The sequence below is a fragment of the Colletotrichum truncatum genome (genome assembly GCF_014235925.2).
Source record: "Colletotrichum truncatum strain CMES1059 chromosome Unknown Contig_0008, whole genome shotgun sequence".
NCBI classification, from domain to species: Eukaryota; Fungi; Ascomycota; class Sordariomycetes; order Glomerellales; family Glomerellaceae; genus Colletotrichum; species Colletotrichum truncatum.
Window position 1 is genome coordinate 2,760,833 of NW_027222405.1, and position 55,014 is coordinate 2,815,846.

Genomic DNA, 55,014 nt, shown 5'->3' on the forward strand with positions numbered 1-55,014 from the left:
TATGTCCAGTCGTGATGCGGGATGTAGTAACGCTATCAAACAATGCAATTTTGCTGACTCGTAAACGATGCAACGAAGGCGGGGTAAATACTACTACAGGTCGTCGAACAATTTGCCAAGGTCTACCTACACGGTCAAAACACATGATTAGTTCACCATACGCTTGAAGGATATTTGAAAATTCTTTACTGACTGAGTTGACCAGGGCCTTTCTCTCGTGGGCCAGGTTTCACCTTTAGGTAAACCATATCCGCGAACACGTCAATATAAGTTTTGATGTTTTCAAACTCTACATTATGTTAACAGATCTAAGAAATCAACTGTGCATGATGAAGTCGCAAATTGGTGTCACTGATTCTAAAAAGGCAAATATGTGCAATATGTGCATGGTGTTAATTATATACGTGGTCTCCCAATATGTTATTTACAAGAAATTGAGCCCGAGGCTAGCCCAGGCACAGAATATGATGCACCCTAGTCCAAGGTTTTGTTGTGTTGCCGTCTACCTCCCAGGCTTTGTCGTCATGGGAGTCGATTTCTTGAGTTGGACAATCAATCGCTTTGTTCCCATCACAGCAAACACCATCGGCGGGAGGTTTTTGAGCGCGTGGTCGAGAAGGCGTTTAGCCGGAGCAGACGCCGGACTTCTTGGGCTCGCAGCCGCCAGCGCAGCCGTTGTACATCTGGCACTTGGTCTTGGCGTCGGCGCAGACGTTCTTGAGGGTGGCGGTGTCCTTGTAGTTGGAGTTGATGCCGACGAGCTCGCCACCGTTCTTGGCGGTAACACCCTCCATGTAGACGTTTCTCTTGCACTGAGACTTGCACTGTTTGTGATTTCAAGTTAGCATGCTGTGCTTCTCAAAAAAGATATCGTGCTGGTTGTAGGAGGTGAAGTATTTTGGTTGATGCCGGTCCAACTGAAGCCGAACCGTCGAGGATATGTCGGGGTAAAAAGGAGTGGGAAAAGGACTTACGTTGCCGCAAGAGCGGTAGAGCTTGCCGTAGTCCTCGACGTAGTAGTTGATGACGTTGACGGTACCGCAGCCGTTGTGCTGGATGACCTTGTCGGAGGCGTGGTAGGCACCACCACCGATGATCCAGGACTGAGCGCCGGACTTGTCGTTCTTGATGGAGATGGCGTCCTCGCAGACGTCCTCGAACCAGACGAACTCGAGAGTGCAGTGTCCGTTGCAGTGGACACCCTCAGCCTGGTTCTTACCAATGATGGCGTTCTTCAGAGTACCACCGGCCTGAATGTAGAAGACGGAGTCCTTGTAGCCTATTGGGGGAAAGCACGTTAGATATTGGGCATGCGAATGTATACAGGTGAGAAAGGTTTACATACCACCCTCGTTCTGGCCGCCGCAAGCGCCAGAGCCACGGTCGAAGCGCTGCCACTTTCCATCGTAGACCTGACCGGACTTGATCTCAATGTAAGACTTGGAGGTGACGGTCTTGGTGGCCTTGGGGACACCGCCCTTGTAGCCGTTGCAGGCAAGAGCAGGGACAGCAGCCAACAAAGGCACCAGGCCGAAAGTGAAGAAGTGCATCTTGAAAGATTGGATATACCACGAGGGATAAAAGAATGAATGAATGTGGTAGTTGGTTTAAGGTTGAAGGAATGAGGGTGATGAGCGAGGTGAATTTCCTGAACAAGCCGGGCAGAAGGACGACTTATATACAAACTTTACGAGGACAGAGGTTCCTTGTTGAAGAAGGAACACCATGCCAAGGCATACCCAAGCTTAGCTCTTCATGAGAGCGACTTCACGACTCAGAGAGGGAGTTCTCGGCAGGCTAACCCAGGGTTGTCCGGAGGCCGGGGTCGACCAGCTCGCCTGGTAGGGAGTGGAGGCTGAGAGGGGCGGCTTGCTCCGAGAGGGCGGCCGAGGGAGAAGGGAAGTTAGACAGAGAAACGTGGGTCGAAAAACCATTGGTGGACATGGAGAAAGCGGGCTCGGGAGATATCTGCATGATTGCTTCTGTTTGATGCCTGTTAATGATGGAGTCTATCTGGAGATTTGCTCCGCGTACCGGCGTTTGCGTGGAGATTTGGCTCTTGCGGTCGGCAGATCACGAGTCGCTTTGGCAATTAGTAGCAATCAAGACTGCATGCCAGGTGAAACTCTTGGAAGACGCAGGAACAGGAGCAGTATGTAGCTGAGGGGCACAGAAAGAAAGCGAGAGGCGCCGCCACCGCCACTCCTCCTGCGCGGGTACACACAGCTGCCACATGTGGCAGTTGATATCATTTCCTGGGGGTGCATATACATGGCACGGTGACAGCGAGACAGTAAACAGTTGAAGTACCGTTGTCTGGTACGATGCGGTCCAATCGGAGGGCGACTTTCCATGTTGATAATGAGCTCTGCTATGTCGTAGTGGCGATGGAAACCCAAAGACCAGGTTTGCCGCTCAGGGGGGGGGGGGGGGGGGGGGTTGAGGAGGGATTGCCAGGTTGACAGGTCAGTTCGTCCCATGATCCTTCTAGCTGGGTTAACGACTGGAAAAAGTGCTAGAGAGTGAACAACAAAAAGCGGTACGTATCCTATCTAACGCGAATCCGACGCCTGTCGGTGGTTGTCAAGATTGTATTTCAGCGGGATTGAGACCCTCCTTTCTCTGTTGTGGTGTGGTTTGGTAAGGCGGAGCTGCCAAGACTTTGAAGTGCTCTCCATGTGCGCAATAGGATGGATTACCGCAGCTAGTAACCCAGTCCGGTGCTGGATGTTGATTGCTGCCAAGAACCAACTCACCCTAAACGCTCATAGGAAGAAGATTACCAGGAGTCGTTGCCCCGCTCCGACTTTTTCAAAGATGGATTTTCTTGGGTTCTTTTTTCCATCATCATCACGATGTGAACAAAGAACCAGTTGTCAGCATAGAACTCGTTTGAGGCGGACAATTTTTTTCATGCCCCACTAAAGACCATGAATCCCTACCTTGCTGCTTTTTAGGTCCTGGTCTTCGGATGCCGCTTCACCTCTCTCAACCTTATCCATAACCCATGCTGTTGTCAGCGATGATCAAGTCATGCCTCTTGCGGCTGTTATCTGAACTTCTGAATCAACCATCTAATACTATGTAGCTCCCCGCCCATTCTCGCAGCAGTTTGTCGGGCCCCTGGACCGCCTCGTTTGGGTCTGTCTCTACGGAATATTATTGGACTGCGTTGGGTACTCCCCCACGTGCCCAGCTTTTCTACATTTCTTGTCACCCCCTTCTCATCTCAAGGCCAATATGTTGGACTATCTCCCGCTGACACCCCATTCATTGTCTCCGTTTTTGAGGCTATGCACAATGTCAATCCGGCTTCTCGCCGAAACGCACAGGTAATTCGGAGGCAAAGCACCCTCGTAAAGTCGCCTTGTGAACATCAAGTAGCCGATCATAGTTGTCCATCTTTGCCCCCCTTTGATGGACTTGGTATTCAACACACATGAAGGTGTTTCCTTCCTTCGTTGCTGTGATCTGTACACTCAGTCTTTATTTGGACTATTGGTTTGACAGTAGTAGCTAATAGTTTAACTTATTCCCGTTAAGGCCATTAGCTCCGTCATGCCCCCAAAAAAGGCAACAACAAGGCGAAGCTTCTCCTGAAGCCCTGTCCTCAGTGCGCCCAAGCGCCCTTGTCCACCCATCTAACCCACATTTCCGTAAGTTCCATTCGTGGGTTTTTTTGGATCTTCTAATAGGCGTCCCAGACGTCATCCGCAACGGATCCGAATTAAGAACAGTGACAACCCTTGCATTAAGACCGCCCACATATCATTTGCGAGAATGAAGTCATCCAATTAAGCTCATCTGGGCTACCTCCTTAGACTTATTTACCTAGGCCAAAGTAAAATGCAAGCTTCAAGGAGAAGCTTGCATTGACCGCCAGAACAACAAGCTCCAATAAACCTCCACTGCGAAGAAGGAAAATGGGAAGGGGAAAAGAAAACAAACACGCTCATTCTTTGGTTCTCGGAGATTCCCCACGCTTTCGATAATTCCCCTGGACCAGTCTCCCCACGTTAGCGCCAAATGACCAGTGGTGCCGGCAGACAGGGCCCAAAATGCCGGGTAGAGAGGCCTCACTGGAACCGTTGACATTTCCACACCGTACCACAGCTTCGAAGAACCCATGGCAAACGTCTGTAGGTACCAACAACATGCCAAGAGACAAAACTTACGAGAGAATTAAGAGCCAAGACAGTTGATATCATCAACACAAAAACCAACCACTTTTCAATTCACACATGCCCCAACGCCAATCTCGTGGTTGAAACAATACAGTGCTCAACGGGTTCATCCTTGAATCCGGCCAGCTCATTATGACTGCAGTGAGCAAATCGCCGAGGAAATGAAGAGAAGAAAAAGTACTCGTGCTTTCATGAGTCTTTGCCTCCTCTCCAAACCCTGGTGCCAAGCTTCCCACGATACCACCGCCATGGATACCAGCACCACAAAGCCTTGGCGGTATCCAGTTTTCTGATTCCACTTGGCGCTCACCACACCAATGTGATCCAGCTCTTGTAATGGTCCCAAATTCCCATACCATTTTTCAATCCTTTCTTGGGGCTGCCAATTTCCGCAGTCACCTAAAAGGAACCACTTTGAGGATTCAATGCGATCAGAGCCAACAGCACGTTCTCCGACCTAGCCACTGTGTCTCACCGTTTTCTCACTACCGCTTGGCACTCTCTCAGACCGCCCTCAGGGAGTTGTTCTTACACGGAGACACCGGGACTCCGACCTCATCCGTCGACCTCAAAGAGTCCAGTTTCAGGGGGAATACAATGGGGAACATCCATCTCCTGAGGAATCAACACGAAAACAATTAGATACGAAAGATAAAAAAACGAAAACGACATTCTGTAATCGGAACGTGCCCGGTTTCCCGCCGCCACCGTTGCATTCAGTCAGCTCATATGACAAACAACCTCAATTTATTCATATTGGACTTTCTCGATCCAGCCCTTCTCAAGGATCCCCATGCTAATGGCCTCTGTCCGGGTTACCCTTTCCAAAGAGATCGTGCTCCCGATCTTAACTCAATCGCTTGCCACATCAATATGCCCATCACTATCATCCGTGCCACTCCAGTTCCTACTATGCCGCCGCCACCCACCCGCAGACCGTATCGCAACACTACTCTTCCCTACCTCATTTTGCAAGTGTTTCATGTTTTCTCCTCTGTAGACGTTAGTGAATGACAGCTGCCCATTTCCTGGGCATTACTTCAGGTGACCATTCCTCTACGGCCTATAATGTTACAACGGCCATCCTTGGCTATCTTGGAAAATGAAAACCTGCACCATAACTGAACTTCTCCAAACGAAAGATAAACAGCTCTACAGCGTCGCCAACTGATAGCTGAGATTATTTCGAGTCCCCACCACATGTAAATTATGCTACTTAATAGCTTTCGCTCAACGCGGATGGTGGTATCACGATGATGCTCGTACGGGTACTCGAAGACGAATGTAGTATGCCAAGACCTCAAACCCAAACCCGCGGGTTCCTGGTTTGAGGGAAATTTTCTGCCCATCCGCTACCAACAGAGACAGAGAGACCCCCGAACAAAGATGGCCCGTAGCTCTCAAGCCCTGGGTTTCTTCGCGCCACTCTCCAGCTTCCACATGGCTGGCAAACCGACAAGGTCTTGGCCCTACGGGGCTTAAACCGGGATCCTCCCCCCAGCGAACCTACCTCCTTTCGCCGGTGCAACTAGAGACCGGCCACCCTTGGCACACTCTTCGGGGGGTGGGCCCCCCTTTCGGCCGCGCGACCTTCCCCTTCGTTCCCCGGGCCCCAATATCGTGTTATTCCCGCCAAGAAAATTTCTGTACCAGGAAAGCACCTCCGTTTTTTCGAGAGAGAGAGCAGCTCTCTACCAGGCACCCAACCCACAAGTGGCATTTACCGTCACCGTCTCAACTGCTGGGTTGCCGTTGCAGTGACAAAAGGAAATCTCGGCTACTACCCTTCGGGAGTCCCTGCGTACCGCTACCGCCCTCTTATTACGTTGTCCGCCAAGACTATCCGAAATGGCACTACCAAAAATTCCAGTCTTGGCCCCCTTTCTAAATATTGAGAAAAAAGAGGAGCATCACCGAGGATGAATCATGATTCTGTATGGAATTCTCGTCTCCTTACTATGAGGACGTGAACCTGGACTCCGTGGGGCGCGATAGAGCTCGATCATTATCCCTTCTCTCGGCGGTTTACATACGAAACCTCACCGCTTCTCTAGCTAAGTCGTCAAGACATTTAGAAATCCTGATAAACAATGTGGAAAGAAAAGAAGAAAAAAAACACATCAGGAGATTCTCTAGTCTTTCTCACAACAATGGGTAAGGGGCAGTGGCGAGAGAGGCTTTGGTCTAGACTAGCAAGTTCTCCTGGTCTCTTCCGGGGCATCCGCCCAGACAGACACTGATGAACACTGCCCCTTTAAACTTGACTCCTGAGTCAGAAAAGCACACAGGGCTGTGGTATTCTGCCTCGTGAAGCGTAGGTCACTCTTCTTTCCACATAATACCCGTCAGCAGCATGCAGATCATTTTCGGCTGCCCCCACTTGATGCTTCTGCTCGAATATAGGTAATGTATGAAGCTCGCAAGGTAACAACTAACTTGTGCTGCTCACATTGTATTCGTTGTATGGAACTCCGAGTGTTACCGCCCGAGCAGGAACGAGATGCTAACGTCCCACACCCACTTCTGGGCACCCCCCACATTTGGGCACCCCATTTACACCAAAAACGCCGTTTTTCGAAATTCTATATTAAACTAACTACTATACTTACTAAGAAAAGAAAATATATATAAACTATGTTAAGTATAATTATAGCCATCTAATTTTTTATAAAGGTTTAAATATAATAATAGTTATAATATAGAAGTTTAAAACTAAAAGCTTTCAAATGTTAGTAGATACTAGTAACTTACTAGTATTCCTTAACATTAGAAAAATATATTTTCGCTTATATATACTTATTTAAAAAATCTAGGAAATTAATATTTATACTTATTAAAAGTATATAATTATATCTAAAAGAGATTTAAAAGTATTACTTTAGTAAATAACGTACATGATAAGCGAGTGAGACAGACAAGCGAGTGAGACAGTAAACCAGACCTTCGCGACAATAATATCGAAATCTATAACAAGAAATCTTAGATTGATTAATACTACTCGGATTCCTGTTCTTCGGATGTTTCCTCAATAAATTGACATGTTCTCGCGTTGTGGCCTGTATTCCCGCATACGCCACACCGACGATGAGTCGTCTCAGACCTCACTTTGCGACCACTACTCCGTCGCGTTTCCTCTTGTAGTTGCGTGTCTGCCTCTCTTTGCGACTGTATATCCTCTCCAGTAGATATAGTAAGACTTCCTCCTTTCTGTAGACGTGTTTTCTTAGCCCTTCGACGCCGACTTAATATTGCATTCTCCTCTCGAAGGATTTGAACCTCTGACTCTAGTAATGCTACCCGATGCCCTAGTCCTTCTGTCCCTCTGGCTAGCTTACTCACAGCACTATAAATTGATGCTGGAGAGCTGCTTCGGTGGCGTGAGATTCGACTCTTAATAAAAGTAGACTGTGATCTTGCTTCGCTTGGGTTGCTCGGCGTCCTAGAGATCCAAGGGTCTGGTGTCTGAGGGACCCCCTCCTCAGGCGTTGGCGTTCGGAACTTTACATCCAGCTTTGAGAGAACACTTTCTGCATTCAAAGGGACAAGTCCAGCTCCTCGGAAACCTCCCTGGATATTTTTCCTCGTAAAAGACTGCTTAAAAGCTTCGTGAAATGCTGCAAAGAAATCTTCCTTCGAGATATGGGTTGTGCCTCGCCGCATCTTATTCTCAATTTGCCGACCGTAGGCATTCTTTAACGGCTGAAAACAACCAACATCTAAGGGTTGAAGTAGATGAGACGAGTGAGCCGGCATGCACAGTGTAATAATGTTGTTTTCTTGACAAAAGAGCTCGAAGGCTGCGGAGTGGTGACTTTCATGACCATCAACAACGAGGAGGCGATATTTCCCAGACGTACGTGGTTTTGTATAAATGTCGAAGTGTCTGATCCAGTCAATACCTCTCTCGTTTGTTGTCCATCCATTTTCAGACGTTGCAATAGCCCAATCGCCCGGAAGAGAGGTTTCTGTATACCAGCTTGAGAGGTGATACTGGCCTGCAACGATGATGTATGGCGGGATGCTCTCCCCTTGGGAATTAATAGCCTGGATAACTGTAACCCATTCCCTATTGCCAGGCTGTGTCATCTTCGTATTTGAACGCCTTTCAGCACTTGTAACAACCATTCCAGAAGCAATAACGCCCATCATAAAGCCGGTCTCATCAAAGTTGTAGATATCAGCATCAGCAATACCATACTTCGCAATTGTATTCTTCACAAGCGAAAACCAGCCACGAATCACCTCTGGATCTTCGCATTGAGCTCTCTTATAGTCATACTTGCGAAAGAAACGCGTCCTAAGCTGTGGTTGTCGCTTGACGAAATTAGAAGCCCAGCGCTTCCCAACTGGAGGCGCGTCGCGCTCTGCGAGAAGTCGATTGGCCATTTCTTCCACACCACTCAGCCGGGGAGGAAATGATCGCGCATCTAGGTCGAGAATATACTCAACTATTGTCTTCTCTTCTAAATCTGATAAATTCCGTGAATTAGGCATGCTGTCGCGTCGTGAGACTATTCCCTTTAGTCGCCGGCTTAATGTTGCGTGACTGACTGTATAGAGTGCACCTGCGGCCCGAGCACTAAGTTTTGGGTCATTTCTCATTGCTTGAAGGGCAATTTGTAACCTTCTTTCAATACTAGCTGATTCCATGATTTATTGTAGAGGAAAAGGTGCCGGTCGCGTCAAGGTGCGACGGTCGCGGTTTACTGTCTCACTCGCTTGTCTGTCTCACTCGCTTATCATGTACGTTATAGTATAATTAAGGGTTAAAATTCTATAATAGAAACTTTTCTTAAGGGAAATTTTAAAATATTATTCTAAGCTTAAAGAATTTTTTACTAAGTATAAGAATATATAAATCTACTATATCTTACTTAAAAATTCTAATCATATTAGTTAAATATCTCTACCTATTTTATATATTAAGATATAGGCTAGGTAAATTAGTATTATAAATGTTAAACCTTGAATTTATAATACTTATTATTAATAATACTAGTATATAGCTACTTAAGTATTATAATTAAGTCTTAATCTATTTAATATATATTTATTCTCTTTAATAAGTAAAGTATTTAGTTTAATATAGAATTTCGAAAAACGGCGTTTTTGGTGTAAATGGGGTGCCCAAATGTGGGGGGTGCCCAGAAGTGGGTGTGGGACGTTATTGTATGAATACATCTGTCAAAAAGTGTGTGCGGAGGAACTGGGAAAAAGTCATACATCCGAGTTTTGACGCAGGACTAAGCTAACATGTCGACTAGTCACAGCACAACCACTCGGAGTCGACCCCAATGAGCCTCTTCCAATTTATTTACTCTAAATTATCCTCTCGGCTCCGAGCTTTTCACGTGTGTAGAGCTTTTACACGAACCGCGAGTCGAGTCATTCGGGGCGTGGCCTGGGGGGGGTTGCTCTACCCACTCGGGTTCTCTCCCACGATGACCGTATTTGTAGGTTTCACAGGGGGTGAAACGGAATTCCGTTCGTCAATAACAAATAACAGTAAATTGGTTCTAATCGATGGTTCATGATAGTTGAAAGTGGTGTTGTTGACTAGAAGGTGGGGATATTCCCCCTTGGCCTGTCACGTGGGTCTGGGAGGCTTGGGCCTCTCAGCCTGGCGGGCGTATGGCTGGAAGTGCTATACGACTCCGTATTCCAACTATCGCAATACTAGAAACTCTCTTTTTATAGTGTTAAAGCGGTTAGAATACGTTATCCCTATATAGTTCCGTCTCTTCGTTAATTCAGCCTCCTATCCCTACTTTCTCCCGTAGTTACGGTCTTATTACCTATCCCTCTATACGTATCGTTATCGTATTACTATTAACGAATCTCTCGAAGGCTTGATTTGGTTTGCTCTTCGTAAGGGTATTAGCAAGGTTGTCTTCGCTGTTAATCTAACGAATTTCTTATAGTTCTCGTCTTTCGTACGATTGTCTTGTTACGGCCAGCTAACTGACAGTGGGTTTGTGTTAACAGTAAGCCAGGGATTGACAACAGTAACAGTCGTTCTGGGGTCTGGTCGATTGAATCGTAGATCTTCAAAGGTCTTGGTGATCAGTCAAGGCCTCAACAAGAGTCGTAGAGTAGTCGTCACTTAGGTATAGCTGAAAGTACCGGTTAGGGTAATCACAAAGTTGATTGCTGAAGAGCTATGGAAGTCTGTCCTCGAGCCCGGCTCGAGTCCATCCTATATACAAGTCCTGAACGGTCCTCCTTATCTTGGCTATGTTGGATATTTGACATATCCAACATATCCGGGGATCGGTTGGATATCTGACATATCCAACATATCCAGCCCGGGTTGTCCCTACCCCGCGTTATCCCCGAGGCCACGTGACTTGTCCATAGTTCTTCCGTTCCGAGGATCCCTGGTTACACCTGTCGGCTGGGTTACATATGCCCTGCGTTAGCCGCCGGGATCCAGGCGGGGTCGTGTTGGCGACCATGTCCAACGGGTCGTAACATGTCTTAACGCTATAATATTGATTATAAGTCGCTTTTCTTTAGTAATGCCTAGCTTTACGAGATACTCGTATAGCGAATAAGAATCGGTATAGATAACTATCTAAATCGTTAGTAGGTTAAGGTAGTTAGTAATTATCGCTAGGATTATAGCGAGGGCGTAGGCTATATCGACGCTAGCGACTATCCCGTAGATCTCTAATGCTAATACGCTACGGGTAACTTATTTACTTTTCGTAAAGCTATAATAAACGAGGTTACCGTAAATCGTAAATTCTCTATTATTATTATTAGAGGAAGTATCGTTAGCTAGGATGATTAGAAACCTTAATTAAGAGGAAAGGTTATAGTTATTAGTAAACGACTTGTTAACGAAAACGAATAGCTTAGCTATTATAAGGTCGAGTAGGATAAACGTTATTCCTTAGTTAGGCGATTCTATTTACTATCGAATCTGTTGATTTAATGCTTTTATTGCTTCTAGCAAGGGGTCTTAGTATTAGGCAGTAGTAGATAAATCGAAACAGGCTTTAGGTTAGCAAATTAACGCGATGTATACCCTTCTGGCGCGTTGTTCGATATATTACTATTTTAGGTTAGGTTTAGTAGTCTTAATATATCGTAACTTCTTAGCTTATCCCTTTTGCCTTAAATTAATCGAATTATCGGTTGACAGCGCGACTATCCCTCCGTTGAATTAGAAGGGTTTGTTAATTATAAGGATATTCTTCGCTTTTGCTATAAAAGCTGCTTTTTCTAACTATTCGTCTTCTAATTATAAGAACGCCTTGTCTAATAAACCGAAGGTATTATTGGTTTATATACCGATATAGCTAAAGTATAGATTTTTAGTAGATAAGATTAATAAGTATAGATCGTATAAAGAAGTAACTATCTAGAGATTCTCTTTATAATGCTTATAATACGTTACCTACTAGTAGGTTCTAGCTTCTACAATTCCGTATAAAGGCTTTATAACCTCTATAATAGTCCCTTTTAGGTACTAGTCTTGAATTTGCTTTGGTAGGTAGGCAAGAATAGTATGATTAAGCCTTATAGAGGATTAAATATAGGCTTGTATAATATCTTAAAGCTATAGTTATTTCCTTTCTCGTAGGAGTAATAAGGTAATTAATAGAATTAGCCGTTGACTTGCCTACTAAATCGTTAGCGATTAGGTTAATATAGCCTTCTTACTATCGTCGGCATAACCTTATATTATAAGTCTCGATTTCTTATAAGGTTTAGTTATTTTACCTTTGACTTTGTTAACGATACGAGATCGGAAGATTCGTACGTTCTAATACCTTCTCTTATTAAACTAGGTAAATTTAAATACTCCTCTAGCAATAAGGCTATTAATCTTTTATTTAGTTAACTATTTAAACGGTTTGCTTAGTATAGTAATAATACCTTCTCATCGTAGTTTGATTACTAATTCTTCGTTTACTTACTCCTTAATCAATAGGAATATTTATTAATAATCCGGGTTATCGTTAAATTCCTTTATAAAGTAGGCGATTAGTAGTAGTTTCTTCTAGGGTCTGCCTAGGCGTCTTCTCGGTAGCTCTAGTGCTTCTTGCGGTTCGTCCGGTTTACTACCTCCGCTAGTAATAATAATTTCGTCGCGTACTACTTCCTATTATAGTATCTTAGCTTCGGGTTCTTCTTCTTCTAGCGCGGCGATGGAATTAAGTAGTTAATCGGGATCTTCGTAGTATAGTTTAACTATAGTAGACTAGAAGGTCTTCGGACTACGTAGTATATCGATAGTATAGGTTTCGCTATTTATAGCTACTAAAGTAAATAGTCTAGTCTAGCCTTTCTTTTCGCGCTATACTTATACTTATAACCATAGTAGTAAATTAATAATTAGCTTTATATTAAGGCTATTATAGGTAGCGATAGCTTTTACTACCTATCGCCTTGCGTAAAGTTTATATACTTTGCTTATCGCCTTCTTAATCGCTTTTGCCTACCTTATAACTTCGGGAAATAGTAGCGAATCGTTAGTAATTCGTAGGTATAAGCCGAATACTAAGAGTATTAGCACTATTCCGTTTAGGCTAGTAGTATTGTTAACTACTTTAACTACTATTTAAAATACTAATTCTAGCATAATTGTTAAGTCTTCTACTTTGATAATTTCGTACGCTTTCCTTAGAAGTATATAGTATCGTTTAACTTTCTTAATACTATTATAGGCTTCTATAGGAATTTCTTTGATTTTAATTACTATTCTTCTCGCCGCGTTTCGGAATTCTGTTAAGCAGAAGTTTGTTCTAGCGTCGGTAACTAGCTAGTCTAGGGGTCCCTAATATATATCTATCTAGCAGAGACGTAAGGCTTCCTAAGTAGCTTTCGTAGAAATATCCTTAAGGAACCAGGCGGCGTTAAATACTATAGCGGTATCGACGACGTAAAGGACCGGTCTATTACCTTTAAGGTATATTACGTCGGCGATAACCTTATAATTAAATTTGTAATCGTCTTGTAACGTAAATTTAAACCGTAATAACGCTAGTATATGTATTTAGTATCGATAGTAGACTTTCGATAGTTACTTAATTACCGTAATTTTAACTAGGTAGCCGGCCTTCTAGAACACCTTGTATAATCGTTAAATAGATAGGTATCCGAAGCGATAGTAAACCTATCGTAATTTAGCATCTATAAGGTAGTTCTAAGTAAGTAGTTTCTCTTTATTAAGTAATAACTATAGGTAGCCTTATTTGCGAATAATAGGTACGACCTTGTTTCCTTAGATAAAGGTATTGATAACGTTATTAAAATAGACCTTTAATCGGTCTATATCTCCTAGGTATATAAGGAAGGGAGTATTAGTCTTAATAACGTAAAATTTAACGTTTCTAAACAGCGTTAGTACTTTAGTAGTCCTTATAGACTCTAGTAGTATCCTATCGCCGAATTTTACTATAACGCCGCTAGCCGCCTTAGTGTTTAACGTAATTCCTTTGTAAATTTGTTATAAGGCTACGAATTATAGGTAGCTAGCGGTTAAGAATCCTACTATGCCCGAGTTGGGCATGATCCCTTAGAAGTTCTAGGCAGAGTAGCGTCCCTCGAGTATGAATTACAAAGGTAGCTCTTTCGGTTCTAGTTAGTTATAGAAGAGGTCTTCTTTCGTAATAGCATAGCGGGTTAACTAGTCTGCTAGAATCGTAGCGATCCTATTGCCGTTAATTGCTATTATAGTAAAATAGGCGGTAACCTAGAATTAACTTTCGCTACCGGTCTCTTCCTCTTCGTTACTTTTACTAGTTTATTCGGTTACGTAGTAGTATTGCTAAGGGTCTTCGGCGGTAGGTTATAGGTCTAACCTGTCGAAACCCTCGTATTAGACGAGAAATTAGCTATATGCTAGAAGTAATATATCCTAGGCATATTAGGTGGTTTTAAACTTCTCGTACGCTTTTCGTCTCTCTTCTATAGTATATTTAGTTAACTAGTAGTTAGGTTTTCTATATATATAGCACTTCTTAGGCGTTAGCAGTAATAAGGGTCTGTTACGGCTTCTTCCTCGTAATAATCGACTTCGTAATAAACAACTATATCGTAAATAACGCTCTCGACCGTTAAAAGTTCTATCGGTCTAGTACTGCTCTAGTAGGTTAGCTACTATGTTAAGTTGTTATTAGTTAAGACGGGTAGCTGTCTCGATCGACGAGATTAATTAGCTACGAAGTCCCTCGTACGTCTTAGCTAGTATAAATAACGCTATTACATACTTTAGAATATCTCTATAAGCGTATAGAAGTTAGGTATAGAGGGATCGGTCGTTATAATCCTATTATAGCAAACCAGGCTAAATCTTGCTTAATTTATTACATAGTATGTCAAAACACTCCGATTTAGTCTTTCTAAGGTTATCGCGAATAATTTAGGGAAGAGTAGTTATATTCTACTACGTAACGTATGCTTATTGCCTTTCCCTAGTCTCGAAGTATGACTTTAATTAGTTAATCATAGTCTCAAAGTTAGGCTATAGGTTGATTATTTTAATCAAAGCATAGAAGTAAGTTTTAGCTATTCCTTTTAGTATTAGGGGAAGTACCTTATTATATTAGGAGGTGTAAATTCCTAGCATTCTATAGTAATCTACGAATACTAGCATCTTCTTTTCGAGTATATTATATATATTGCTACTATATTTTATATCGTCAGGGTATAGTTTTGCAAATTCTGTTAATTACTTTCCGATACGGTTTGTTAACTCGTATAGTTAGAAGTCTATTAACGGAGAGACTATAGGATATAGCGGTCGGTATAGTAGTTACTATTATTGTTATTCTTATAGAGGAGGTAGCTATAGGGTTGGTTCGACTCTTCCTCCTATGCTATTAGCTACTATTACCGGTCTCGTAATCTCTTCGTAGAATTCGGGGTTTTTTATCAAAGCCTTTAGGTTGCGATATCTCTTAACGCCTTATTCGAGTTCTTAAGGTAACTAGTAGTAGAATTCTTCCTTTTTGAAGGCTAATACTATGTTTTTCGAGATTTTCTTGCTATCTATTTCGACGTAGACGCTGTTACTGATTAAATAGTCTTTAAAGAATCGTAGGATTAGGGGAGGTACGTTCTAGAAGTCTTCTTCTAACTAGTTAGCAAAATCGGGAGAAACTTCGTTTTATAGCTCGAGGCTTATAAGATTCCTCTTCTTATAGGTCTTAAGTAGGAAACCTATATAAGAACCTAGTTACTATAGGCTAGCGTTTATAAGGTTGATTGCCTAGTTGCCTTATACTACTAGATCGATTATACTTTCGATTCTTTATAAGATAGGGACTATTGATTAGCTTTTAGTAGTAACGCCGCTCGTAGGCGATTCTTCTCGTAAATTTCGCTTTATTCTAATAGTATAAAAGGATTACTTCTATTTAGAATCTTAAATTCTAATCCTTAATAGCGTTAGCTACGATTAGTATAAGATATAAGCCTAGAAGTAAGAGTTAGAAGACGATTCGGGATATTACGATTCTAAGGGGAAAGAATCGTAAAATCGGGGATTTTCGTCGGTTTATCGTTTATTTCCGTTAGTACCGTTCTCGCTAATATTCTCGAGGGGTATAAAGGTATATATAGGTCTCGAATTAGTAAGGAGAGAGTTTTACTATAGATTCTCTCGTAAATCTTTCTTTCTTACTTTAGGCTTCGCTCCTTACTATTAGGAAGTTTAAAATCTAGCAGATAGTTAGCTTTATAACGCTTATAACTATATATATTTCTCTTAAGCTATAGCCTCGGAGGCGTATATATATAGCTATATAGGTAGATTATTATTAGTAGTCTCTACTTGCCTTTCGGCGTATTCTTCTTTTAATAGGGAGGTCTTTTATAATAGGCGTTTCGTAGTTAGTACCTCGTCTAGGGATTTATTAAGAAACTAGCAGGCGCCTCGTGATTAGCACCGCGCGTAGGGGATAGTTATAGTTAGGGAAGTTATTATCCTTTATAGGATTTATAAATCTTTGCTTTTATAGTATAAAAAGGTTAGAAGACCGTCGATTCGGTAGGTCTCTTCTTCTAGTAATTAAAAACGCATAATAGAACGCTCTTGCTAGCGATAATTAGCTATGATTAACCTTATCCTGCCTAGGGTAAGCATAGCAGTCCCTAGGTTACTTAAATAATCGGATTGCTAGTAGATTCGAGGAAAAGAAGCTTTCTTCTACTAGTTTCCGTAGATCCTAGTTACTCTCGCTTCTTCTCTCGTTAGTACGAAATCCCTACTTTTACCTAGGCTTAGGTATCTAGTTTAAGAAGTCGTCTCTTCTAGTATTAACCTTGCTGATCTGCGGTTTATCCGTAGCAGAGTAGTAATTATGAAGTTAACTAAATTAATAGTAACTATAAGGTTTACTACTGATTAGTATAGGTTTCATAGGGGGTGAAACGGAATTCCGTTCGTTAATAACAAATAATAGTAAATTGGTTCTAATCGATGGTTTATGATAGTTGAAAGTGGTGTTGTTGACTAGAAGGTAGGGATATTTGTCACGCAGTCAATTTGCCCACCACTTATGGGGTAAAAAAAGATGCCTCCATTCCTTAGAGACTGTCTAGGGGTTATTGGGTTGATTATATAACCGTCTATTCGGTAATTACCGATTTGAAGGTTTTCATGCACAAAATGACATCCCCGTTAGTTTTATATGGGAAACAATAGCCGGGTGCATGGGTTGAATGCATGCCCCGATATATGCAGTGGTCCGTGTGACACACCCCCTCAGAGAGGCAACCTGTTGTAGGTTGATTCTCTGTATTCTCATTCAAATACAGAAATGATACTATTCAGAACTCCGTATACTTACTACCAAATTCCAGATTCATACTGCGTTCTTCTCGATCAAATGTTCAATATTCATTGCAGCAATCCATTTGTGACTGTATTGGTGTTTGATCGCTTCACTGTAATTCTTTGGAACTGGTGGAAGTGTCTTTTGGTGTGGATTGCCTAAATCATCTGCTGATGCATCCCATTGATCTCTTCCTTTTACTGTATCCGTAGATTGCAGTGTGAAGTGGGATTCTCTTGCTCTTCTCAGTCTTTGTGATGATCTTGTTGCTTCTGGTGGCTGTTGATTTGTTTGACCAAGAGGGGCTGATCGATTGTAGATGTTGTGATTTCTGCTGCCACGAGGTCTTCCCCTTCTCGCTATGTTTGGGATTACTGTGGAGGAATCTTGTGGTATGATTTCTTCTGGTTCCAATTCTATGACTGGTGTCTGTTGTAGTTCGAGTCGGTCTGTTGAGGTTTCCTCTATGGTCTCACTTTGATCCGATTGTTCTGGAGTTGGCGATACTTCTGGAGTTTCTGGAGTCTCCCTCACCCCCTCAGTTGTTTGAGAATCTGACAGCTGTACTGTTGGTGATAGAGAAGTGGGTGTAGGTAATTGAAAATCCCCTGATTCTTTCTCCTGCATCGGTGTTGCCGGTGTTGTTTCTTGAGCGGCTGGATTCGAGGCGGGTAGTGGCCCGGTAATATTATCGCTGAAATCTTCTCCATCCCAGCCAGCTGTGTCTAGGTCTTGTTCAATTGGATTTGTGAATGGGATATCCATTTCTGTGAACTGGAATTCAAGTTCCATTTGGCTTAACTTGCTGGTATCCTCAATCCTTGGATCATACAGCGTGTTTTCGTCGAAAGTAACGTCTCTAGTTCTCATGACTTTTCCTATTGCTGGGATCCAGATTCTGTAGATATTTGTGCTGTCATAACCACATAGATAGCCAATATGAGCTCTTGGCGCAGTTTTGTTTGACTTTTCTATTCCTCTCTTGTAGTTTTGTGTCAAGGGGTAAGCTCTGCAGCCATATCGCCTCAAGTGTGCTAGTTGTGGCTTTTCAGCCCTCTTGTGGGTAGACTGTTGATGAGAGTTCAGCCAAGTGTTGACCAACCCCAATGGTGTCTGCCACTTGTGGCGTCTTCGAGGCAATCTGTTTGACAGATAAACTGCTGCTTTTGCCAGCTCTGGTGCCATCAATTCAGGAAAGCGAGATTGAAATCGAAGTGCTCTCATGATCATAAACACAGCACCTCCAGCTCTTTCTGCTGGGTTTTGAGCACCAGTGTACTCAGCTGATCTTTCAATCATATATCCATTCACAGCTGCCCATAGTTCAAACGCATTGCGTAAAGCAACCTCCCAATCTAGGCGTAGAATAGAGATTTTGATAAAGCACTGTCTCTCGAGGTATGCTGCTAATTCTGTCATAGCTTGTAGTCCCTCCTTTCGAGTACGAAGAGTTCTTATCCAGAAGAACCCTGACCAGCCATCGCTGACCAGCAGGATCACCTTCTCCCCATTGTATGCTTTGCTAAGTGTAAAGAAGTCGAGAGATAGATAATCTCCTACAGCAGTTGGCCAATGGTCTGGGTTTCTGCGGGAAATTTGGCGAGTTGCCTTCCCAACAGCACAGGCATCACATTCCACTTTTGTGATTCCTTTTATCTGTATCCCAAGAGCTGTTTTAAGTAGCTGTTCCAGTCCCTCAGCGCCTGGATGACCAAGTCTCTCATGCCACAACTTGGCTTCTGCTGATGATGTTGGGAGTGGTTGTCTTGTTGACTGAAAACCTTTGGTTGGTTTCCTTTCTACGGTTGGGCTGAATCTCACAGTCTTCTCGGTATTGCTGAACGAGGTATTGTTCAGCAGAGCTGGGCCAGCTTCAATAATGTATTGACCATATCGGTTTGGTGTTTTGAATAGAAGTCTGCCTTTTGAGTCGATAAGACCCGGTATTCCTGTTGTAAAGATGATCCCTTTTTGCTTCAGCGGTTCTGTCCCAAGGAGCGATGTTGGGTATCCAGGCACAAGCCATACATTTCTGACTTTGATCTCCTTGTTGTTGGATTTGCCGCCTTGGTTTGGTTTGATGATCATTGTGCCTTTCGCAATTGCATGTACATCTCCTCCTCCAGTGGTGAAGTCTTTTGTGACTGTGTAGTCGAGATCATGAAGTCTTGAGGAGTCGTTGCAGATGTGGAATCCTGTTCCTGAGTCTACTATCACACTGTCTGACAGTGGGAATCCTGAATAGAGACTTGCTTCTCCTTGATTGACGATAGTGACGAAAGATGAGAGTGATCCTTCTCCATCAGACACTTCTTGAGTATAGTGGGATGATGATTGTGTAGTGTTTCTCCAGTTTGAGGAAGATGTTGCTCGATCTGGGGACTTTTGAGACTGCTGATCGCTTGCCCCTTTTCGTAGTTTTTCAACTATTCTCTTTAAGTGTGGTTTCTTCTGGAGATACTCATTCAATCTTTCCAGTGCTTTCTTATTTTCTGGATTATCTTCATGATAGTTTGGGCCTCGCTTCTTAGGGTTGGCATGTTTGCAATCAACAAATCGGTGACTTTCGTTTGGGCAAGCTGCACACTTTTGCTCTCGTTTTGCCCCCTGTTTTATTCCTTGTTCGTTTTCTCCTTGCCAAGTAGCGAAACTCGTGTCTTTTAATGGAGCAGCATTCAGCCAGTCTGGGTGGAAAGTTCTCACCCAACTGCGGAAATCGTTAGCTTGCTCAATTCCAGCAGTCTTGCTGATCGAACTGTAGGTTGGGTCATCCTTGTATCGCTTTGTGAAGTCGTAAGAGGCAGATGTGTAGTAATCTGGTGCAATTTGCTTGACTGCTTTCAAGAACTCAGAGACTTGAGTAACTGGATCGCTGAGAGCAGGGATTCCGATTGTTTGGGCTTCATCCATGATTTCTCGATAGATTATGAGCCATCCTCCAAGTTTTGCTCTTTTGATTGATAGCATATGCTTGTTATATCTTTCCAATACCATTTGTTGTCTCCCAAAGTTGTCTGGCGCTAGCTGTTTTTCAAGAGCTTTTATGATATCCCTGACTGTTTGCTCCTTGCTGACTTGGCTGATATAAGTGGCTGCTACAGTGTTCATGATCCAACTGTGAATTTCTAGAAGACTTCGCCGAACCTGGTTGTATTGGTCTTTTTCTTCTTGATAGATAGCTTTTCCATAGCTGATAACGTTGCTATAGTTTGCTCGTTCTTCTTGTCTGAGGTCTTTTGGGTCTGGGAATTCCAATCTTGGCTTAGTATTAATCTTGGTTCCTTTTGGATTCACATAGTCCCAGACTTCATGAACGTTTGCCAGCATCTGTAAGTTGTTGAACCAGTGGTTCCAGTCGCTGTCAGTCTGTAGCCGCTGTGTGTATTTTGCAGTTTCCGTAGTTGAATTCATGATCTCTCTTGAAAAGAGAACTGGTCTCTCTCTTCTGATCGTTGTGCAGTTGATTTTTCGCCGTGGCCAAGATTGAGTTCGTGACTAGACACTTCTTGTTTCAAGTTGGTGATTTTGTCGATTGTTGCCTAGAGGTTTGAGGGTATATAGCCAATCTCAACGCCTCAATTCTCAACAAAACGCAAGACGCCCCCCCTGTCTAATGAACCTGCCGTTTAGTGTAGTTGGTCTAGCCACCCAACTTGTAGCTATTCGCAAGGACCGTAAGACTGGCAAGCTCCCCTTCGTGGGTTCAATTCAGGGTTGTGGAGTTTTCGCAATTTGTAAAAAGTCTTATCGGTTCCGTTACACGAAGACTATAAAGTGAACCACCTGTTCGTCTTATCTGCCCGAAGCTTTCAGAGGCATAAAATGAGCAACTAGGTGTCTCTTCCGTTTCGTAATTCCAACCCTCCTGGCTGCGTATCAGTGGTATGGTCGAGCATGAACTTATATAAGGTTCAAGTTAAGAGTCCTGGGTTCAACTCCTCAGATGTGGTAAGTCCCCCTGAGTTGAGATGAACTTTTTGTGATTTTTTGATAAGTGTTGATGATATGAATTGATGACCAGAAGTTCTTTTGTGATTGAATGTTTCAACACTTCAACGTTCAGCCTTGTGTGATTGGAATTGATGTTTTGTTTGGTGGACTTGACTGCCAAAGTCTCATGGGTCGGTAACTTCGTCAATTGAGTGCCCTTGTCTATGGCATAAGTCTGAACTGCTCCCTTCTGGAAGTCGGTTTTTCAATTGGTAATTGTCACCATGAGGTACTGGGCTCATAACTGTCACGCAGTCAATTTGCCCACCACTTATGGGGTAAAAAAAGATGCCTCCATTCCTTAGAGACTGTCTAGGGGTTATTGGGTTGATTATATAACCGTCTATTCGGTAATTACCGATTTGAAGGTTTTCATGCACAAAATGACATCCCCGTTAGTTTTATATGGGAAACAATAGCCGGGTGCATGGGTTGAATGCATGCCCCGATATATGCAGTGGTCCGTGTGACAATATTCCCCCTTGGCCTGTCACGTGGGTCTGGGAGGCTTGGGCCTCTCAGCCTGGCGGGCGTGTGGCTGGAAGTGCCACACGACTCCGTATTCCAACTATCGCAACAGTATTCCCATCAACTGCCTACCTCACCCGGCGCCGCCCATGAACTGGAATCCAACAAACGCGAGTCGTGCAAAATAGGAAGGATGGATTCTAGACCGAATTACGGGCCATGCAACCCTTTCGGACCACCCCGCATCAGCCCTTTCTTTTACGATCCATTTTTAAATTCTTCAGTGGCGGATGGTCATTGAGGGGAGGGTTGGTCCCGCTGGGCTGGACTGGGCTCATGAGTCGCGGGCGGCCACTATTACCTTACAAAAGGAGCCTCCTGGGGCCTGAAGCGACAATGATTGCACGTGTAAGCGCGACGGGCTGTATGTGGCAGGTGTGTCGGTCATTGCCGACGACGACGACGCAGGCCGGTAGCGCCTTAGTGTAATGCGACGTCGCCGGTGGTGGTGTGGTCTATTACACATGTCTGTTTCTGACTTTAGCGACGTAAGGTTTTCGTATGTTAGACTTCCATCGCGTAATGGGAGTCCGCAAGACGTATGATGCGTCGAGCGTTAGGCTCAGCGCCATCCTCACAGAGGCCATATCTCCATAGTGTTATCTTTCGATACGGGAGTCCGATTTCGCTGGGCTGAAGTGCGTGAAAGCACCGGGATTACTGGAGGACTTGAAGACTCGGGAACCTTAGTTTACTTCGTCTGTAAAAGCCTCGCGTGAGTGAGTCAGCCCGTTGACCGGTCTTGGCCTACAGTACCATCGACGTCCAGAACAACCAAGCCTGCTTTTGCCTACCAGACCAAGTGATAATTCCGGTGTAATTTGCGGCATATAGACCATCTTATAAACGACAAGAGTTACAAACCTCTTCCTACTCCATGAACAGCTTAAGCGTATTATTGTCTTGACTGGGAAAAAGAGATAAGAGGGGACCATTACGTCTTAAACAAATGGCGGCCAAGGGGTACGTAGCAGCTTCTAGAGCCACAGCTACCAACCTTCGTTTAGACATGTCCAAAGATCACGTAGTCTAAAAAGTCGTGGAGTCGGATGGAAGACTTTTAGTTATGTAGGCTACGAAACAAGTACTGAGAGACGTTGTAACCGATAATACAGCTTGCTAAGTATTGACTAATCAATAGCTGAGTGACCAATTCGTTACTTAAGACTTTGTTCAATGCTTTAGAACGATGCTGTGAAAAACGATTCCCTTATTGAAAGAATAGAATCAACATAATTTCCATTAAATTCTTTGTTTCACGGAACAATAATGAGTTAGGCTTGCTTGTTAAAAGACGAAAATGGATTCGAGTAGTAAAAAGTTTTGGTTTTTGTTGCGATAGTTGGAATACGGAGTCGTGTGGCACTTCCAGCCACACGCCCGCCAGGCTGAGAGGCCCAAGCCTCCCAGACCCACGTGACAGGCCAAGGGGGAATATCCCCACCTTCTAGTCAACAACACCACTTTCAACTATCATCATGAACCATCGATTAGAACCAATTTACTGTTATTTGTTATTGACGAACGGAATTCCGTTTCACCCCCTGTTTCACCCCCTGTGAAACCTACACTGATCAGTGGTAAACCTCACAGTTGCCATTAATTTGGTTAACTTCACAATTACCACTCTGCTACGGACAAACCGCAGATCAGCAAGGTCAACACCAGAAGAGACGACTTCTTGAACTGGATACCCAAGCCCAGGTAAAAGTAGGGATTTCGTGCTAACGAGAGAAGAAGCGAGAGTAACTGGGATCTACGGAAACCAGCAGAAGAAAGCTTCTTTTCCTCGAATCTACCAGCAATCCGATTATTCGAGTAACCTAGGGACTGCTACGCTCACCCTAGGCGGGATAAGGTTAATCGCAGCCAATTATCGCTGGCAAGAGCGTTCCATCACGCGTTTTCAATCACCAGAAGAAGAGACCTACCGAATCGACGGTCTTCCAACCTCTTCACGCCACAAGGGCGAAGATTCACGAATCCCACAAGGGACAACAACTTCCCCAACTACAACTATCCCCCACGCGCGGTGCCAATCACGAGGCGCCCGCTAGTTTCTCAATAAATCCCCAGACGAGGTGCCAACCGCGAGGCGCCTGCCACAAGAGACCTCCCCACTAGAAGAAGAACACGCCGAAAGGCGAGCGGAGACTACCGGCGGTAATCCGCCTATACAGCTATACGTATACGCCTCCGAGGCTGCGGCTTAGGAGAAACGCACGTGGTTGTGGGCGTCATAAGGCCAACTGTCCGCTAGATTCTAAACTTCCCAACAGTGAGGAGCGAAGCCCGAAGCGAGAAAGAGAGATTCACGAGAGAATCTACGGTAGAACTCTCTCCCTACCAATTCGAGACCTGTGTATACCCTCACACCCCTCGAGAACATCAGCGAGAACGGCGCCGACGGAAACAAACGACGAACCGACGAAAATCCCCGATTTCACGATTCTTTCCCCTTAGAATCGTAATATCCCGAATCGTCTTTTGACTCCCACTTCCAGGCCTGCATCTTGCACCAATCGCAGCTGACGCTGTTGAGGATTAGAATTCAAGATTCTAAACAGAAGTAATCCTTTTATACTGTCAGAATGGAGCGAAATTCACGAGAAGGATCGCCCGCGAGCGGCGTCACTGCCAAAAGCCAATCAACAGTCCCCATCCCACAGAGAATCGAAAGTATGATCGATCCAGCAGTATGGGGCAACTGGGCAATCGACCTTACAAACGCTAGCCCACAGCAACTGGGTTCCTATATGGGTTTCCTACTTGAGACCTATGAGAAGAGGAATCTCACGGGCCTCGAGCTATGGAACGAAGTTTCTCCCGATTTCGCCGACTGGTCAGAAGAAGACTTCCAGAACGTACCTCCCCCAATCCTACGATTCTTCAGAGACCATTTAATCGGTAACGGCGTCTACGTCGAAATGGATGGCAAGAAAATCTCGAAAAACGTGGCATTAGCCCTCAAAAAGGAAGAATTCCACTACTGGTCACCCCAAGAACTCGAACAAGGCGTCAAGAGATATCGCAACCTGAAGGCTCTGATAAAAGACCCCGAATTCCACGAAGAGATCACGAGACCGGCAACAGTAGCCAACAGCACAGGAGGAAGAGTCGAACCAACCCTACAGCCACCTCCTCCACAAGAACAACAACAGTGGCAACTACCGTACCGACCGCCACATCCCACGGTCTCTCCGTTAACAGACTTCCAACCATACGAGTCAACAGACCGTATCGGAAAGCAATTAACAGAATTCGCGAAACTATACCCCGACGATATGAAATACAGCGGCGATATGTACGATGTACGCGAAAAGAAGGGCTGGACCGGACCGTTTACTTTAGCAGCCATAAACGGCGAAACCTGTACTGTCGATACGCCACGTGGTCCGAAGACCTTCCGGTCTACCGTAGTCAAACCATACTACGAAGATCCCGATCAACCACCTAATTCCATCGCCGCGCCAGAAGAAGAAGAACCCGAAGCTGAGATACCGCAGCAGGAAGTAGTACGCGACGAAATTATCGTCGCCGGCGGAGGCAGTGAACCGGACGAACCGCAAGAGGCACCGGAGCCACCGAGAAGACGCCCGGGCAGACCCCGGAAGAGACCACTGCCAATCGCCCACTTCACAGAGGAATTCAACGATGACCCGGATTATCAACAAATATTCCTATCGATTAAGGAGCAAGCAGACGAAGAATTAGCAATCAAACTACGACGAGAAGGTGTTATTACTACACCAGGCGAACCGTTCGAACAGTCAACTAAACAAGAGATCAACAGCCTCATCGCTAGAGGAGTGTTCAAATTCACCCAGTTCAATAAGAGAAGGCACCAGAACGTACGAATCTTCCGATCTCGTATCGTCAACGAAGTCAAGGGTAAAACAACCGAACCCTACGAGAAATCGAGACTTGTAATACAGGGTTACGCCGACGATAGCAAGAAGGCTATATTGACCCAATCGCCAACGATTCAACGGGCGAGTCAACGGCTAATTCTGTCAATTACCCCGTCACTCCTACGAGAAGGGAAACAACTATGGCTTCGAGATATCACACAAGCCTACGTTCAATCCTCCACAAGGCTCAATCGCACTATTCTCGCCTACCCACCGAAGCAAATTCAAGACCAGTACCCAAAAGGGACCATTATGGAGGTTGTGAAGCCTCTGTACGGAATCGCAGAAGCTGGAACCCACTGGTGGGCAACGTATCACAAGCATCACAGAGAGAATCTCCAGATGGTTACTTCTTCGTACGATCCATGCCTATTGATCTCATCTACCGAAAATCCACACTTTGGCTGTATCGGCATGCAAACCGACGATACCCTCGGTTTGTCAGACAAGGCGTTCTCACAATTAGAAGACGAACAGTTAGAAAAAGCGGCTTTTACGGCAAAAGCGAAGAATATCCTCACAATTGACGAACCCCTCCAATTCAACGGAGGGATAATCGCGCTGTCAACCGACAATTCGATCAATTTGAGGCAAAAGGGACAAGCCAAGAAGTTACGATGTATTGAGACTACTAAACCCAACCCAAAACAGCAATATGTCGAACAACGCGCCAGAGGGGCGTACATCGCGTCAATTTGCCAACCCGAGGCCTGTTTCGATTTATCCACTGCTGCCCAACACCAAGACCCCTCGCCAGAAGCGATAAAAGCACTGAATCAACGGATTCGATGGCAAATGGAATCGCCTAACCGAGGAATAACGTTTATCCCACTCGACCTTACAACAGCCAAGCTATTCGTTTTCGTTGACGGGTCGTTCGCTAATAACCACGACCTCTCCTCCCAATTAGGGTTTCTGATCATCCTAGCCAACGACACTTCCTCTGACAGCAACAACGGAGAATTCACGATTCACGGTAACCTCGTTCATTACAGCTCTACGAAGAGTAAACGAGTCACCCGCAGCGTATTAGCGTCAGAGATCTACGGGATGGTCGCTGGCGTCGATATGGCCTACGCCCTCGCCACAACCCTGGCGACAATCACTGACCACCTCAACCTACCAACGATTCAGACAGTTGTCTGTACCGATTCCTATTCGCTGTACGAGTGTCTCGTGAAGCTGGGCACTACCAAAGAAAAGCGACTCATGATCGATATCATGGCGTTGAGACAATCGTACGAAAGACGAGAACTACAAGAAATTCGTTGGATTAACGGCGAAGACAACCCTGCTGATGCCCTCACGAAGAGCAAACCAAATCGAGCCCTCGAGAGATTCGTTGATAGCAACACGATAACGATACGTATGGAGGGATGGGTAACAAGACCGTAACTACGGGAGAAAGTAGGGATAGGAGGCCGAATTGACGAGGAGACGGAACTGTATAGGGACAACGTATTCCAACCGCTTCAACACCATAAAAAGAGAGTTTCCAGTGTTGCGATAGTTGGAATACGGAGTCGTGTGGCACTTCCAGCCACACGCCCGCCAGGCTGAGAGGCCCAAGCCTCCCAGACCCACGTGACAGGCCAAGGGGGAATATCCCCACCTTCTAGTCAACAACACCACTTTCAACTATCATCATGAACCATCGATTAGAACCAATTTACTGTTATTTGTTATTGACGAACGGAATTCCGTTTCACCCCCTGTTTCACCCCCTGTGAAACCTACAGTTTTGGCACTATTATGCTGTGAGATTAGAACATCTTGACAATGAAGCTATTTGCAATTTTGAAAATGAATCATAGTAATTTTCTTCTCTGCAAGCCAAGTGACTCAAAAACGAAAAGAGTTCATGAAAGTATAAAACAGATACAACTGGAATGAGCCGAGTAAAATACTATTCTAAGGTATTATCAAGAATGGTATATATTGTAAAGTTGGAGATGTTGAAGAATGTAATATAAAACACGAAAATGGACACGAAGCCGAATTTGAAGACTCGAACAGTCCGTTTGATAGTGATTGGCAATTATGTCAGAACCCCTTCAACCTAAAACTTAATACAGACGATAGTTCAAGAGGTTGTATGAAAATCTGTAAACACCCCAAAGATCTTGAATCACATCATGGCACCAATGCGCGCTGCTCCGCATACCTATGTCCTGAGGTAAAATGCTGCACTGTACGACAGCCGCCTCATGAACTTAAACTAGGAAGTATTCTGAGCTTCCCTGCAGAGCCCGTGGTTCTACACATTCAGTATCAAACTCAGCATCAAAAGATGTTGATTGTTCGTGTTGTGTCATGGTTGAGATTGGGACATTGCAAAGCGGCCACAAGCACCGAGTGTGACATTATCTACAAGTTGAACAGAAGTTGGCATGATTACGTCTCGCCGACGGACACAAATGGTCCAGCGAGCTTCATTTTTATTGAAGAAAATATCCTCAACGGGCGGTTGCCATGCATGTCCTCGAAATAACTAAAAAATACAACGGTTTAGAGGTGAGCCGCAACGGGCTGGTAACCTCCAGGTATCATCTCAGACCACCTGGTCTGCATGCCACGAACGCCATCCGAATCCCAAGAGGTCCCGGACCTCATAAAATGTATTTCGTTATAAACCCGGCACCGGTATGTACTCTACAATATGTGTGGGTGGCAGGCCTCGCCGGCCCGTCACGTGGGCTGACGGCCGCCACCACTGGTCTTAGCCAGCCTCCACAGCCCTCTAGCCAGTTAGTTAGTTCTTCAACCAACAACACCACTTTTCCCATTCTGAGCGTTCTGTGCTGGTTTCGCCCACAGGTTATGAGCCCAGCGTTATTCTTTCGGAATAACGTCGTTTTACCCATTATTCTACTCGTCTGTCAATTTTCTATTGATTCACGAATTTTTGCGATTTTATTCGCTTTATTTACCCTTCTGTGCGATTTTCTCGCTTTCTTTCCTTCCTCTTCGCTGACGAATTTCACTTTCTGACGCGACATTGGCTGCCTGGCGCGCACGAATATCACGTGGCACGCGACCGACCACCACAACCCACTGGTTTTCACGAACACCACGGTCAACAACAGACTTTTCAGTCACAACTACAACTTTTACTTCGATTCCTCGTTTTTCACGAGAATTCAACCATTTCAGCTTCGGTTTTTCGAACCAGCCCATCAGTTTCTCGTATCTTCTACGAGTATTCATTCTTCCCTTCGATTCACCGTATTTCTACGGTCGGATCTCACAATTCCACCCATTTCTCGTGTTCTTACGCAAGATTCTCCCTCCTACACAATCCAACAGCACGCGTAGGTGGCAGCGAAAGTAAGCCATCTAACGTACAGACACGCCTCCAAAGCTGCGGCCTCGGAGAAACGCCTGTGATCGAGGTGCGACTATAAGTCTGTCCCGCACTGTTGTGATACCCTCACTTTCACTTCAAGATGTCTCAAAACGACTTCAAGACCGTCTTCACGCCTCTTCCTCGCCTGAAAGGTGAATCCAACTGGAACACATGGCGCATGCTTGTTACAGCGACCCTGCGAGGATACGACTTCGAGATATTCCTCGAGACTGACGTCCCTCGCCCTGCTGACCCTATCGCTGCAGAGGAATGGAGAAAGAACCGTAACGTCACGAATGGTCTCCTCATGAACGCCAGCGAATCGGTTCTTGACAGACTCTGCACAGCGGGTTGGGTTGACGATGGAAACCCTTACGAATTGTGGCAGGCGCTCGAGAAGCACATTCCGAGAATCTCACAAGACGCCACAGCTGCCCTTGTTGACGAGTTTGCCAAGACCACCGCCAACGATCACAAGACTCTTCACGATGCCCTCAATCGCTGTCACCACCTCAGAAAGCGTATTGAGACCATTCACGGTCGTCTGCCAGACTCCTTCCTCGCTGTTTTCCTCCTTAACTTCTTTAAGGACCGACTTCCCGATACGTACAAGCATTTCACATCGAAGGGCGCCACCCATCCCACGTGGAATGAGGTGGCTGATACGATTTACACGCTTGCCCAAGACGAGGATCAAAAGCGCAGTTATGCCACTATTCGCAACACACCTGGAGGCAAGTCTGCTGGCAGTGGGGGTCCTGCCTCTCCAGCCGTCACCACCACCGTCACCTCCACTGTCACTGCCTCCAAGGAAAAGAAGAAGTGCGACCACTGCAACTGTGATCACGAGACCACAAAGTGCTATGTCGCCCACCCCAATCTCATCCCTCTACACTACGTCAACCGGGATAAGTTGATTGAAAAAGCGAGAAAGCACGTGTGTGGCGATCGCTGCCGCTGGGATCAGCCTACTTCTGTTGATGGCACCCGCCAGACTGTTGTCAGAGCGTCACCTGCCATCTTGGGTCAGTCTGCCCTTGCCTCCATCGCCAGCCCAGCAGTTTTCACTGCTGCCCGCGATGACCTCATCACCCGAGACGATATCGTTCTCGATTCTGGTTGTACTACTTCAACCTTCAACAACTTGCGATATTTCGTCAAGTACGCTGAAAAGAGCGATTTGACACCTTCCACTTCTGCCTCCGGCGCCCCAGTCCGGTCACTTGGCGTGGGCACCGTCTTCTTCCAGACCCAAGACCCCACCAACCCTGACGTTATTCACGATTGGACACTTCACAACGTTGAGTACAACCCTTCCAGCCCAGCCAACTTACTGAGCCCTGGAAAACTTCGTCGTGATCACGTGGAATATGATTGGCAGACCTCAAGCCTCATACACGTGACACAGCGCACTTCCCTTGCCAAAGTTCATTGGGTTTCTGACGTCTGCGTCGTTGAGACTCATGATACTGGAAATCACGTGCCTCGAGATATTGCTGTCAGCCTCGCCGCCTTCCGGGCTACCCAGCGACCGTCTCTTGAACTGATGCACCGCCGGCTGGTTCACGCCCACCCATCACGTGTTGTGGAGGCTTGCCGCCGTGTTGGCATTCGGTTCACAACGTCAGAAATTGACGCTTTCTTCTGTGAGTCTTGCCATCTCAGCAAATCCACTGAACGGATTAGTCGAGACCACCCACTTCCACTTACGAGTATTGGCGATGAAATTCACCTTGATCTCGTTGGTGTTCTTCCCCTATCAACAAAAGGGAACCGTCAGGTTCTACACCTCATGGATAAGTATAGTGGTTACCACTGGGTTGTTTTTCTGCCCAACCACAAGTTTGCCACCATCCTGGCAGCTATCAAGAAATGGGATACTGAATTCTACAGTCTCACCGGCCTCAAGCCCAAGGTTTGGGTTTCTGACAATGCTCCCGAGCTAATCAAGGTTTTCAACGACCCCTACTTCGAGGGTACTCGCCACAACACGACTATTGCCTACACGCCTTCCATGAACGGTACTATTGAGCGTGCTGGTCGTACCATCGTCGAAGGCGCCCGGACACAGCTGATTGACATGTCCCTTCCAGAGGAACTGTGGGATTACAGCATCGATTCGGTGACTCAGATTCTCAACCTCTTGCCCACACCCTCCAAGGGTAACTTGAGCCCTCACGAGATCATGGCGAGAGAGCTGAACTTGGCTGCTGAACGTGAGGCCCCCCACATTGAACATCTCCGAACGTTTGGCTGTGCTGCCTACGTACACAAGAAGGGCCCTCGACGCCCTATGCGCTCTGCCAAGATGGAACCACGAGCAATCAAGGGATTCCTCGTCGGTTACGGTTCTCTTCGTGGCCACATTTACTACGTTTACCTGCCTGATCGAAAGGAGGTTATTCGCTGCAGAGATGTTCGATTTCGTGAGGAACCGCACAAGACAGTGTTGCCTCCAACTACTGGCACACCCAACATTGATGAAATTGAACATGATGCTGCGTTTGTCGAACCAGATATCATCATCCAGTACACCATCCGTCAGAAGCCTATTGAAGGTGAAAAACCCGTGACTGGTGATCCCAAACCAGATGAGACCATCGTTGAAAAAGCGATGGCACCCACTGATACACATCTCATGTCTCCGCCACCAGAGAACCTGTTGGAGACCACTGCTACACCTCGTGACAGCATTACTAACGAATTGAATGATGACGAATTCGTCGCTTCCGTGGAAACAATGGAAACTGATCACCAGGACCCTGATTCCCTCTCCACGATTGTTGAGGAAGCAACGAGTCAACCGGCAGAGTCCTCTCGACCTCGCCGCGCCTCAGCCCAGCGACCACCTGGTCACTACCGAGCCGCCAGTGGCGTACGCTCCTATGCTAAAAAGACTTTTCTATCTGCTGACATTCCAGCTTCACTAACTTCTCGTCAATTCTCTCTCAGCGTGCTTTCTGCTACTGCCCTTTCGAAAGTCCTACCCGACGGCGTGGTGATCCCGAAGTCCTACCGTGAGGCGCAGAAGAGCCCACAGTGGCCCCAGTGGGAACAAGCCTTCGAACGAGAGATGACTCAATTCACGGAAAAGGGGGTTTACGAAGTCGTTTACCCACCACGTGACGCTAAAGTCCTGCCCGGCAAGTGGGTATGTGACATCAAAACCAACAAAAACAACGAAATCGTGCGCTACAAGGCCCGATATGTGGTTTGTGGAAACCACGAGAAAGGTGACTGGTCATCGCAAGAGGTTTACGCTGCAGTTGCCTCTGCCACCGCAACCCGCCTTTTCTTCGCAGTTGTCGCACTTCTCGATCTTGAATACGAAGTATATGATTTCGACACTGCTTTCCTAGCCGCCTCGATTCCAGAGGGGGTTAAGGTGTACGTCCGGCCCCCCGCTGGCTACGCCACTGCAGACAACAAGGTTTGGCTGCTCCACAAGGCACTCTATGGATTGAGAAAATCACCACTTTGGTGGTTTCGACTTATCAAGGGTGAAATGGAACGAATTGGCTTCACTGCTGTTGATGGGGAGGTTTGTCTCTTCGTCAATCACAAGATTAAAGCGTACGTTCTTATGTACGTCGACGACAACGCCATCGCCGCTCCCAACAAGCAAGTCATGATGGAAGTTCGTCGTCTCCTCGAGAAGGTCTGTTCTCTTAAAGACCTCGGCGAGGCTACCGATTTTCTCGGTTTCCAGATTGAACGCGACAGAGCTGCCGGTAAGATTTTCGTTTCCCAAGCCAAGTACGCAAAAGCAGTGCTTCAACGATTCGACTTTGATGGTTTGAGTGCTGTCAAGACGCCTATGGCGACCACTGACGATCTGCCCGTCACCTGGGACAAGAACGAGTGCTCGCTTGACGAACAACAACTTTACATCGAACAAACCGGCTGCCTTAACTTCCTGGTGGCTGGAACTCGCGTTGACATGGCCTACACCGTCAGTAAATTGTCACAGGCGAATTCAGGGCCTTCTAAGGCCCATCTTCGTGCTATTAAGCACTTATTCCGATACCTCAAGGGCACCGTTTATCTCGGTATTGTACTTGGAGGCATCCCCACGATCAACGAGTTGGGGCTCTACGCTGCTGCAGATGCCTCTTTCGCTGACAACAAGCCATCACGAGTCTCGACAGGTGGTTACGTCGTCTTCCTCGCTGGTGCGCCGATTGCTTGGAAGTCAAAGAAACAGACTTTCGTGACTTTGAGCACCACGGAGGCTGAATTCATCAATCTCACACCTACGGCAATTGCTGTGAAGTGGATCAGACGTTGCCTCTCCCAACTGCTCGGCAAACCCATCACCACGCCTACTATCATGTTCACTGACAGTGCCAACGGTTACGACAACGTCATGAACCCACTCAACGAGGCACGAACCCGCCACATCGACGTCCGATACAAATGGATCATACAAGAGGTTCACACTGCGAAAAGCATCGAACTCCGACTCATCAAGGGCGCTGATATGGCCGCCGATGGACTCACGAAGCCACTGGTTGCGGTCAAACACAAGGAATTCGTTCGTTTGTTGGGCATGGCGGAGGGATTGGATTGAGAGGGGGATTTTGAGACTGTGGGACTATTGATATTGAGACTTCGGGATTCGGAGGATTTCACGGCCTCCTATTGGCCAGGTTTAACCGATAATTGACCGAGTTTTCTAATAGTTGAGAACTCCTCGGATTTGGAGGATTTGGGACTTTTCCTGTATTTCCTATTATTCTACTGCTTTTTCGCTGAGGAGTCTGAGAGGGGGTGTGGGTGGCAGGCCTCGCCGGCCCGTCACGTGGGCTGACGGCCGCCACCACTGGTCTTAGCCAGCCTCCACAGCCCTCTAGCCAGTTAGTTAGTTCTTCAACCAACAACACCACTTTTCCCATTCTGAGCGTTCTGTGCTGGTTTCGCCCACAATATGTGCAAGGTGATGTTGGGTATGGATTCCCTTGCGTATAGGCCAGACTCAGCGCCCAGAGCCTTGGAGCTTTAGTAGCTCGTACATGTCTCCTTCGCCACCAGTGTAGTTATCGCCCGATATATTGAGGGCGTTGTGATGATGTTGCTGATGGTATCCCTGGTTAGAGTTGGAAACACCGCCCCCGTAGTTGCTGGACGGGTTGCCTCTAGCAGCGTAGCCTCCCGAGTTGCTGGACGGTGTGAACGAGGTTGTGTTAGAACCGAACCCATACCAATTGTGCTGGTCAGCTTGGGGCATGTTTTGTTCAACTTGCGATGAGTAAGAGTTGTACGACTGCATCTGCTGTGGCTGAGGCTGCGGCTGCTGCTGCTGGTATTTTGCTGATGATTGATTAGAATTAGATACAGAGGTACGCATGTTGAACGATTGCAGCGCTTCGTTTTGTTGAAGAGCGGCCGGTGGCGGTTGATTAGAGGACGATGTACTCTGAGAGTCTGTTTTCTGGTAATGCTGAGTATTGTGGGATTGGTATTGCCCGGACCGAGAGTTGTTGCTTGGGGTATATGCGATGTTCGTGTTTTGAATTGAATCGTTGCTTCGATTGTTGGCGTAAGACGGGTATGTGGAGTTGGTCGCTGCCGTTGTTGGCGTTGCTTGGGGCTCGTACGAGACCCTTGTGCCTGCCCTTGCAGCGTTATTTGCGCTTGTGTATTTCGTGTTGTATGCGGCGTAGTCGGTCGATCTGCCCATCGACTGAGTGCTGCGGTATGTCGAGGGATCTACAGTCGTGTTTGGTTGCACTGTGTGATGTGAAGGAGTCGTTTGTGGCCCGCTGTTCTTAATGGGGGTCTGGTTTGACGCTCTATGTCCTGCCTGACTCTTGGCCCGGGCTGCTTGCACCGGGGCTTGGAACGGGGAGGCTTGTGTTTGTGTCGGTTGGGAGACTTGGGTCGCTGGAGACACTCGATGCTGCAGGTGCTGCTGCTGAATGGCGGCCCGGGCAGCAACTTGCTGAACTGTATCGTACGCGGGCTGTTGTGAAAGCATAGAGGCCTGGGTTGGGGTTTGTGTGCTTTGTCGTGATTGCGGTTGCCTAGAAGTCATAGTCGGCGACGTACTCTGCCAGCCCTGGGCATGGCTATGTAGAGGGTCATGGTGGTCGTTGCCAGAGTTCTGAGGCTGCCCAGACGGCAGGTTGCGCCGCATACCAGAACCCGCCCTAGAGGTTCGGGAAGCGTTGGGGCTTCTAGATGAGGGTTGCGTGGAATCTTCGGTCTCGACAACGGCAGGCTGAGCATAAGCTGTTATGTCCGCATTTCGGTTTGCATAGTCCGTCGTATCGGAGAGCGAAGGCTGTGCATAACTCATAGTTGTCGGCTGCTGCGCCGTTAATGTCGCAGTAGCTGGAGGCTCAGGATACACGTGGGCGTCATGAGACATGCTCAAGTCATTCGAAGAAGACTGTGCGTATGCAGGGTTGCTTGGATTGGAGCTAAAGTAATCTTGGTTCGTAGGCCCGGTGGCAGGAGTGAGCATATTAGCGACAGGCATATTCGACGTGTAATCAATCGTCTCAATATCGTCGGGTTCGTGCTCTTCCTCGGTCTCTGCTGCAGGGTCAGGCTGAGGCTCTGCATCACCATCATCTTCAGCGTCGACTTCGACATCAGCGTCTTCTGCCTCGACGTCGTCGTTGTCGATGTCTTGAGCTTTCGACTTCTTCCGTGGCGCCTGTTTCTTAACGAGAGGATACTGGCAGTTAAGACTCTGCTCCTCGCATACATCGCAGGTTGGCTTGCTCCGATTACACTGTACTTTGTTAGTTAGCTGATCACTATAATCGCGGCTCCACTAACCTTGGCTCTACTGATCCTGCATGCTATGCAAGAGCCTCGAGAAATATCTTTCAAGGGCGTGCCAGCAGGGGCGGGAACCCATCTTTCGTCTGTTTCGCCGTCCAGAACAACTGCCTTGGACTTTTGAGTCTCCCCCTTCCCCTGAGAGAGTTGTTGAGAGGCTGCTGGCGCGGAACTAGCCTCATCTCCATGCGCTGACGCTTTCCGTGGCACAGGAGATGCACTATTTGACGACGAGGCAGCAGCATCACTGGGGTGAACAATGCGCAATCTCTCGGCACCGTACTTAACGAGCATTTCCAGTGAGTCCTTTTGGAGCTCCGGGGACTGGTTAGCGAAAATGCCGAACTGTTCCGTTGAAAGAGTCGCGGGATCCACGCCGCTTTCGCTCAGAAGCCGGATAGCAGCCTCACGGCGCCTCTCCGCTTCTGCCGGAGGTACGTTTAGTACTGCCTGAGCATGGATACCACTCTGCACCGCAGCGTCTGCCTTGGTCGGCACGGTAGCTGCCTGGCTATCCGTGTCAGCTGCTGGGATGTCAGTAGACGCCTCTGCAACAGCCTCTGCGGCTTGAGATTTCTTCTTTCTTTTTGGTTTGGGCTGAACTGGCGTCCCATCTTCATTTGTTTCGGCTTTCCGCTTTCTCGGGGTCTTCCTTGGCTTGTTACTGGCTGGAATCAATGGCACAGGGGGTGCGGCAGGAGGGAGTGGTCGGAAATGCTGAATCATCTCTCCAACAGTCTTGTGCAGCGGTGTGTGCTCGTACTTGACATTGATCGTTCGTGAGTTCTTCGAGAACAGTATGGTAAGGGTACCACGGCAATCGAAAGCCGGTCGGCCTAGTGAAGCTGTCAGCTAAATGCGCCGTAGCTTGATGGAGAAGACAAGCGTACCTGTAACAATGGGATCCAGCTCCTTCTGACTGTATTCTCCTATGATCGATCTTGACACAGCTTTCGCGTGCTGACGATTCCACATGGCAACTGAGTCTTTACACATGTACGTGATAGCCCAACCATGCTGACCTCGCGAGACTTCTCTGACGATCCATGTGCTCTCATCCACCGCCGACACCAACTCGACTATATTCTTTGCGACTGCTTGCTGCATATCTGAAGAGTCTCGTGGTTGGTTTATGATTACTTCATATGCACGCACGATCTTTGCCGGCTGGTCGTTGACGGTGTCGGGACCGGGGCTGCCCATAGCCGGGTCGATGTTCTCCTGGGCATCTCCATTGCTCTCCTGGATTGCAAATTCTACGGTCGGAGGAATCTCGAGAACTAAGGACAAGTGCTCGCATCGGGTCGGTGTCTGCTTGGACTCGAGGGTTTGGCGCAACTGGGCGGGAAGGTCTTCGGGTTTCGCGATGGAGAAATTGTTGCCCGGCGCGTTGTCGTAGGACGATGGCGCCAAGCCTAGTAAGGCCAAGGCCATCGTGGAAGTCTGTCCCTTCTGGTTATCACTCTGTTTTATCAGGGCAACAATATTGGACAGTCGTGTTTTCGCAGTCGGCGATTGCTGTGCGGTGACGGGGTTCCGTTGCAGTTCGCTGATCGACGCATTGCTCAATGCCGTTAGTTGGCGCGGCGGTCCCTCACGCGAAAGCGCGGTTCCACGTTGGTAAAAAGAGTGGTGGAGGGAAGTGGGGACAGGTGACGCGGTGGGGTGAACATAGCGGCGCTTGGCCTGGAGTCACCCAAGAACCCTTTCCGTGTAAGTGACTGGAATGGCTTGATGATCCTCAGCGTGCAGTTCCGACAATATCGACTGCGATTAACAATATTTTGAGGCGGAAGGCACAAATTCCCAATCGCCTTGTTTGATGTTCTTTTCCAATTCTTGAATATCCGAGGAGATTAATATACGAGGTGTTGGAGGTGAGAAAGCAAAGTCAACTGTGCCAATCGAAGAAACGACAGATTGTTTGCTTTGGGAGGGGAAGAAGGGCCTTATTTGACAACGCGGTAGTTAGACTTGAAGGTAAAGAAATTGATTAAATCAACATGAGCAAACTGGAAGGTTTGGCAAATGATTTTTTCAACCTGTGACTTCCCGTTTAGGCGGCAATTTATTGATCCTCATATATAATAACACTTGCAGGCAGAAGCAGGTTGTTCACCACCTGAATTTACAAAGATGCAGTGTCTCCATAGTCTCCGATATATTATACTTATATAACAGGGGAAGAAAAAACGAATAATCATGGGCTTGCATATGGTACTTTTCAACGGCTTGTCTACCTGTTGAATTTGATTTCTTGGATTTTTGCGACGCTTTCACATTGATGTTTTTCTCTCTGCAGTGACTATCATTCTGTACCAGATGATACAAAACTTTGCTCCGAGACGCTCTGACGCTCTAATACTCTCTAAAGTAGATCTCACAAATCTCATAAGTCGAGATACGACAACACTTTACAACAAAAATCAAGTAAGATCAAGATCTTTTGTTTGTTAATGTTGTTTTATTATCGTCCTTATTTCCGTCATTCATTTTGTCATTAGTACTTCCAAACATAGCGTAGCCCTGATGTTCTAGTCAACAGATAGGTTTCCGTTCATTAGGGCAGCAACTCACGGGCTCTAACACATTCAATTGAAACCTTTCCTAAACCAGGTTGCGCGACCTGAAGGCGGCGAGTGACTTGAGAATACTTGAGCACCGTGGTGGGCTGGAACACCTCTACAGCTACAACGTCGCGTAACGGCCGCTCATCTATGCAGTTGCCCATGAGCATTGAAGCGTTAAAATTCCGAGAAGAATATAGGAAACTCAAGGAACGCAGATAGTCCGTGATCGATGAAAATAGCGATCCGATCAGATTCGATATGGTTAGCTCGGCTGCATTGTACTTAATTAGCTCATAGCCTTGAGAGGATTGATCAGGCCGCTGAAGGACAGAACAATTAGAGTTTGGCGACAGAAGTGCCACAAACCATGCCTCTCCCGACCCGCTCGCCTCTTTCATCGATCCGATCCGAGGCAAACGGAAGTTGTAGTCGGCAATAACTTACGCAAGCCAATAACGGCTCTTTAAATGACAAGTCGCACACTGCGGCTAAAAGCGCTTTGTCTTTTCTGGCACTACTTAATCGCTCGGCGCCGCGGTTCTCGATCACGTTTCTGCCGGATCCGCTTAATCTGTCGGCATCCATGATTAAAGCAAAATCAAAGATCATGGCGCCTATTCCAGTCTGAGACATGGAATAACAAAAACAGAAGATCAATTGTGCCCTTGATGATCTATTTAGTAATGCCAAGTATGAAATTCACATCGGGACAACCGCCACCGGATCTGACGGAGCTGACCCATCTGAGTACTGGTACTTTCATGACTAGGAAAGATGATCTATGTCCCCCATCACGAGTTAAGATACTAAGTGAGGTAGGCACCACGAGACAAATAAGAAAGTTGGTATCAGCGAAGCCGAGTTTGGACTTGCCAAGGGCCAGAATGGTCTTGGATTCATGAAAGAGTTGCGCCAATGTATGAATTAGTTTGAGGGCGCAGACGTACTTCTCTACTACCTATACAGAAGAAAGAAACTCTGGTGCGAAATTCAGCCGCCTGCAGTGAAATCCATGGCTTCCACGACCACTTTCTGGTAATGAGCGATACAAGGGCCCGCCAAAAACCTTCCTTTTTCACGGAAGTTCAGGGATTCTCTTTACAGTCGGGGTAGAATCCACCTCATATACATGAACTGCTCCTGTGGGTTTATAGTGTGCCGAGTCTGCGTAGACACTGGAGTGCCTCTCATTGTTGCGTCCGAGAAAATCCGGCACACTTCCGATCACTACAAATTGATCCGTTTCATAGGTATGGAACGGCCTCTGAACTTCAGATTGTGATCTCCTCAATGAAGGCTCTACCGGATTGTTAATCCGGCTTGAGTATAAGCCGTCGAATGCTGAACCGAAAACGAGGGCCGGACGAGTTGACACACTTTGCGATCGTGGAAGTGATGGCTGAGCAACGTTTTCATGTTCTGTTGGTTGCCATCGGTTTAGTGGCTCTGCTAGATTAGGCATCGGTGTTTGTTGTTGGGCGCGCACATCTCTCGGGATACTGGTATGTGTAGATTGATTGAAAGACTTTGACCTGTCGAAACTGTGGTCATAGGAAGAAGTAGCCTCGTTTTGTATTGTGTTAAGGGTTACAGTCGACATTCCATCAAACGCCGTAAAAGTTGGGGAAGGGCTTTCCAATGTGGAGGAATCAGTGTCCCAAGTTGCGTTCGATTGGATTGGACTTGCCCAAACGTGTGTACGCTCTGGGGAAGCCCAGCCATTCTCTGATAAAATTACTGATCTAGATTGGAGATATGGTATCTCAAGGATTTTCTCTTGGGGCTTAGCGTATTTCTGGTTGAAAGGAGTTGTTTCGCCGGGGGTTGGTCGCGATGCTTCTGCCCCGTGGACATATTGGGACACGTGTGAGTGTGGTCCAAAGTTTCCCTTCGCGGGCTGATTCATATTTTTGGCCTGTTCAGATGTCATAGGCAAGTTTCTCCAACTGATAGATTCTCGAGGTCTGTTTATAGATGGAGTCGAAGGAGACGTTGGTGCGATTTGGCGTGAAGGATCAGAACCGTAAGAGTGTGGAATAGACGCCTCATGGCGAGTATAACAGTTTACCGAGGTTCCAATCAAGTTATGCTCTCCTTGGTTTGCATGCAAGTATGACTGTCGTTGAAGATCAAACGATGACTGAGAGCCCTCCAGACTGGTGTTGTAACTATGGTCTAATGCTGGACTCTGGAGCCGCGGTTGAACCAAAGGTTGCGTTGATTTGTGTGGCCTTAAAGATGGGTCATATGAGGCCTTATATTCGTGCGATGAAGTATGAGGTATAATTTTAGGATTCAAGCTGTTTACGTGTGAAGCTTTTGTGTGTGTCAAGTTTGTTTTATGTACTGGCTGCTGAGGTGGACAACATGCTCGCGGAGACTCAGCCGGTCTCGAATCGTGGGGAATCTGTGACGCAGATTTGTTTTCCTTCGATTGAGAAGGTGAATGGTTTTGTGGGCTTCCTCCTAAGGTACCTGATATCAGTGCCAGTTAAGGAACAGCGTTCTTGGAATGGTAGGGAGTACCTGAGAGAGCCATTTGTCCCATTAAGCTACCCAGCAAGGCGACGTTATCGAATATTTTAGTCTTTTCCCTGATTTCGCTTGTGGGCACAGTCTTCTGCTGTTGCATTTGAGGAGCTAGAAGTGCCATTTGTCGCAAGAAGTTCATCTCTGACAGTACAGAAGCATGATGGCGACTGATTACTGGTTCCTGCGCTGTGAACTCTTTTGAATCGAACAAGACCCATTCTAGTCTGTTTCTCAAAGGGATTTTGCCATTGTAGGCATCCGGTCGACACTTCTCGACAAGTTCGCAGACCTCAACGAGGCCCTGGTTTGCCGCCTCAATTATTTCGTTGACACGATTTAAGACTATAGTCGTCTTTTCAAGGATCGGAAGGCATTCATTTCGTATCTCAATGAGGTGTTGCAAATCTCGATGACATCTTTGAACGAGTTCGAGGTTCCGACGCACACGGGAGGGGACTTGGTCGACATCGATGCTGAAGAGGACGGCGTGGTAGGTAGCATTGAACACACCAAAGGAAGCGGTAAAAGGATCCATCCCTGAGTTTTCTTTACTGTGATTTGGAGACCAAGTGCATTAAAATTGTAAAGCGGCATCGCCAGGTGCAGATATAAAAACGCTCAATGGGAGACAGCCATGAGACACTGGTTAGCGAATGCCCTGGGTCCTCATAAAAACCACGCTTCCATGATTTCAGACCCTGGCGGAGGCCTCTATGGGGGAGAGGATTGCCAGAACGACGATTTTAGCTTTAGCGGGTAGCCTGGGGTAACCGTTTGCGGGCTAGGACTACATTCTATGGCTGCAGCTGGTCACAGGCTTTTGTTCGGACAGGCCAGCGTCTGGCGTGGGCATCTGATCAGCTTTAACCAAAAAGACGTTGAAAACTCTTCGGACTACAATTTGCCTTGCATTTTGCACTCCATTCTTAACCCGGGGAAAACGAACAGCTCTTTTCAGTGAGGCAACGATGTAACAATACGTTTAGCGCACTTAGAAGACATAGTAATGTCACATAACGTCCCACACCCACTTCTGGGCACCCCCCACATTTGGGCACCCCATTTACACCAAAAACGCCGTTTTTCGAAATTCTATATTAAACTAACTACTATACTTACTAAGAAAAGAAAATATATATAAACTATGTTAAGTATAATTATAGCCATCTAATTTTTTATAAAGGTTTAAATATAATAATAGTTATAATATAGAAGTTTAAAACTAAAAGCTTTAAAATGTTAGTAGATACTAGTAACTTACTAGTATTCCTTAACATTAGAAAAATATATTTTCGCTTATATATACTTATTTAAAAAATCTAGGAAATTAATATTTATACTTATTAAAAGTAACGTACATGATAAGCGAGTGAGACAGACAAGCGAGTGAGACAGTAAACCGCGACCGTCGCACCTTGACGCGACCGGCACCTTTTCCTCTACAATAAATCATGGAATCAGCTAGTATTGAAAGAAGGTTACAAATTGCCCTTCAAGCAATGAGAAATGACCCAAAACTTAGTGCTCGGGCCGCAGGTGCACTCTATACAGTCAGTCACGCAACATTAAGCCGGCGACTAAAGGGAATAGTCTCACGACGCGACAGCATGCCTAATTCACGGAATTTATCAGATTTAGAAGAGAAGACAATAGTTGAGTATATTCTCGACCTAGATGCGCGATCATTTCCTCCCCGGCTGAGTGGTGTGGAAGAAATGGCCAATCGACTTCTCGCAGAGCGCGACGCGCCTCCAGTTGGGAAGCGCTGGGCTTCTAATTTCGTCAAGCGACAACCACAGCTTAGGACGCGTTTCTTTCGCAAGTATGACTATAAGAGAGCTCAATGCGAAGATCCAGAGGTGATTCGTGGCTGGTTTTCGCTTGTGAAGAATACAATTGCGAAGTATGGTATTGCTGATGCTGATATCTACAACTTTGATGAGACCGGCTTTATGATGGGCGTTATTGCTTCTGGAATGGTTGTTACAAGTGCTGAAAGGCGTTCAAATACGAAGATAACACAGCCTGGCAATAGGGAATGGGTTACAGTTATCCAGGCTATTAATTCCCAAGGGAGAGCATCCCGCCATACATCATCGTTGCAGGCCAGTATCACCTCTCAAGCTGGTATACAGAAACCTCTCTTCCGGGCGATTGGGCTATTGCAACGTCTGAAAATGGATGGACAACAAACGAGAGAGGTATTGACTGGATCAGACACTTCGACATTTATACAAAACCACGTACGTCTGGGAAATATCGCCTCCTCGTTGTTGATGGTCATGAAAGTCACCACTCCGCAGCCTTCGAGCTCTTTTGTCAAGAAAACAACATTATTACACTGTGCATGCCGGCTCACTCGTCTCATCTACTTCAACCCTTAGATGTTGGTTGTTTTCAGCCGTTAAAGAATGCCTACGGTCGGCAAATTGAGAATAAGATGCGGCGAGGCACAACCCATATCTCGAAGGAAGATTTCTTTGCAGCATTTCACGAAGCTTTTAAGCAGTCTTTTACGAGGAAAAATATCCAGGGAGGTTTCCGAGGAGCTGGACTTGTCCCTTTGAATGCAGAAAGTGTTCTCTCAAAGCTGGATGTAAAGTTCCGAACGCCAACGCCTGAGGAGGGGGTCCCTCAGACACCAGACCCTTGGATCTCTAGGACGCCGAGCAACCCAAGCGAAGCAAGATCACAGTCTACTTTTATTAAGAGTCGAATCTCACGCCACCGAAGCAGCTCTCTAGCATCAATTTATAGTGCTGTGAGTAAGCTAGCCAGAGGGACAGAAGGACTAGGGCATCGGGTAGCATTACTAGAGTCAGAGGTTCAAATCCTTCGAGAGGAGAATGCAATATTAAGTCGGCGTCGAAGGGCTAAGAAAACACGTCTACAGAAAGGAGGAAGTCTTACTATATCTACTGGAGAGGATATACAGTCGCAAAGAGAGGCAGACACGCAACTACAAGAGGAAACGCGACGGAGTAGTGGTCGCAAAGTGAGGTCTGAGACGACTCATCGTCGGTGTGGCGTATGCGGGAATACAGGCCACAACGCGAGAACATGTCAATTTATTGAGGAAACATCCGAAGAACAGGAATCCGAGTAGTATTAATCAATCTAAGATTTCTTGTTATAGATTTCGATATTATTGTCGCGAAGGTCTGGTTTACTGTCTCACTCGCTTGTCTGTCTCACTCGCTTATCATGTACGTTATATAATTATATCTAAAAGAGATTTAAAAGTATTACTTTAGTAAATATAGTATAATTAAGGGTTAAAATTCTATAATAGAAACTTCTCTTAAGGGAAATTTTAAAATATTATTCTAAGCTTAAAGAATTTTTTACTAAGTATAAGAATATATAAATCTACTATATCTTACTTAAAATTCTAATCATATTAGTTAAATATCTCTACCTATTTTATATATTAAGATATAGGCTAGGTAAATTAGTATTATAAATGTTAAACCTTGAATTTATAATACTTATTATTAATAATACTAGTATATAGCTACTTAAGTATTATAATTAAGTCTTAATCTATTTAACATATATTTATTCTCTTTAATAAGTAAAGTATTTAGTTTAATATAGAATTTCGAAAAACGGCGTTTTTGGTGTAAATGGGGTGCCCAAATGTGGGGGGTGCCCAGAAGTGGGTGTGGGACGTTACTTTGAGAACGCGTTCAAAGGAAAGCCTATCCCAGGGGGTAAGTCCAGTTACGGGGAATTTATGGCAGGAATGAACGTGGGAGTAAAAGACCATGCTGGCATGAGCCGAAACCCCCAAGCCGCTTTGTCTATTCAGCCACACCAAAGGGAGCTGAAGGCGTGATACATGAACGTCTTAGTCTCTGCTGGCCGAAGCAGCCCAACGAGTGGAGACACTCTCTAAAACGAGCGGCAATTGGTTCTTGTGATGGCCCGTAGACGAGCTCGTGAGGCTGCTGGCATGGCCGTATCAGCTATCATTCTCTCAACTGGGTTGAACATGGTGTTGAAGGGTGGCCGACGAAGTAGGTAAACCACAGATCAAATTTCTTTACTCTGACCCGAGACTATTTCACCGCATACGTCTTAGTATATCCAACAATGTTTCAGTTTTATCAGGTGAGATGTGGATCCAGGAAAGTGGATCAGGGCCGTTTTCATTATGTCTGGATGCGGCATTCTCTGCTCAATAAGCCCTTCAACTGAAAGTCTCAAGTACGCAGAGATGATCTAGCCATAAGATGACATTTCATTCAAAGTTGTAATGCTTCTCGGCATTCTTGGATTTTCTCTGAAAATCTCCTGTGATACTTGTATCATCAAGCCATTAATGTTCACAACATCACAGTAGGTTAGTAGGCGGAGCTCGAAGGCTCTGCCCCAGGAATGTGTGAAGATTAGACTGGATTCAAGAACATGGTGCAGACATTAGCTGCCTCACAGTATTTGCATGAAGAGAGAGACATGCCTCCAGATGAGAAAGTGTCATCTCCAGAGCAAAAATATCAGTCGGGGCTGAGGTGCAGAATATTTGTGCAAAATCAAACAAGCTATAGGCATGTTCTCAAGATGAGATAGACAGAATTATCACCAAAGATCCGTGTTACTACTGTTTTGCTACTTCTTAAAATCCTGTGCCATTGTGTACTCTCCCGCTGAACCGTATAAAGCTTGCCTGATTTCGCCCTAACAGACAGAATCTACCGATTTTGTCTGCGTCGGTCAGAAACCTGAGCGACAAGAGGCGCTACTACATGGGTAAGACCATCGGAACCAATTCTATCACTATTGCCCATCTTTTCCAAGCCTGGGCACACGACAACGGCTCGCTGTCCTGATGTACCTGCATCCTCAGCCTGGTAGATGAAATGCCATTCACGAGGCTGGGACAAAAGTTCATAGCCAAACCTTGCACATTCCATAATTACAGCTTTCAGGTGTTCCAGCTGCTGGCTCTGGCTCCCTTGATCAGCGGGAACGAAGTGGTGAAGGTATGCGTTAAGCGCGGTGGCAAGGCTGTGTGCCCTGGGAGCAATCTCTGACTCGACCGGCGAAAGATGAATGCGCTGACTGCGGCTTGGATGAAGGAGGAAGGCAGATAAAGTGCGCCATTTCGACAGCGCGAACGCAGTTACTGTGAGGTTTAAGTTGAGCAGTCAAAACACTCAAGTGTGATGTGAAGAATAACTTACCCTCGTTATCGCCTCCGCGCGTTTCCACCGGTGGCATAGACTGGAGAAAAAAGGCCACTGGTGGTGGGAGCAGTGAGAAGCGGCTCCGGGCGTTGAAGTCGACGGTGACAAACACTGCATGGGATATGACATATTTGAGACCGATTTGCCTAGTCTGCGGATCAACACAGAGTGCAGCGACTTGGTCCGCACTTATCTGCTTTGGATTGTCTCCAATGCCGATATTCAGAAGGCTTCCCACGAGAGATTGAGAATTGGCCTGCACAGGCATCCGGTGATAGTGGTTATCAACATGCTGACAAACAAGCTCGCTCAAAGCGTGAAGCTCACTAGCAATCTCTTTGTCAGGGGTAAGGTCGAGAAGGAATTGGTCCAGTTGAATTTCATTGTTATGGGTGGCCGTTGGTGAAGATCCAAAAGCCTTGGAATCTGCATTGACGGCTATGTGCTGCATTTCAGGCCTAAACGAACTGTTCTTCGCGGTCCTATGATACTTTCGACGCAGTAGGAAGAATGCAGCAACAAAGCCGATCAGAAGGCCAGCAACGAGGCAGCCTACAGCGGCACCGGCAACAGCGGGACCGGCAACAGCGGGACCGGCAACAGCGGGACCATCAACACCTCCTGACGAAACCTCTGAAGGCTGTACCGTTTGACTTGATGCTGCCGTCGCAGTCCTTGGATGACTGGTATTTGATAATGAGGAGACTTCTGAAGAGGAAGTGGAAATATCTGTAGATCCATTGGCTTGTGATACCATACTTTGTTTTTCGGGATCTTGTTGTGCGGGATGTTCTGGTGCTGGCATTTTGGTGTCCGATGCAAGTAAGTAGAAAGACAACTACAAGAGATAAGCAGACGGGTGTGAAGGCACGACTTCATTCGATTATGTCGATTAAAAAAAGTTCAGATGTAAGATTCACTGAGGGATTTCTATCTGAGGTGTCCCATATACATATTGAGAAAGGAGAAAAGTCCTAGGAGGAGGCTCTTTATCTCTATGCACCAACCCCCCAATGGCAACGTCAACGCCAGTAATGTTTCTGGAGGGATATTCACAAATTGCATTTTGGCAGGCATGTATGACAATGTAATGGGGATAGACAAAGTGGCTGCTTGTTCATTAGATACAACTAACAGCGAATGTAGTCTAGATTCCATATCGGCCAGTTGCAATGTGGTTCCGGGAAACACTAACTTGCGGCTGAGGGACGCATTCGTGCCCAAGGCGCCACGGCTGAACATAGGAAGCCTTATGAATATTCGAAAACATGTGACGCCTTTAAGTCTTGGAACAAGCAGGCTGTGTTAATGGATCAGCATTCAGATGCGACTAAACCGAAATGAGGGATTCAGACGTAGAAAGCCTCACGCAGCTCTGGATCAGGCTTTTGTAGTTCAAGACTATGCTCCTTTTGTCGCAGCCAAGGGCTCGAGCTACTACAGCTTTCTATAGGCTCGTTCGATGTGAGCCGAGATCTCAGTGTCCCTTCTACAAGTCGGTTTTAAACAAAGATCGCCGATGGAATTCATGAGACAGCTGCGTTCATGAAGCCTCATCTTCCAACACTTTACCTTACAACATCTTCGGGAAAAAGGCAGCAAATACTGGAATTCTGTGATCAACAATTGCGTTTGCAAAGCTTTGGGCTCACTTTCATTGGCGTTCCTCAGTCCCCTTCGGCGATTTTAAGAAAAAGGTCTAATCAGCGCGCCAATCAATATGTCACAAAAGCCGGATGTCCTCGTTGCGGTTGACTTTGGCACAACCTTTACAGGTAATTTCAGGCTTGGTGAACTATTCCAATACGTGAACTGGAATTGACGGAATCAGGTGTGGCCTGGATGATACCCAAAAAGCCAATTCAGGTTATCAGCGACTGGCCCGGCAGCGGTGATCGAGGCGAGAAAAAGGTGCCGACCGTCCTTACATATAACGCCGATGGTAGCATATCAAAATGGGGGTTTATGTGTGACGATGAAGAAGAGAGAATGCCGGGAAAGGTGCGGCGCGAACTCTTCAAGATCTTGATCGAGAAGGATGTGCTAGAAGCATGGCAACAACAGGGCATTCCTAACGCGCCACGGAATATCGCCGAAGCGCTGAAGCTTGTTACGGACTACTTACAAGAAGTCTACATGCACGTCAAGCAATCCATCGAAACAGCCCTCGGTAAACGTCACACCGGTGGTTGGAAAGACATGGCCGTATCCTTCCTCTTCAGTGTGCCTACGACCTGGACGAGAATGGAGACGATCAACTTTTTCAAAAAGACCGTCCGCGACGCTGGCTTCGGCACAGAAGGACGACGGCATTCGGCTGAGGTTGACTTGACTGAAGCCGAAGGAGCAGCGATCTGTGCTCTGAAGATGTGCCCAGTGGACTTCACCGTTGGGAGCCTCTTCCTCAGCGTCGATGCAGGAGGAGGTACGACGGACCTTGCTACTATGCAAATCACCTCGACAGATGGCGTATACCCCCAAATGTCACAGCTCTCACAGGTCCTGGGCGTCGGTATCGGGGCGTCACTCATCGACGTCGCATTTATCAATCTCGTCAACCAACGCCTGGCCGCGTGTCCCGATGCTCACACTGAACTACCTAATGATTTTGCCAAACGAATAGCAAGAAGCCCGTACTTTAAGACAATGAAGCACAAGTTTGGGGAGGCCGTCTATATGCTCCCGATCTTCAAGTTGACTCTAGATGGCGTATCGCATGATTACAACCACGCTGGACTTGGTATAGTAGACGGGAAAATGCATTTTCCTAAGTAAGATAATCTGAGTCCCAAATTAAGGTCTTGCTAATCGTTTATATAGGCATGAGATTCAAGGAATCTTCGACGTCCAGATAGAGGGAATTCTACGGTGTATCAATGAGCAGCTCGACAGTCTATCAGGTCGACAGCCGCAGCAAAAGATTGTAAGGTGCCGCTTGTCCTGTTAAATATAATGTCGCTGACCTTGTCCCAATAGAAATTCATGGTACTTTCCGGGGGATTAAGTGCCTCGGCGTACGTGCGGGATCGCCTACAGCGCGAGTTCCGCAACTATTCGCACCAGAATGCGAATCAAGTCGCGGTGATTACCTGTCCGGAGCCACAACTCGTAGTCTGCCGCGGCTTGCTGCTCGATCGTCAACAGAAGATGGAGACGGGGTCCATTTCTGTCCTTGCTTCTCGTGTTGCTCGAGCTAGTTACGGCGTGATAGTCAAACAAGCGTACTCGCCCCAGCATCACTTCAACGAGGACATCAAAAACGATTCTTTTGACCCAAATAAGAAGTGGGCAATGAACCAGATACAGTGGCTTATACGTAAAGTATGAGTTGCCCGGCAAGTGGGCTCAGGAGATCTTGAAACTGACAATTTGACAGGGGGACTCGATCAACCCCAACGAGTCGGTGGTACACTCGTTCGCTATTTCACTGGCACAGGGCGACACACAGAGATCATGGGACGCAAATATTGTTATTTCCCATAATGAGCCATCGTTTTTGCCCAGGAGTATGAAACATGGTAAGTCCAACAGTCTAAACCTCTAACTTGAAACATTGTTGGGTCAAAAACTTACGACGATCTTTCATGCAGCTGGCGCAATCAAGCTATGTGATGTTAGAAGCAATCTCACGGGTATCCAGCAGCAGCAACTGGTGATGAAACACAAACGAGGAACCTGTTTTTCAAAAGGGCACACCTACTACATCTTGAACTTTGATGTCAAGGTAATTATTGCACCTGCTGATATCCGTTTTGAATTATGGTTTGGCGGCCAGAAGTTTTCTGGAAACCACAAGCCCATCGCGGTGACTTGGGATCAGGAGGGAGTGAAGTCGCCTATGCGTTAGGAGTAGCAGACGTAGTCAAGGATGTAGATGCTCAATCGCCGGCTGGCATTTGTGCTTTTAGCCAGCGTATCCAAGAAGCATGTGTGAGGCCAGGTCACAGATTGCCAGCTAGCTGTCTATCGAGAGAAATGGATTAATAATGGTAGTAACTGTGCGCTCTTCTTGGTATGATTGTCCGGCAATTCTGGATTATCTCATCGTGTCCTAGTTGGCAAAAAATAGACGGACGCTGGACAAGTTAAATGTGTTCTTCTATAAGCCCTTCATGGCTTTGAAATCTGCATCCCAAACCTAATAGCCTTACGCTTTCTGGCGGGCTAGGCCTTGTTGACGGTCGGAGATAGTCAATCATCAGTATCGTGAATTGATGTACGCTTGCAAGGCACGATTCACTACGTAGTCTAGTCTGGTAGTCTTGGACCAGATTTGAATCATCAATTGTACTCAGCCCAAGACTTCTCGACGCACAGCTTCTACCGAACCGTCAGCATGATACCTTCAGGAAAAAGCATCTGTTATTTTTTATATATATTTTTTTTTTCGCACAAAAACAACTCAAGTGCTGTCATGGGAGAGGGGCGATTGATACAACACGATTGCAGTTTCAGTTCTGTTGTGTACCGAAATGAATCTCAAAATTTTTGATTCCATACAAAGACGGCGACTTGATGCACTTTCATCTACTATACACGTGCGGCATGTCAAGACAAGTTCATGGGTTTTCATATATATCATTACACACACAACTACATAAGAGAGACTGATGCCTAAAAGGCTAGTCATTAATGCGAGAGCTCAAACTCCGCCGGGTATCAACGGTGGTGTACAGATGCCGGATAAACATGTGGCTTAGTAGTAAATCTTCTCATCCCAAATAGGAGGTCTTGCTCCCTCAGAGTCCCATACCAGCTTGTTCTTCTCATCCAACTGGCAGCCCTCATCGGTGATCGGGATGATCTTGCTGGTCTGCGCAATCTCATACTTGGAAACGCCGGCTGCGTCTTCCGGAATCCACAGGAGCGGGGCCGGGCTGGAGACCGAGGGTGGGTAGTAGGCGTTATCCTGAATGTTGCCAGGGTAAAGCTCGTCTACGGTGCTCTCGTCGCGGGGCACCAGCTGGCGAAGATGCATGTAGTCGGCAAATACCCAAGGCTTGAGGAAGCGAGTGAGCAAGTTGCCGCCTTCTCTCTCCACCTGGCTTCCATCGCCGCCCGGTGCGAAGTTTGTGACATTGGTGATCTTCTTGAAAGGGTTGCTAGACTTGCCGTTGGTATCTTCCGCGGCCGTCTGGCCAGATTCTTGGCGGTCGATATCTTCGATATTGGCGTTCAATGACTCCTCCTCAACTTGCAAGCTTCGGGGGAGGGTGTACATGAGAGGATCCAAAACGCTGTTAAGAGTAAGGTGGAAAAGAATGGAGAAGACGAGGAAGATGACCATGATGACAAGGGGGCCAATGGCTTTTGACACGGCGAAGAGACCAATCATACAGATCTCGGCAAGATACACGCCGGCGAACAGCTGCTTTAGCGCGCGAGGGTAGAGAAGACCTCTAGTGTCAATCTTGGTGTCGGTGACGAAAAGAATGTTGTAGCGGTACGCAAGGTAGAAAAGACCCATGCCGATCGTCGAGAAAAAGAGCATGAGCGGCGCGATGATTGCATAAGTAATGCCTGTGACCAAGATTAGCAGGGTGGTTGCAGTGCAAGGTAGATCAAAACTTACTGATGACGGAAATCATGGTATAGACGGGCAGCACACTGCCCCACGAAATGGCCGCAAGAGTAGACCATTTGTTGTACAAGGCTCTAGGTGTGTTTGTGAGGAACTTGAGGAGCAACACGAAGATGGCGAAACCGACGACCTGGGTCATGACGCCAACCGAGACCGTGATACCTTGGATGATGAAGTAGCTGTTGTAGAAGCTAGACGACTTGGGCAAAGCCTCAGAAAGCGTCGCAAAGATGGAGCCGGGATTCTGGGCGATGCTGATGACAGCGGCGAGAGCTGACTGCGAAATGGTGGTGATGAGGAAGACCTGGATGAGTTGGAACCAGTAGTAGGCGTTCTGGGTAAACAGTTCAACGCGGGAGTCAGAGGGCTCTCCAGACAGCTTGGCGCAGAGTCGCATAATAACCGGAACCAGTGACATAAGAATTGACAAAGCCACACTGGGAAGTAAACCAGAAATGACACCCATGATCCAATTGGGGATCTGTTTGAGCCAGCTGAGCCACGAGATTTTCTCGAGTTGCGAAACTTGGGAGATGAATCCGACAACGGTGACGGGAATGGCCCAGAAAATGATGAGTGCGGTGATGAAGGCAATTACAGCGTAACGGCGGACAACCTTCTGCCACCAGGAAACCCTGAGAGACTTCCAGATGACTTCGGTGGGCTGGATTCCAATGTACTTGGGGGTCATTTGAAGTGCTTGGTGGTGAGTGGTGACCTGGTAGGCGGCTTGAGCATCGGATTGGGTAAAGAATTCGACGAAAACAGCGGGGATCTTCTTGGCCTTTCCAGCGCGATATTCAGCTTGAGCGGCCTCGACAGCAGGAACAAGGCGCTGCAGCTCGGATCGGCACCACTCGATGGTGTCAACCTTCTTGCCAACCAAGCCCAACAGGCCAAGTCGGTGGGTCGGGCGCTGCTTCTGAGGAATCCAACGGGCGGCCACGTCGCCAGACTCAGGATCCTGAGCGGGGGGAGTCTTCTCAGCCGAGGCACCATTCTTGATGGCCTTGAGACGGGCGGCATTGGCGAGCTTGATCAGTTTGACCTGGGCCTTCTCCAGCTTCATGGCAACCTTGTCACGCTCCTCAACCAACTCATCCAACTTCTCGGTGTCTCCTGTGATCCAAACTCTCTTGACAGAATCGCTGAAGAGCTTCTTGAATCTGGCTTCATCGAGATACTCGTCGGGAACGGAGGTGAAGAGAACGGTCCGCGAGGAGATACGCTTGGCGTATGTAGGGGAAAGGAGGAAGGCCTGGCGCAAGTTAATGTAGAAGATGCACTCGCGCATAATCAGATACATAATGAAGCCATAGAAGATCCAGCCGAGGAAAGCGTGAGCGTAGAGGCGGTTGAGGCCTTCAGGGCGGGTCACATCGATATTGCCGTATGTGAGGATGTCGAGCTGGTTCGCAGAGCCACCACCTGTGGCGTTGATGGGGAACAGGATAGGCCACGTGATGATGAGACCAACAAGACAAATGGAGGCGCAAAGTCGCAAGAATCGAAGGAACAGGTAAGAATCGAGCGACTGGTGCTTAAGAGCATAGACATCGGGGATCTTCCAAAACTCGCCGAACCAGTTGAGGAAGCCGTTGGGAAGGCCTGGCGTTCGCTCGCTGTAAAAAGTGTTAACACTGAGAATAGCCAATGTCAGAAAGCAAAACTCGCTTACTTTTCACGCAAACTGCCAAGATAAGTTCTTGGTGCGTAGTATCTTCGTTGGCTTTTACGAAGAATCAAAAAGATGACAAGGTAGGCGGTGGCCAGGGGAAGACAGACGGCCAGCGTCGACACCATACCAGATATCGAACTGCCGGACTCGTCACCGCGCGCCTCGCCGCGGTTGTCCTGGCCGCCCTGAAGATCGTCTAGGGCCGACATGGCGACAGTATTGAGCTCGACGCCTCAATGTCGGTACTGGTGGTGTTGGTTTATGTGTATAAGACGGAGGAAAGGACACAAAAAAAATAAGAGATCGAGGGATGAAGGGCAGGGTGGTGGGGTCCCTGGGTCAGGTCGGGATATTAAAACAAGAAGAGGGCGTGCCGTGGAGGAGGCAGTAGAAAGAGAGAAGGAACAGGGGTGTAAAAGCTAGAAGGGGAGGATGTGGGATGATATGTGCGGTGCCCAAAACCTGGAAAACCGGGAGTTGGACCCAAGAAGAGACGGCACGATGCCCGATAGAGCGGGTAGGTCGATCAGTTGCACAAGCGACAAGCTGACCAGAGCTTTGTGGCGGGCCTGGTGCGTGGTGCAAGGTATGGTAAGTGTACCCAGCACTGGTACCAGTTTATGCAAGAAGAGGAAGGGTGAAGTAAGAAGTGTGGTAATGAAAAGAAGAAACGGTGACGTGACGGAGGGAAATTGGGCGCGTCCCCCAATGTCTCAAGTCGTCACTGTGCTGAAAGGAGGTGACGCCACCAGATTGAGACTACTATGTAGAAGCTGCGTTACCCTCCCTTTATCTTTTTTTCTGCCCAGCAATGCCCTCTTTTTTTTTCTCTTTTTTCTCCGGTGCTGGTTCGATGATGATTGATGGTTTTCTGGGCGAACCAAGGGTATGGACGGTGTCAAGGAGGAAAATAGCCACGGTAGTGTGGAGAAGATTGAGGATTGTGAAGGCAGAGGTTAAGCTCGATGGTAAAAAAGCCCTTGATGGACCTTTCTTTCAGGGTTTGTTTAATCTTGAGACGACCACGTTGGGCTGAAGAGGGGGTCCTGGCCGTCCCTTATTCTTATGTTCAAGGGTCCTCGACAGGCTCTTGAGTAATGGAAGAGAGGCCAACGATCACTCTAATCTGACAGAAACCCTAGCTCGGCCTCGCCTTGGCCAGACCTACAGTCCATTAACTGGACGCAGCTGACTCTGACCCTCCATCAAACCTACTGACCTCACATGCCAGCGTGGGCAAGAAGAATAATTGGGGGTCGGGGGACAGACAACAGCTGAAGTTCGGCAGGTGGGAGAGATAGTGCCAGGTCAAGGCACTGAGAGAGAGGAGGCGAAAGGAGTGACAGTTCCGTAGCAAGGCAGCTAGCACAGGCTACTCTGACAGGGTATGACGCATATTTTGCAGCGCCAATTCAACTCGACTATCGTGCAACGTTCAATTACGGCATAGCTTCAGTGGAAAGGGGGCCCACCCGACAGGGGTCTAGCATTTTGAAGGGGGTTGACCAGCTGCAGGAGCTCCCTGGAGCCGATGCACCTGTAAATGGTAGTGCACTGACCACCTAGCGGGGAGCGAGACCATCGACGAGAGATTCTGGCCAGTCAACTCAATGCGGATCCGCTAAATGCTCTGTTCAGCTAATATGATTGGCTATTAGGCATTGAATTGGAAACCACATTTTACCTCCATCAAGTACAGCCCTTTTTAGCAAGAGCACTCTTTCTGAGGCAAGCTGCCAGCCAGCGCCAGCCTGTACCAGCCTATGCTGGCTTGTGGTCCCCCCCCCCTTTCCTCTTCTGTCCTACTATCTCATTAGCCCAACTCTCGCAAATTTTGTCTTGGCTCCCTCCCCCCGTCTGTACCTGCCCTCAATCCAATACTCTCAGACATTGCTACGGTCCGTCCTGGATTGCTAGATGTGTTCGTC

At 46.8% G+C, this 55,014-nt stretch overlaps 11 protein-coding genes across 11 annotated transcripts; 5 read left to right on the forward strand and 6 right to left on the reverse strand.

The window, feature by feature from the left end:
- Nucleotides 1-623: 623 nt before the first annotated feature.
- Nucleotides 624-1,550, reverse strand: CTRU02_212234 (pectate lyase c; the record flags this gene model as incomplete). The annotated part of the gene is made up of 3 exons (XM_036724937.1): nucleotides 624-824; nucleotides 975-1,279; nucleotides 1,346-1,550. The coding sequence occupies 3 exons, from the start codon at nucleotides 1,548-1,550 to the stop codon at nucleotides 624-626; spliced, it is 711 nt and encodes a 236-aa protein (XP_036583102.1).
- Nucleotides 1,551-7,178: 5,628 nt separating this feature from the next.
- On the reverse strand, nucleotides 7,179-8,834 carry CTRU02_212235 (transposase; the record flags this gene model as incomplete). The annotated part of the gene is made up of 1 exon (XM_070205797.1): nucleotides 7,179-8,834. The coding sequence occupies one exon, from the start codon at nucleotides 8,832-8,834 to the stop codon at nucleotides 7,179-7,181; it is 1,656 nt and encodes a 551-aa protein (XP_070060610.1).
- An 8,168-nt stretch (nucleotides 8,835-17,002) lies between these two features.
- CTRU02_212236 (reverse transcriptase domain protein) lies at nucleotides 17,003-20,383 on the reverse strand (the record flags this gene model as incomplete). The annotated part of the gene is made up of 1 exon (XM_036727127.1): nucleotides 17,003-20,383. One exon carries the CDS (start codon nucleotides 20,381-20,383, stop codon nucleotides 17,003-17,005), a length of 3,381 nt encoding a protein of 1,126 aa, XP_036581371.1.
- Nucleotides 20,384-24,081: 3,698 nt separating this feature from the next.
- CTRU02_212237 (uncharacterized protein) lies at nucleotides 24,082-26,796 on the forward strand (the record flags this gene model as incomplete). The annotated part of the gene is made up of 1 exon (XM_070205798.1): nucleotides 24,082-26,796. The coding sequence occupies one exon, from the start codon at nucleotides 24,082-24,084 to the stop codon at nucleotides 26,794-26,796; it is 2,715 nt and encodes a 904-aa protein (XP_070060611.1).
- A 1,425-nt stretch (nucleotides 26,797-28,221) lies between these two features.
- CTRU02_212238 (uncharacterized protein) lies at nucleotides 28,222-28,392 on the forward strand (the record flags this gene model as incomplete). The annotated part of the gene is made up of 1 exon (XM_036727125.1): nucleotides 28,222-28,392. One exon carries the CDS (start codon nucleotides 28,222-28,224, stop codon nucleotides 28,390-28,392), a length of 171 nt encoding a protein of 56 aa, XP_036581369.1.
- Nucleotides 28,393-28,847: 455 nt separating this feature from the next.
- CTRU02_212239 (reverse transcriptase domain protein) lies at nucleotides 28,848-33,317 on the forward strand (the record flags this gene model as incomplete). The annotated part of the gene is made up of 1 exon (XM_070205799.1): nucleotides 28,848-33,317. The coding sequence occupies one exon, from the start codon at nucleotides 28,848-28,850 to the stop codon at nucleotides 33,315-33,317; it is 4,470 nt and encodes a 1,489-aa protein (XP_070060612.1).
- A 405-nt stretch (nucleotides 33,318-33,722) lies between these two features.
- CTRU02_212240 (C6 finger domain-containing protein) lies at nucleotides 33,723-37,222 on the reverse strand (the record flags this gene model as incomplete). The annotated part of the gene is made up of 3 exons (XM_036727123.2): nucleotides 33,723-35,486; nucleotides 35,534-36,372; nucleotides 36,427-37,222. Coding segments are annotated over 3 exons (3,399 nt in total), but the record flags the coding sequence as incomplete, so codon positions are not given.
- A 5,023-nt stretch (nucleotides 37,223-42,245) lies between these two features.
- Nucleotides 42,246-43,744, forward strand: CTRU02_212241 (transposase; the record flags this gene model as incomplete). The annotated part of the gene is made up of 2 exons (XM_070205800.1): nucleotides 42,246-42,680; nucleotides 42,716-43,744. 2 exons carry the CDS (start codon nucleotides 42,246-42,248, stop codon nucleotides 43,742-43,744), a joined length of 1,464 nt encoding a protein of 487 aa, XP_070060613.1.
- Nucleotides 43,745-45,332: 1,588 nt separating this feature from the next.
- On the reverse strand, nucleotides 45,333-46,632 carry CTRU02_212242 (uncharacterized protein; the record flags this gene model as incomplete). Its single annotated transcript, XM_036727120.1, has 2 exons — nucleotides 45,333-45,766; nucleotides 45,825-46,632. The coding sequence occupies 2 exons, from the start codon at nucleotides 46,630-46,632 to the stop codon at nucleotides 45,333-45,335; spliced, it is 1,242 nt and encodes a 413-aa protein (XP_036581364.1).
- A 915-nt stretch (nucleotides 46,633-47,547) lies between these two features.
- On the forward strand, nucleotides 47,548-49,674 carry CTRU02_212243 (hsp70 family chaperone; the record flags this gene model as incomplete). The annotated part of the gene is made up of 6 exons (XM_036727119.1): nucleotides 47,548-47,602; nucleotides 47,659-48,598; nucleotides 48,648-48,750; nucleotides 48,804-49,148; nucleotides 49,204-49,345; nucleotides 49,418-49,674. 6 exons carry the CDS (start codon nucleotides 47,548-47,550, stop codon nucleotides 49,672-49,674), a joined length of 1,842 nt encoding a protein of 613 aa, XP_036581363.1.
- Nucleotides 49,675-50,523: 849 nt separating this feature from the next.
- Nucleotides 50,524-53,295, reverse strand: CTRU02_212244 (DUF221 domain-containing protein; the record flags this gene model as incomplete). The annotated part of the gene is made up of 3 exons (XM_036727118.1): nucleotides 50,524-51,347; nucleotides 51,400-53,030; nucleotides 53,087-53,295. 3 exons carry the CDS (start codon nucleotides 53,293-53,295, stop codon nucleotides 50,524-50,526), a joined length of 2,664 nt encoding a protein of 887 aa, XP_036581362.1.
- Between the last annotated feature and the right edge of the window lie 1,719 nt (nucleotides 53,296-55,014).